This window comes from Ctenocephalides felis, unplaced genomic scaffold (genome assembly GCF_003426905.1).
Source record: "Ctenocephalides felis isolate EL2017-DRISC unplaced genomic scaffold, ASM342690v1 CF-g0.4_SCAFFOLD_03572, whole genome shotgun sequence".
Taxonomy (NCBI): Eukaryota; Metazoa; Arthropoda; class Insecta; order Siphonaptera; family Pulicidae; genus Ctenocephalides; species Ctenocephalides felis.
The window spans coordinates 23,449,023-23,510,413 of NW_020539726.1; the positions used below are offsets into that span (position 1 = coordinate 23,449,023).

General features: G+C 28.9%; 1 protein-coding gene across 1 annotated transcript; it reads left to right on the top strand.

Annotated features, from left to right (window-relative positions):
* The first annotated feature begins 26,994 nt into the window (after positions 1-26,994).
* Positions 26,995-47,684, top strand: LOC113388243 (transmembrane protease serine 9-like). Its single transcript, XM_026625642.1, has 15 exons — positions 26,995-27,061; positions 27,301-27,469; positions 27,539-27,800; positions 30,018-30,127; positions 30,274-30,467; positions 37,908-38,003; positions 38,238-38,403; positions 38,499-38,760; positions 39,755-39,864; positions 41,432-41,627; positions 43,150-43,240; positions 44,343-44,511; positions 44,718-44,865; positions 46,766-46,872; positions 47,483-47,684. Exons 1-15 carry the CDS (start codon positions 26,995-26,997, stop codon positions 47,682-47,684), a joined length of 2,349 nt encoding a protein of 782 aa, XP_026481427.1.
* The last annotated feature ends 13,707 nt before the right edge of the window (positions 47,685-61,391 follow it).

Sequence of the window (61,391 nt, forward strand, 5' to 3'; positions counted from 1 at the left end):
GTAGCATTCCAAAAATGACTGTAAATTAATGTTATATGAAAGCTCAATGAATAATTACTTAGAAACCCTTATAAAAAAATATGTAATTAAATAAACAAATTTATTACCAAGAACAAAGATCAAATTAAACTTTATATAATATAAAAATAATTTTGCATAAATCAATATTTTTTTCAATATTCATTATTTTTTTGTGATTTGTTAAAAAATCTAATATATAACTTACGTCCTTCTTCCTTCACATAAAGCTGTTTGTAATGCGTTAATATTGATTTGAGAAATAGAGTTTATTCAATGAACTTTGCACATAATCTATTCGAAATGTATAGTTTTTACCAAAAGTTCTTACTGGATGATATTAACATATCTCTTGCCATACTATGTTTTACTAGAAGAGTTTTATTTTTGAATAAACTATACATGGTTTGACTAAACTATATATGGTTTTCAAATTTTCAACGTTCTTAGATTCTTATATCACTTTTGAGTTTTTCATATTAATTTAATTTAGTATTAACAATTACCTATTAACTTCCTGAAGGAGATATTTATGTTTCCGCCCAAAAATCAGATAATCGATTAACGATTACGAATTACTTACTGATTCTAAATTTTATATCATGCATTATTATAGTTGTATTCTTCTTATATAACTCTCTATAAAATTAGTATTTATACTATTTGGTATGGCAAATAAGCCACGCCAAACTATTACCTGATCAAATCATATCGAAAATTGGACCACATTTATAATAACATTATTTTTGTGATTCTCTTTTGAACACAATTAGTATGTACTTTATTCACTTTTTAAAAATATATTATTGTGTGATTTTTTTTAAAGATAATGTTAAGTCTTTCTCATTCATTTTTATCACAATTATTAGCACTTGGCACATGTTTATAAAATTTGTTTAAATACAAACGTAGGACAAAATACTCTAGGGTAGAAGTTCTCTATCTTTTTTAGTAAGTATACAAAAAATATTTTTATGTAAACTGCAAAATAAAAATTAATATCACAAATCAATAACAAGAATATGCATAAATTGATAAAGGAAGAGTAATCTTCACTATGAAACATTTTCATCTCTATTTCTACGTTATGTGAATGATTTTGATTAGAAGACTAAAGCCACTATTTGAAAGCTCAAAAACATATTTAAAATTTAAAAATGTGGTGTATAAGTATAGGTTTAATTGGAATTAAATAATTGGTTTATCATTGATAGATTTATCTTTTTTAAAAATTTTGTAGTACTGATAGCACTAAGTTTGATGCAGGAATTTGATTGGAAGACTAAAGCTTTATCTGAAACGCTAAAGAAATATTCTTTGTAATTATTTAATATTTGTAAAGTTGAGTTTTATATATTAGTATAAGACCAACTGGACTCGGTAATTAGTAATAACCGAATTTTTGGCCTTGTACTAATATACGAACGACAAAAGGCATTAACGTAGCATTTAAATCTTTTTATTATAGTTTTATAAAATTTATGATATATTAAAATAACTAAAAACTGAAATAAAATGCAGAATATCAACCGATATTATATGAAAGTTAATTCCACCGCCATATTACCAATTTTCTAACCGAACGGGTATTGTTTCAAGGGGAAACGCTCACCGAAATGTGAAAAACCTTTTTATTGTTCAAAGATTTTACGATCTTTTCCTTCGAGTTAAACAATGGATGACCGATTCTTATGTTTCATTTATCGTTTACATTTATTTATTAGCAGAGAAATTCGAGACGTGCTTAAAGAACCCCCTAAATATGCTTTAATTAATAACAACGAGAAGAAAGATTTACAACCGTATCGTAACAAAAATGAAATATTTTATTAAGAAAGCGAGCGGTTGAGGGTTTAGTTTGGATAATTGATTAGAACGATGAATAAAATATGTATTTATGAAGACGGATTTTTAGAACATGTATTTTCAGGTCAGGTAGATTTATAGATAAACTTCTGCAAACAAAATAAAATGCCATTAATGCAATGACACTCTGTTCAAACTTACTTTAATATTTTTTAATCAAATTAGTAATGCTATATATATATATATATATATATATATATATATATATATATATATTTCAATTCAAATATTATAAAACATTAAATTAAAAAATCAAGTCGTTTATGTTTATTCTAAATAATGTACGTTTAGGTTGCTATTGATCTTTATACATGATTTAAACAATATCTTGATTTTTAATCATATTTGTTTGCCATTTCTTCAGGATATTAACTATGTAAATTGTACATTGAGTATCAAACACTAGACTTGAAACTTAAAATATAAAAACAATACTACCCTACACTTATATACCATAATTTATGTTATTTTAAATATGTTTTCAGGCATGCCTAGTAACCATTGGTTAGTGCTTTGGCTCTTCATTCAGAAGGTTCTGAAATTGATATACACTTCGGACAGATTGATATCAAGCAGTATTGAGATCGGTTTTCAGCTGATGACAAGAAATCATTAATAGCCCTTTCCTGGCACCTCTGCATCAAATGAAGTCATTGTATTTGTTCGGACGTATTTTCGTTTTACTATATTGGCCATGAAGGTGACAACCTTCAGGGAATTAAGCTTTACACGGAATGGTTGCTACCCCTGGTAGAAGTTGGTTACTTCTAAAAGTAAAGTCCGCGAAATAAAATGTATAACAAATAACCAATAAATATGTCTTTTTTCATTATAACTTAGTAACAAATCAGTGATTGTAATTAAAACTGCAACAAATACATAATATACAAACAAATCAGTGTTTAATACAGTCCATAGCTACAAGGGTTAAATTATAACCCAACAACCTGAATTATCGAAGGAGAGTTTAAATAAATTTCATAAGTACGTAACATAATTGAGGTATTAGAGAAATTCTAATAATAAAATATATCAAAAAGTAATAAGCCAACCGTAGGGGTGTCTTCTAAAGAGTTATCACATAGTTATCATATCAACACAATAGATGATCATCACAAATTATAGAAAGTTTAGATTGCTGTTCAAATATTTATAAGAACTAGTGGTTCATGGCATTGTACCAAGGCAAATGGCTGGAACATTCCGTACTGCAATTAAACGTTTGAGGAATAGAGATGATCAAAAATCAATAACTAGAAGTGGCCTCTAAAATCTAAAAATCTTGGTAACAAACTCTAAAAATGGAAACAAAATTTGTACTCGTTATTAAATTCTCTATATAATATCTGATAAATGACTTGCATAAGTCTAATGATCATTCTTTATCAGCAAATGGCCCTTTTAACTATTTTTGCCTGCCTTTGTAAAAGTTCAATCAATTAATTCATTTCATCAATACAAGTGAAACATTTTTTGAATCATATGTACAAATCGGAACCCACGTTCTCTCAAAAACCGAAAAATTATTTTTTGCACTTATTGCCCCGTATCTTTGAAACGATTAAACCTGCCTTTACCAAAAACTAGTCAGTACATCTCCCTGTCAATAGAAATCGAATGCTTGTGAATGTGATAATAAATATATTTTCTAAGAAAAAGCAATAAATTTTAATTATTCACAATCTTAAAATGTATGTGTGATTTGTCGGATTTTGTTATTAACTATGCCACACGAAAAATGAGGAAAATTTCTCAACACATATTTCTTTTAAAAGAAAATTAAAAGAAATAACAGAGTATGTTGATTTAATATAAAATAATAGCAAATAATAATAATAATAAAATTAAGAAGTAAAATAAATAGAATTTCTGAATAATAAAAATAATACTAGAAAAAAAATTAAGTAGAATAAAAACAATAAGTGAAAGATAATAATAAACAGAAAAACAGAGTTGAAGTGTGTCGAATGATGAAGTTGTTTTGCAAATCCTTATTTATCAGAATATATTATTCCATAAACTAAACTAGTGGTGTATGGCATCGTGCCTTGAGGCAAATTGCTGAAACTTTCCGTACCGAATTAAATTTTTGAAAATCCGAATTATATCCGATTTTTTTTGGAAAAAAAATGAATTTTTTTTCTTCTAAACCGACAGTTGTTTGTCAACAAAAGCAGAGACCCAAGTTTTTTGAATCATTCAAATCAGATTCCTTCACTCAAAAACTGCCATTTTTTGCACATTTAGCTCCGTATGTCGTAAATGGCTGGACATGTCTTTGCCAAGAACTAATCACTACATCTCCACATTATTGCAAATTGAAAGTTTTTTTTATTTAAAAAAAAATCAAAAAATCGAATGCTTAGTTCTCTCAAAAACTCAAATTATATTTTCTGCACTCCTTGTCTATAACTCCAAAACGGCTGGACCGACTTTTGCCAGAAACTAATCAGCATATTTCCCTATCAATAGGAATAGGATGTTTTTGGACCTATTCAAATCAGTTGAGCCGTGCACCCGAAAACGAAAAATTATATCCATACATACATACATACACACACGTACATCCATTTTTTCTGAGGCATGCCGAAATGTTCAGAAATTCTGCAAAATGTGAAGGTATGCAAAAAATTTCAGATTCGATTTTTGGACGATTACAATAACTACCCTACGGGAAGTTAATAAAAGTACAAGACAAATCTTGAAATAAGAGTAAGGGTTTCAAAAAAGGAGTTTTTGGAATCCAGGAGAGTTTTCTTTAAGGTGCAAAGTTCACGGATGTTACAAAAACTACATGACAATGTAGAAGTTGTCGGCACGCGCTGTTTAAAACACTCGACATGTGCGAGAGTATTGTATCTCCGGGTTACGGCAGCAAGCGCTAAACTTTGTGCATTATGCGTCAAGTTTGTTCCTTCAATAAGCGGTCGGGTGTATAAAGCAGCGGTAAAGTACTAAGCGCGGCATTAACGAATCTCGGGGCTCATTTTCTCGCTAAGTGCTCGCGTACTGGATGTTTGTTCCTATCAAGGAATTACATAACACTCTACATATAAATATAAACGTGCCCTTACGTATTATGCAACTTGTTTGCATATGTTAAAATATAAATCCGTATATTATATATATATATATATATATATATATATATATATATATATATATAATATACATACATATATATATATATATATATATCATATTTATTTATATATATGAACTACCGTAGTTCATTATTACTGAATTAATACTCAATTGTGACAGATTTTCTAAGTAAACTTCATTTAAAATGTATAGTAGCCAAATAATATAATCAATTTCCACAAAATTCTTACAGAATGACAACATTTAGTTAAACTTTCTAGGAATATATTCATATTTTGCGAGCAAATATTAAGGGCTATAATATTGCTCAATAGTATGTCGTCAATGGAACCATTACTAAATTCAGCATCATAGAACAATACTAGCAAGGAAAATAGAATGTAATACCAAATAGGGCATAACACATTTATAAAAGTCGCTTGTCTGTTTTTTATAATAAATTTTGTAATGTTCTCTTTTATTCAAAAATTCAAATTTTTTCCATTAATATGAGTTTAAAAAAACATTTTAATCAATAGCATTGAACTGTTAATTAATCGATCAAATTCAAACTTCTATCCAAATTTAGGGTAAGTTATTGCAATCGTCCAAAAATCGAAATTCAAAATTTTTGCATTTCTCGACGTTTTGAAGGTTTCTGAACATTTTGGCATACCTCAGAAAAAATGGATGTGCGTGTGTATGTATGTATCGACACAATTAAAATACAATGTTTTCGGGCGCACGGATCAACCGATTTGAATAAATCAAAAAAACATTCGATTCGTGTTGATAAGGAGACGTGCTGATTAGTTTTTGGTGAGAGTAGGTCTAGCCGTTTAGAAGATACGGAGAAAAAAGTGCAAAAAATAGCAGATGAGAGAACAAATCAGCCGATTTGAATGATTACAAAATTATTCGATTTGTATTGATGTGGAGACGTACTGATTAGTTTTTGGTATAGGCAGCACATAGCATTACGCGTCACTTTAATTTTTGTTCGCGTTAGTAGATAAGGGAGTTAAAACTGATCGGGTTCAAATCCCACGTCTGTAATATTTTTTTAAATACTTTTTATGTTCGTGTAGTCGATTAACATTAACTATTTAAAATTGTTAACTCAGTGCATATATTTCGTGAGCGAAAAATTGATGCATTTGAAATGAAATATATTCATTCTAACAATAAGTTCGCTTAATTAGATTGTGTTTATATATATCTCAATCAAAAATATATAAACAACGTCGTCCAATCTGATAAGTTTTCACACTTTGTCTACAAAGAACAAATAATGAAAATTCTAGTTTTTATAATATTTATTCATTCAAACATATCTATATGTTTGTACACTGATTATTTTTATTCTTCGAATGTTTAATTACGGTACGGGAAGTTCCAGCACTAGTTATTCTAGGATTGATAAAAAATTTGAAGTGTTGGTTGACAAACGGATTCAAATTTTATTCCGGTGAAAAATAAAAGCCGCGGCAACGCTTGGCAGTGTATGCTAGTATCATGCTAGTAATCATATAAAAAAATATCCCGTAAAATTAAACAACAAAACAATCTAATAAAAGTTAAGCATTATGTATATGATCTCGTTAAGTATATGATACCAAGATGAGACGACCACAAAAAAATTGACATTATGTCAATATGTATGTAGAATGCGTTAAAATTTTGGAAAAGTATAAGCTACTTTTTTAGAAAAATTTTTGTACGGGTGAAGAATATCAGAAAGAAAATGGACATGTATTTGCTGTAGCAATATACAAAGATGAGCCTCGTTTGTCGAGTTACAAACCATTAAAATAGCACTTGGAAAAGGTGGAATTGAGTGCCCATTGGAAGCTATAAAACTACCTGAACAGCCTATTAACCATTTAACTGTAGGATTCAAGGTAAAATTTTGTTTTGTGGATTAAATGTCATTTAAAATTACTTATTTTATACTGGCATTGCCTAAAATATTATAGATATCTTAAAAAGGTACGAGCGCATTACCATACAGAATTGGCCTCACCCTGTTATTTAAATAATTTATACTCTATTACAAAGACCTTCTTGTAAAAAAATCCAATATACCAATTTTCAACTTTGTACCTGACTTATGGCAGAGATATTAAAAATATGCCAAAGTAGCTCCTTTTTTCAAACTCACTTTTTGGCGTAACCATAAAAGATATTGAAAACAATCACGTGATTCTACTCTCATTATGACCACATTATGCAGAATAATTGAAGCCAAATAATCGTTTATTACTTGGCCAAAAAAGATAAAATATTTATTCAATTAATGTTTTCGGGTAGAGCGTTTAGTTAATTAGCTTTATCCGAAAGCTTATTGTTTTTCATTCTAGTACTGCAAATATTGCTCAAATCAATGTCGTGGTACACATTGGAAAATGGAACAAACCAGAGCCAGTATACCCGCGCGTAACGCTAACAGTTCTCTAATAGACAAGTGAATAATAATTTTTATATCAAAGTATTGAATTGTACGCGATGAAGCCACATGAAATCTTATAGCCAACAGTAGACAAAATATATAACACTACTTAGAGCTGTAGATTTTAGTATGTCAATACATAATGCCACATTTTTTCATATTCTTTAAGTAGGATTTGCTTCATAAGACCTCCGTTGAAATTATCTGAGTACATTAAATGGAAAATCTTACCCCACGGTATGCATGGGCATATCACATGAATAATAAATAAGACATCGAATCTGAGTGATCACATAATGAGCGACGTCGAAGAAGAGTTAAGACCGAACTAATGAACCCTTTATGATCCCAAGGACTTCCTACGCCCAACGGGTGGTTCCGGTTCCAGCGCTGTGATCGACTTGAAAGCCTCTCACACTTCACGCGCATTATCAGTGAACGCTCTAATAGACTTCGAGAGGTCTGACGTTCGTATTCCATAAGTTCATAGAGCAATAGTTTATGAATGGTTTACTCAAATTATGTTATACCTGTTGAACATTTTTCTTAATGTTGTTTATTACTAAAATGCTGTATGGTAACATCAATAAGCTATATTTGTAGGGCGGACGTCATATCCATTAAAGGATCTATACACCAATAAAATTGAAGCCAAAAAGCCGTAAGTTACGAATAATTCGTGTAGAGTTAAAAATGGGTACTAAGGTAAGCATATTTTTTTTAACCGGGAAGACAATTATGTGCTTTATGCTAAATATCTTTAAATCAACAATTTTAAAATAATAAATATATCTTCTGAACAGTTTTTTTTATATAAATCATTTTGAATCAAAACTTCTTATACAGATTTATTCGTCCTTTGGAAATGTCAATTTCATATAATGTATGAAGCAGCGACAGTTTATCTTTCACGTCATATGTTGTCACTAGAGTCTGGTACATTTATTCAATGTTTTAATAAAACTGTAAAAACTTTAGATAGTTAGGATAAGCCAGCAGTCATTCAGACTCAATATTCTGTTTATTTCCTTCACAAACAATTAGATATGTGACCCTTCACACTAGAAAAATGGCATAACTAGACAGGTGTTGCTCATGGAGGAAGGTAATTAGGGTTTAACACTGCAGTCTTATACAGTGTATTACAGTGTTATATTTCAAAAGACTCACCAAACTCATGCTATCTAAATACAAACTAATAAATTTATAGTTTTTATTTATATTACACATTCGTGACGTATAAAATCAGGATATTATAAGGATTATGAATTTTGCAAACTTTTTAAATGGCGATACCACAGAAACAGTAATTTTTACAAAAAAAAAATTATAAACAAATTTGTTCGGACCTATTTTTGTTTTATTATATTGGTCATGAAGGTGACAATCTTCATGATATAGAGCTTTTACACGGGATGGTTGCTACCCCTGGTAGAGGGGGTAGCGGAAAGTTTTTGGGACTAATCATTCACTTTTAAAAGTCCGCGTAAGTGTATAATAAATAATAAATGAATATATCTTCTTTCATTATAACTTAGTGACAAATCAGTGGGTAATAAGAACTGCAATAAATACGTACAAATACAAAACAAATTAGTGTCTAATACAGTCTACAGCTACACGGGTAAAATTATAACCCAACAACCTGAGTTAACGAATGAGAGTTTTAATAAATTTCATAACTACTTGACGCAAATACATTGTATTGAATTTCATAATAAACAAATTTGTCTAACTTATTTTGTCGATATTTCTTATGATTTCCGCAAAAAACTGTGAAAACCAGAATTTCGTAACTTTGACCTTGAATACAAAACTCGCAGAAGTGGGATCGATGGAGGCTTTTGACATTTTATTTGTAATTGCCTATTTAGTATCTGTAACCATTCTCAGATTTATGCGAATTATTCATATTTTGAAATTTAATTTGAATGGGCTACTTTTAGTATCAAACTTTAACGCCGTAGAATTTAAAGGCTTTGCAGAACTTTTGGTGTTTGCTCAAAGTTATAGTGACGTACAGTTTCTAATATGGTTCTAGATTTTAGGCATTTAAAGCTGCTGAAAAGGTCCTAAATGCCAAAAATGGCGGGTTATTGTTTTAGGTATTTTATTTATTTGGTGAGATTTAATTGTTTTGCTGAAATTTTATAAAATCTGTGGTATTGGGACAATGTAAGGGATGAATAATCAAATATATTGCGTATTTTGTATATAAACCGTTAATAAAAATAAATATGATCGATGCACGTGATGTCAACGTTACCAAGGAACATAGTGTAAATTCTTTTTCATAAATTGCTTAGAATCCGTCATATTTCGTATCAATTATTTTTCACACATTTTCTTTTTTTAAAAAGGAAATGTTTGCATTAAATATGTGGGAGTCGTAATGTTATGATAATATATCAAAATTAGAAACTCCCATCATAAAAAAAAATCTATCAAATTTATTGACTATAAAAATATTTCGATATCAAAAATATACATGACATGTCCCAATTGTTTTTTACAAATCAAAACCTGCCTGCTTGATATCGCCACACACTCCCTGCCCAGTGTTGATCTCACAGTTTAAAAAAAAAAAAAAAAAAAAAAAAAAATACAGGGAAACACGTTATAAAAATGTGGTGGGAAAGCAGATTATAGCAGACAAGTGTTGTAATACTGGTCAATTACAAATTTCCATGTTTCGTCAGCAGATCCACCGTATGTGGTGATTTGACCTGCCATCAACTCCATATTCTGCATAATGTTCTCGATCTAATGGGTATTAGTTATATCAGAATAACTTAATGTTTAGAATGCATAATTTATGGGTACAGTTTCCATTTCTGCAAGCGTTGCATTCGTATCTGATGAGTTCCGATCAGAGAAAGAAGTTGGCTCTTTATCCAAATCAGGATCATTGGTTTCTTTGACATAAGAGTCCAGAATTGTGGAATCCAATAAATTATGTCAAATTTTGTTTTGATTCGTCGTTGTCACCGATAATGGGAGGTAGCATTATAAGACGATTTGTTGAGTTAACAGAGAAAGAGAGGTTGAATTGCATTCCAATGAAAAGTTCAGGCTCCAAATTATTTTTTCTGTCAGCAATAAACACTGAGGTCTGGGTATACCAAATGAGTAACCTCGGAAGTCTGATCCAGATAGTAAGTGCGTTAACTATGATGGATTGGACTGGACATACCTTATAGGTCGTCACTGAAGACCAGTGATTATGGTGCTGCGTCAAAATCAATTTTTCTTAAATCTTCGAAAAATAAAACTCCTTTATCTTCATCTCCATCGTCGTGAGTCACCAATGTGGAAGTCGTAATGTTATGATAATATATCAAAATTAGAAACTCCCATCATAAAAAAAAATCTATCAAATTTATTGACTATAAAAATATTTCGATATCAAAAATATACATGACATGTCCCAATTGTTTTTTACAAATCAAAACCTGCCTGCTTGATATCGCCACAAATATATTCTTAGAAAATTGTACACCGGCGCTTTCTTCAAATTCACTTCTATATAACATTCGCCATCTATAATTATCGACGGATCGCCCGTCGTTCGCAATATACAATATACAATATTCCCAAAAGGCCGATTCGATACGGTAATAGCGGCCAGAAATACACAGGCTGTAGTTGCCAGCCGTAGCCCCTCGTGAATTTTCTTTCTTTAGTAAATAAAACATTAAAGTCGAACGTAAACGTATAAATTGTCGTTTACAATACTTTTTATATTTCGTTTTATATTCTATGGAGATTTTTTATTGAGGGATACTGTAAATAAGACATTGGGATGTTATAAATTAGTAATTATAATATAGGTTCGTTCTGCATCACTAGGTGTAACCCGCATTTTGCCTTAAGGCGAGTTGCAAAAACTTTACGATATGTGCATATAATAAACTTAGTCAATTAAGCAATTTAAAAAAAATAGCTAATAGCAAATTTTGGAATTTTGCTTTCCACTCGGATGTCGCCGCTCTGGCGGCAAAATTCATATAAATCTCGGAATTAACGAGTGGAAAGTGTTAAATTAGTGGGAAATCAAGCAAGCTGGGAATCGAGGAGAAACAAAATAACTTGTCATTTTTATACGATGAAATTTTTATAATCAATAAATTTTATAAATTTTTATACAAATGGAATTTATATTTTTATATACATAACTATTTTCCACAAATTTATAATTAAATAATTTTTTAAAGGCCTAAACTGGTTTAGGATGTTTCTTAAAACGACTATCGGAATAGTCGGAACAAATTGTTCAACAATTAATTATAAAGAAACGGCTGATATTTACTAAAAACTGATCACCACGCATCTCAAACGATATCTATCGAACAATTTATAAATTTTCAATATCAGTTCAAAATATTTGCCTAAAACTTGTATAAAAACTTTTGCACTTATATCTGCCAATTTGCAAAACTAATCAACGCTAGTCCTTATCGAGAATCATCAAACGACTCAAATTTTTTAAATAATTGCAATCGTTTTTGAGAAAACGTAGACAAAACATCGTATTTTGGCGCACCTACACATTTGGCTATTTTGGAGTCACATAATTCATATAATTACATATGAAAGAAAACATAATTACCAAATTGCAGTCGTTTTTTAAAAAACATAGATAAAAAGTCGTATTTTGGCGCACATATACATTTGGCTATTTTGAAGTCTCATAATTCATAATAACTTGAAACTCCGAGAAAACATAATTATCAAATTGCAGTCGTTTTTGAGAACAAGTAGACAAAAAGTCGTCTCATAATTCATAATGATTTGAAACTCCAAGAAAACATATAATTATCAAATTGCAGTCATTTTTGAGAAAACGTAGACAAAAAGTTGTATTTTGGTACACATACAATTTGGCTATTTTGGAGTCTCATAATTCATAATGACTCAAAACTTCGAGAAAACATAATTATTAAATTGCAGTTGTTTTTGAGAAAATGTAGACAAAAGGTCAATTTTTGGCGCACAAACACATTTGGCTATTTTGGAGTCTCATATTTTATAATAACTTGAAACTCCGAGAAAACATATAATTATCAATTTGTTTTTCAGAGTAAAAGTCAAATAATAGTGATAATTTGCAATTAACCTATTTATAATAATCTTTATAATTGAAAAATATATATTTTAATAATACATAATACTATTTATAAAATAGAGTTCTATATCAAAGATATTTTATTTATATGTTGCAGTTTGTTAACTAGAAAATGAATTTGTAATATAAATTCTACAGCATTCTGCTGTATATTTACTCTAATAAATAATTTTAATTTACGGCAGAATTATTACTTAACTTATGTTCAAACAAAATTGGGAATGCAAATACTTTGAAGTTATTATTAAAAGCTAAATGGAAATAAAGCTTCAAAGTTTCTGTAAACTAGATACATAGAATATTCAATTACAGAGAATAATTGAAGAGTGTTTTAACTGAACAAAAGTTTCCCTTGGTAGCTCAAAGTATTATAGTCGGAATTGAAGATTTCACTTTACTACAGCTAAAGATTTTCGCTGTTGCCGTGCTGATATGATGTAATTTATTCGCTAATAAAAGCAGCAACAGTTTTGTGGCGTTGGAATTATCTACACGGAATATCGCAAACTACAATATATGCACGTAAACACTATATATCATCCGAGGACTCATAAAATGCATACACAATGAGTGCATAAGCATTAGATTAAATCTTATAGCAAGGAAAATTAACAAGTTTAGGAGAAAGGCTAGTTAGATTAAAAATAAATATAAAACAAAATGTGTAAAGTATATCTAGATAACGTCATATAGTATTAAAAATTAATAGCACCAATATTTTATTTACCTCTACCGTCTATCGAATAAAGAGAAGCATAATTGAAGAGAAGCAAATTGTATCATGAAATGATGCTCTCTGAATAAATCGACTTATTAATATAATTCCTAAATAATTAACGCTTTGTGGAGGGTTCGTTTGTGGCATAGGTGATAAGAGTTTTCGTAACGCAACTTCATGAATCCAGGTTTGTCTCGAAAAACCAAACATCAAGCAGCACTGATATCCGTTTTCACTTAGAAGTATAGATCTAAATTTAAGTAAAAATGGCCTTATAAGAGGTAAGGTAGAGCGCTGGCTCGATATCTCTAAAACAAGTAAAGTTAGGTATTTTGAACAACATTATTTGAAAGTAGAGGGCAAAAGATAACCAGCCTTTGCCTCAAATCAAGCAACGTCGCAATCCGAAGATAAATGGCTATGTTTGAAAAACTGCAATAAGAGTATTTTCTTTGGAGCTAAATTTACTGGTTGTGAGTACTGTTTAATTTACAAGACCTTTTTACAATTTTTAAGTGCATTGTATTTAATTGTTTTGTAAGGTGTATTGTTATTTTTAAGTCAGATTCAACAGGTAGTTTTATATAACTACTAAAAAGGACCAAGTGGACCTTTACCCTGGTGTAAGCAATAAAAAATTGTAAATATTGAAGTAAATTAAGTTAAAAAAACAATATTGCAAAAGATTAATTAAAAAAATAGCTATTCCACTTTACTGACGAAATGTTAATTTTTCTGACGAAATGTGAAGATTATATTTAGTGTCATCTTCGTAAAAAATGTACCCGTGAAATTATATTTCGCATCGGTTGAATATTGTAGCTATTATTCCATAAAATCTCTTTAAACTCAAAAATAAGACATTGTACCTATTTGTTTGAAACATTTTTTGAAAACAAAGAATAAAAATAAATCTTTAATATTCTCATTAAAATTACAAAGATGGGTGACATAATTTTTCGACCTAGCAATACCTAGTCAACAAATACCTATACTATTGAAAGCCTATTGAAATATTATGTACTAAACTAATGATAAATTGAATTTGGGTGAAGTAAAAATAATCTAGTATTACACTCACGCTATTTTTTAATTATTTGCACAGCGATCAGAACTTAAGATTTTTATAAGCTATGACTTATATGACTGATTTGACTTTATTAACTGCGTCAGTTTTATAGAAGGCAATTTAAGCAGTTGTCTTATCCCTATGTGATAAATTTTTATTATTACAATATGTTTATGAATTCACCATTTATTGATGCAACAATGCCGGGTAGGGGTTATTCTCGCTTGGATACAATTTGTCAACTATATTTCCAAGTGAAAACCGATGTGGATGCTGCTTGACATTAGACTGCCCTGATGCAAAACTATTTGCTACTATTCACTTTCACATCTACAACGAGATTCTAGAAACATGTTTCCTAACGTTTTAGGGTTTGCAAGTATTTATTTCAATATAAAAGTACTTGAGATTTACTACAATACGTTATAAGACTTAATCTAATGTTATGGTAAATATTATACTACACAATTATATATCATAAATAATCTAACTATTAACTATCAACCCGTAAGATACCTATAATATCAATTCCTATCCTTACAAATAATCAATTACCACTAGATTAAAATTTGCGATTAAAAAGAATGAAAGATGGGTTTTGTTTTCAGAGAGATTTAATTTGTCAGTTATGTATTCACTTTTATATTAAAAAAATCAATATAACAACATTATATTCAAATATATCGTAATTCTATCAATTCCAAAATATGAATTATATACCCTCCTACTAGTTATGAACCTTCTATTATTTACACGTTATATTTTTACGCCCTATTATCTCTACCTATCTATAGTCTATACCGGGGATTGAACCCGGTGCCTCCGCATGGCAGTCACGCACCTTAACCACTACTCCATGCGTACTCCAACTGTTTTTTTCGTGGTTCATTTTGTAATTAATTAAGTAATTAATACTAAGATGTCGCGACGACATGCGAAAAAAGACTATTGATTCTAGAGTCACGGCGGTCCAGTGGTTAGCGTCGCTGCCTGTCAGCACACGAATAATCTTTATTAATATTTTCCTTCATTCTGTTTAAGTTATTTGAAATTGACAGGGCACTATTCATACTGAAAAACATAAATGTATGTATATATGTACATTTCTCAAAAAAAACTATCATTCAACAAACATTATTAGATTTATATGCAAATACTTTTCAGAGTTATATACCAAGTACGTCTATAACATGTCGGAAATACAGCGGTGAAATGTAAATTTTTCACATATGAGAGGCCCGTTGTTATTAATATGAAATATATATCGTGTTATATGAAAAACTCGTTCCTGCGAGCAAATCTCATTTTCTCATGTGATTTTTCACATTTCGCAATATGTCATCTGTGGGATACATGAGCCGCCGCCTCCGAAAGAACATTACGCTGGGTAAATATCATTATGGATTCTTTTACAAACTTCGAAAATGTATCTTTCAAAGAAAAGATAATTTTTTATGATTTATAAAACAGATAAAGGATAAATCAAATTTTACTCAAACATACTTCCAAAGAAGATGATAAAATTGAAATGTATTAAAATTATTTCTATATGATCATATTTTAGATTCAATCTTTTATATATTATATAGAAATACAAGAAGTGTGTAATTGTAAGAGAAGTATTTAAGTCAAATAAAGCAAATTTTTAAATTAAATTAAAATTATAAGAGAAATATTGGTGTTTTTATTCATTACAGTTTCAAATCAAGTAGTTTTGGTAGAAATTTATAAGTAGAATATTATAAATCAAGAAATAGTAATTGACATTTATATAAAAAAAGCCAAAGTAATGAAAAATGCCTGAATCAGAAGAATATTTTACCCCTGTTTCTTGAAAACAATAAAACAAATTAACAATTTGTGCTGTGTACTAAACGTAAGTTTATTGATTAGAGATTCTTTCTATATTATTCGTAGTTTCTATAAATCTTTGAAGTTATTAAAATGGAAAATATTTTTTAGGCAAGACAGATATTACAGCTGTTCAAAGAATAAGATTATATAGCCAGCGAAAAAGTAAAAAATACAAGCAGTCAATGAATGTATGTTAATTTTAATTACATGAAGTTTTTCAAACATAATTACATGATGAGTGAAGTTACGAAAACAATATTTGTTTCGGCGTTGTTTAACATAATCCACTGTGTGAAATGTGAATAAATATTATAGAATTTATTAATCAGCAATTACTTCATTTCTCTAATAAAGATTCATTTCTAAATCAAAATTTTAATGACAGACCGATCATGTCATATTTAAAGTATGATAATTATTGTTTTTAAATATTATATTATACATATTTTTAATGCTATTATAAATATATAATTTATAATTTATCATTACATAAATGTGTGTAATGGTTGACACTAATAAATGTGTGCATCACGAGTGTTACCATATTACTAATAAACATTATTCAAAATTGTTATATGATGTATTTATTTTTACTTAAATGTCTAAATCTTGTACAGTAGCAAATAAGTTTTACTTCAATCGCGTGTGAACCTTACGCGCACTATTTTTTCAGATGAGCATAATTGCCCAATTAAAAAAAATATGATATGATGATTGTATAAAATATATTACGATATAGCATTTTGCCTTAAAGCAATTTCCAAATTTTTTCCGCTATATGTAAGCAAGTATATGTATGAAGGGCAAGGAAATCATTTGTTGTGGTGGCTCTCACACCATGAACCTGCCTTCGGGCAGACTACCATTTATTATTATTATATGTAAGCAATATACATAATAATCAATACGAATTAAGATTTAACAACTTTAAAAATTGTTATGATAGAAGTGTGAAATTTTGACATAGACCATTATTCCAAAATTCAATCAATTTTTATAATTAATCCATTTTTGCCGATAATCTGTAATAACGAAATGAACAAGTGATGAAATTTTTGGAGCTCTAATTAAAAAGTAAAAAAATGCCATTTGGCGAACAAAAATGATCTTGCACATCAAGTTATCACATATAATAAGTACAATTTTTGTTTACATTTCTATGGATTCCGTAACAGTGTTCATCCGTTATCCGCTTCGATATTTTGTTTCTACGCAGCTAATGTATCGCGATTGCTTTGAAAAAAAGTTAAAAATTTCCAAAATATTTCAAAGTATGAAAAAAAATTAATTATTCGAGGTCAATTTTCTTTCAAAAAATTAAAAATTCTCACTCATCTATTTTTTTTTTCAAAGTTCTAAAAAAAATTAATCTATTTTAAAGAAATAAAATTTTTGGTACGGGAAGTTTCAGCAATTGGCACTAGTTTAAAGAATTCATTATTGTCAGAAATCATATTACTTGAATTCTATTGCTGAATTGCTTTTCTCAGTAAAAAATATTTCTCAAATAAAATTTAAAAGCGTTTTACGAGCTTGCCTCACAATCGGTCTTGGAAAAAGGAATATAAAACTAGTCAAACGAATTGTTCTCTACATTGCTATTTCACTAAAGTTTCGATCAGAACTGTAGAACATTTGTCATTCATAAAAACTTAGATCCAGTAAAACATTTGCCAATACATAAAAACTTAGATAGAATGAAAACTTCTGATAAAATTCTTTTTTTTAATGATTTCCTCAGTCTCATTTTTATTCAGGCCGATGGAGAATTTGCGGGCAATTTAATTACGCGAAGTTGCACAGCTGCGCCATTTGTGAATTTTTAATACAAAGAACAAAAAGTTTATATATTTAATGTTCAGTATTCATTAAAAGTATAAGGCAGAGAGCTTTCAAATCATATTATTCATTATGAACATTATAAATAGTTCTTGTTAATTAGCGCAACGTAATTAAGATGTCAGTTACAAACGGACACGGATACATCAAAGGGAAATGTAAAACAGTACTGAGAATGTCAAGGAGCTGTGATAGTACTTTTGTCGCAAGATGATATTATTTCGAATAAAATTCGCAATATTAAAATATGTTCAATAAAATTGTATATTAAAAATTATACACTGCAATTTATAGAACAAATTTATTTCCAATGGCTCAAATTATTTTAAGGCCAAAGGTTATCCAATATTTTGTAGATGTGGATAAATAAATGATTTTTTGTTTATTTACGACCAAAACATTGATTTTCCAAATTTATCACACAAAAAATAATCGTCTGCCTTTCTGATGTATAGCATAAGATATATGTATTGGAAATTGAAGTCTTTTAAGAGGTATAACAAATTCAGAAAGAGTGTTAATTAATTTGTCAAATCCTATTCACATATGATCTATTCAACCTACGATCAACAAAATTATTGCAGTAAATGGAGAGGAAAAGAGCCTTGCAAACTTTTTTACTGTGCTCTAATTTGCTTGATATTTTGGAAAATTTAGGTATATAATATAATTACATTTAGTTCTCTTATGTAATCTATTAAGTAGGCGTAGGGTGAGTTATACTATTCGTCCAAAAGTCGGAAATGGTATTTTATGCATATCTTTACATTTTAAGTTCTAAACATTTTGGCATACCATAGAAATCTGGGTGTGTGTATTTTGTGTGAATACATATTTTCGTGTATGATTTCAGGCGCACTGATAAATTAATTTGAATTATTCAAGTAACATTAAATTTCAGTTCGAATTAAGTATTGCAATGAGTTTTTGCTAATTTAACGCATCGGATACAGACAATACAATTTATCATAATAATGTAATATGATCCCTAATTAGTTTTTGGTCTTTCTTACTCATACGTTTGATTTTAGTGAAAAGTACTCAATATATTTGATACTGATGATGAGTTAATTGAATTGGATATAATATTGTTAAATTATTATTAAAAAATTATTTTGTTGTTTTTTTATTGTTTAGTTGAACATATATAGTTGATCATTTTTTATATTTGTACAAGTAACAATATCAATTTTGTTTACATTTGTCCAAGATTATAAAATACTGGTGTCTTACCGGTATTACAGGTTTTAAAAGAGAAAATACCGAAATACCGGTACAAAATTATTTATCGGTATTGCATTCCCTAGTTGGATCTATGAACAGATGTGATAATAATTAGTTTTTAGCTAAGGGTGGTCTAGCAGTTTGGGAGATAAAGAAGACAAAAGCAAGTCTAGCGGTCTTTGCGATATGATTAAAGATGATCTTTAAAATTCACTATTATTGATTCATATACAAATAAATATTAGTATATAGGTAGAAAGATACACAACTGGAAAATAGAAAATAATAAAAATAAATAGATAAGTAGGTTGACAATTATAACCGGTAGACAGCTAGGCAGTTAAGCAGGTCACAGGTAATCAGATAAACCCTTTCGTTTAGTTTAAAAAAATCCAGTCATGACTAGTATGTTTGTAAAATTCTTAAAAAATCGATCATGTGAAATGGAAGCTCCCTTACGTAAACTATGTTACGTAGCATTTTTCATATAAAATGGTACTAAAAATTGTCAAAATGATATGTAGTAGCTGTGAAGTCAAGAACTTTAGATAAAAAATCTAACCTAGAAAACTCACAAATGTTAAGAAAGAATTCTTATCAAAACTGGATCTTTCTGATGTGCCATATTAACCCCTAAGTGAAGTTGCAATTTATGTTGAAAACGCTTGATCGCACCGAAAATAACATTACAGCCATTTGGCAGGTTTTTGTACCATTTTATATGATAAACGTAGCCTTGCGATAACGTTGGTCTAATTTACGGCAGAATCGGCCCTTAAATCTATCATTTAATGCATCTGCCAAAACTATTGTGACCAATATTAAATGATTTCTACAAAGGAAAATATAGATTGACTCTGACATACAATAGATAGATGGTAAAATTAATAATTTCCTAGAACCATTCCATAATAAAGAACGGAAAAGCAATAGCTTTTGCGCATCTGTTGCTTCGACTTCGACTCTATTGAAACCCATTGTTGTAATATATACTGTCAAATAGAGCAATAAAACTATTCCACAATAAAACTCGAGACGTACGTTACGGTGACAATTTCGCGAGGCAATATCTGCAGAATGGCATTCATATGCAAAGTTCCGCAATAAATTGTAAACACGGTATTTGTAGCATATTCTCTACTTTATTCTATATTTAGACAGAGAAAAGTAAATTAATAATTTCAAATTTTATATATTATGACTTTTTATTAAAGGTAAGTTGCATAACTTTCAAAAAATCTAAGATGATTTTTTTACTATTATGTTTAAATATTTTTGAAGTAAAACTTCTTTAGGCGCGACTAGGGTGTAAATCCGTACAAATGCAACGGAAGTGCGGTACCGCCGAGTCAAGTGCCAATGATTCGTCATTCGCTCACGATGATATCATTTTTATACGGGTCGATTGTGATTAGTCGTCGTGTCGAGTGAATAGAGATCTGTCCTTGTATGCGTACCGACATCAACGTTGTATGCGTACCGATATCCACAAAGAAATTGACATAGATAAATAAACATTTTAAAGTTACATCGAAGTACAAGTTTTGATTCAATGAAAAATGCTTGAATCGGAAGAATAGATTACCCTGTTTCTTGAAAATAATAAAATAAATTACACATTTGTTCCGCAAACTAAATGTGAGTTTATTGATTGAGAAATTATTTCTATATTATTCGTAGTTTCTATAAATATTTGAAGCTATTAAAATAAAAAAAAAATTAGGCAAGACAGATATTACAGCTTTTCAAAGAATGAGATCATATCGCCAGCGAAAATGTAAAAAAAAATACAAGCAGTCAATGGATGTATGTTAATTTTAATTACATAAAGTTCTTCAAACACAACTACATGATGAGCGAAGTTGCGAAAACAATATTTGTTTAGGCGTTGTTTAACATAATCCAATGTGTGAACGAATATTATGGAATTTATTAATCATTTCCCTAATGAAAGTTCATTTTTAAATGCTAATTACAATGACAAACCGATCATGTCATATTTGAAGTATGACTTTAATTACATTATAGTTTTTGAATATTATACATATTTTTAATGCTATCATAAATATATAATTTATAATTTATCATTATATAAATGTGTGTGATGGTTGAACTAATAAATGTGTGCATCACGAGTGTTACTATATTAATAATAAACATTATTCAAACTTGTTATATGATGTATTTATTTTTACTTAAATGTCATCTTGTACAGTAGCAAATAAGTTTTACTTCAATCGCGTGTAAACCTTACGCGCACTATTTTTTTACCATTTTGGAATATCTTGCTGTAAATAAAATATACTGGAAAAAATGCTGTAATAAAAATATACAATTTCTCTACATTTTTGCAAGAACAAATGAACCGATTTTAGTGGTATGTAACCAATCGATTCGTACTGAGTATAAAGTTTTTTTTCGAAAAGCGTACTTATTCCGTGCTAATATTTTCTAATTGTAAGATAAATTTTATAGTACAAGTACAAGCGACTTTAACATTTCAAGTAACTCTTTAGTAATTCATTTAATGTACAACTTTATCTAATAATGTAGTAGATTTTTACTGTCAGTTCAAAATGATGGAAAATCTTTTGCTGAAGAATTTAAAAAATATTCTAAACTAATCTATTCTAAACTAATATAATATATCAATAAGTGTTTGAAATTTGCAAAGATTTATTGACCAATTCTGCCGTAAAATAGACCAATGTTATGGTAAGCCTGCACTGCAATATATAGTCTATTTCTTATTGTATCTAATCAACAATTTTAATAATTTACGGATTATTATTTATTAACAGATTATTCATTCGCACACTAATTACTGTATAGCATTAAAAGTTGGCTTACATCGAAATCTTGATTTCCGACCATTTCATCAAAAGTCATATAAGGACTTCGCTAATTCGAGATGTATTTCAGTGTGCTGTATATGGTGAATATTCTGTGTATGCAAACTTGTGCAATAAATCAGAGTTACAATATTTCGAGCACATCCGTGACATTATTGTGCTGGAATTACAGAACTTTTGGTGAATGTTATTTCTCTACGCAATATCGTTCTCTAAGCGCACTTAAATATAGAGCTTAGAAATATACTTTTCCACATTTCCTTACATGAACGCGACATTTTTTTCCAAGTAGTATTCCATTCATATTTTCTATCGAAAATGATAACTAGCAATAGTAGCATCGGCTAGACATTGAAAATATTAATTTACCTAAAGTGAATTATAAAATTTTCTATTCATACTATTGGAAAAAACAAAAAATAACTGTAAGTAGCATTTTTTCTTGAAGCAAGTTAAATTTACTATGCTATTTAGATAAAACTGTTAGTTGAACTGTTTATTCCCAAAATTAAGATTTCGCTTTCATTAAAAACAATTTTCAATTGATATTTTTAAAATATAATTATAATATCTGTTATTATATAAATAAAATTCAATTTTTAACACATTTCATTTCATTCATTTTGACTTTTTATAAAAATATATTTTATTTAAGTGTGAGCGTCAACTGTAATCAGTAGCTACCTACAAAACACCAGACAGCGTACAGATGCTCCGGCAAAGATTTTGATTGGAATAGCTCAAGCACGAGGCGAAACTCAACACTATAGTAAATTTATATGATACCCGTTTATCAAAGGCCTTTAATATTACGTCGTTATGCAAAGTTTAATCAAAATTGTCAATCACCGCCTATAACTTTCTAACGGTTTTTAAAATCTTATAATCGATTCAATATTGTGGGCATAAACGTGGTCGAAAAATTTTACTGAAATCTATTAATTACAAAGAAAAGGCTAGGACGGTCGTCCCGATATAACATCACACACACATATATTTTCCAATTTTGGTCCTTTATGACTTATAATGACTTGAGACGTCAAAAAGATATAAAATCAGTAAATCGTTTGTTCCGAGCTTTACGCGGTAGATGCGTTCCATCAAAGTAGAGCGTAATAAGAAAAAGCGCTAAACGAGACTATCTTTACATGAAAATATTGGAGTTACATTTATTTCTTAACGCCCAAATTAACACTATTTCATTATTTCTTGCAAAAATAAAAACAAAATATAATTAACAACACAATTTTTTTTTGAAATATATATAAAATTATAAGTATGTAATATTTAGTTAGCCTTTTGCGTTTCCAGTTTTCTGTCTTTTTGTGACAAAGGAATCTATTGTTCTTTGCGTTGTTCTGTTAAGGGGGTATTCTACTGTAGAATTTTGAAAAAATCGAAATTTTTTTTTTCATATTTTCAAAGTTTAGTTATTCAAAAATATATCATTAAAAGGATTTTTCAAAATTACTATTATTTCCTGAGTTATAGCCGTTTTAGTGACGTGGCCTCGGTTCGGGTCCGACTTGTCTCAAAACTTTGAACGCGTTTCTCTCGGAACTACTTTTTTCGAGATGGCGGTAAGGATATCTCGAGTTCTAATGAACCGATTTACTTCAAATTTGGAGAGGAGAGGATTCTCTATACATCGCTTTATCGCGTGGACCTTACCCAAAACTATAACTTTTCATTTAGTATTTTTAAAAAATTCGGAATTGTTAAAAAAAAAACATGAAAAATTTTTTTTTTCAAACTGCCGCCATTCAAACAAAAATTTATTATATTAATTTAACTTATCCAAGGGTCATACGATAGCGGCATCTATAATAATTAAGAATCCATCTATTTCTTAACTTCCCGTAGGGTAAGTTATTGTAATGGGCCGAAAATCGGAATTGAAAATTTTTACATTTCTCGACGTTTTGAAGGTTTCTGAATGTTTTGGCATACCTCAGAAAAAATGGATGTGTGTGTGTGTATGTGTGTGTGTGTGTATGTGTGTGTGTATGTATGTATGGATACAAATTTCCAGTCACGTTTTCGGACGCACGGATCAACCGATTTGATTGGTTCAAAAAACATTCGATTGATAGGAAAAAGAGCTGATTAGTTTTTGGCGAAGGTAGGTCCAGTCGTTTCGGAGATACGGAGCAAAGAGTGCAAAAAATAGAAATCGACTTTTTGAGAGAACGGAGTATCCAATTTGAATGATCTAAAAAACATTCAATTAGTAATGATTAGGAGAAGTGTTTATTAGTTTTTTGCAAAGGCAGGCCTAGCCATTTTGAAGATACAGAGCTAAATATGTAAAAATTGGCGGTTTTTGAGAGAACAAAGCGTCCGATTTAAATGATTTAAACAACTTTCGGCTTGTTTAAACAAAATAATTGATATAGAAAAAAAATTTTTTTGTTCTATTTTGTTTTTTTTTGTATATCAAAAATAATTCAGATTTTATTTTTAATTCTGATTGAAGTTATAATTAACTTTAAACAAATATGTTTAACTTTGCAATTCATTTTATATAATTCTTATAAATATTAGACAATGTTACAATATCTATAATGATCTATTTGAAAACATTCAATATTTCTCGAACATTTCGTTACGGTACGGGATGTTCCAGCAATTTGCCTTAAGGCACGATGCCATACACCCCACTAGTTTTATATTCAAGAATTGGCCCCCAAATTAAATGAGATAACCATTGGATATCATAACCATGAATTGCGCTTTGTTAAAAAAAAAATTCTTACTCGGTTTAGTGTCAAATGATTAACTCTGAATGAACCTCATTCCGTTCAAAGTCAAATAAGTAGTCATGAGCCCTTGCTCTACCTGCGATATAAGCGTTAGCGTCGATTGTAATGTACCGTGTCACGGCCGCGTCTGAGCTTTCTCTTAGACTTAGGTTCCGGTCGTTTCCTTAACGGGCGCGCATGTTCGGGTCCTCCCTTGGCTTCCGGGACCTGTGTGGCTTCCCGGAAGTGTAACGGACCGCGCGATATCGGGATCAGGGTTTGCGCTTAATTAAGATCCGGTTACGAGATAGCCACAATCGCGTATCAGCTAACTCATAGCGTAACAAAGATAGGTCCATATATCAAAAGTTCATCGTGTGCAAACTATATTAATTGTAATGTATACAGATAGTTTTCATTGCATAAGAAAATGCTTCATGGGATACAAATCATTATCATTTTCATTGTTTATAACTTCCCGAAGGAGAGTTTATGGTTTTCTCAAAAACGACTAGACCGATTTCAAAAATTTAAAAGCCATTCGATGTGTGAAGATTGGCCGAGCCATTTCTTTGTAACTCGAAGAAAAGTGAAAAAAAATTTGTCCACGTTTTAGCCCGCAATTCTTAATCGATTTTGAAAACTCAAAAACCGTTCGAAAGATATTGGTTGGGAATCGTGCTGATTAGTTTTTGGTAAAGATAGGCCGGGCCGTTTTCTTGTATTAAAGTTTTTTTAAAAAAAAAAACGACTATTTTTCTTGTTATTTTTTTTGGCGGCAGATACTAAAATATTACAGCCCTACGACAACTCGTTTAGCTTTAAAAATTCATCAAAGTTTGCAAAAATTAGTATCGTTCTTTTGACATTTGTCAAAATTAGACCTTTGATCGACGTTTGCTCAAAAACGCCTGAACCGATTTCAGAAATTTAAAAGCCATTCGATGTATCTCAAAGAACACTATAGTTTGTCAGCTTTAAGAGACGATTTGCCGAGCCGTTTCTTTGTAATTTGAAAAGAAGTGTTAAACTTTTCGTCCACATTTAAGCTCATTCTACCGAATCGATTTTAAAAAATCAAAAACTATTCGAAAGATATTAGTTGGAAATAATACTGATTAGTTTTAGGTGAAAATCTACGGCGCCGTTTTCTTGTAATTAACTGTTGAAAAAAAAATTAATCCAATTTTTATGGAACTTTCTTTGGCGATGTATATTATGGTCTTACAGAACTTACTGAAATATTGCGGCCTTACGACAAGTAATTTAATTTTAAAAATTCATCAAAATTTGAGAAAATGAGTAGTTTTGTTGACGTTTGTTAAAATTAAAATTAGATGATTTACTTGGTATAATGATAGATTACTTCGTCTTAATGAACATACTAAACCATTAACGTCCTACGAAAATTGGTTCAATTATAAAAATTATTGATTTGTGAAAATTTGCTTTTAGAAAATACTCCGAGTTAACATGTTCGTTCGTTTTCAATTATGTGTAATAAATCCTCTCGGAATACTTCTAATCACTCATAATTTAATTTGTTTATTATTGATTACGTCGATTATTAACACATATCGGGAAGTTCATGTAACTTGCCTCAAGGCTAAATACCAATACCAACTAGTTAATGTATTTTATTAAAACTAGTTTTATAATTATTAGATATAATTACGCAATATGCGATTAGATAGTTACAACAATAAAACATTTTAAAACATCACTATGACATATATTTTTTATAAGTGTTGCAATTCAAAACAAAATGATATACTCGAAAATATCCTTCTTAATTAAACTAATAAAAAAATAATTTTAAAGCAATTTGATAAAACAATCCTACAAAATTTTTGTCAATTTCATTATATATTATTCTTGAATTATTAATTTAGATATTGTTTTCATAAACATAAACTGAGCTATATTTTTTTTTTTTGTATCAAATCATATTTTAATTGCTTTAGTGCAGCATTATGTGTAGCAGTTGATTGAAAACTGTTATTTAAATAGGCGTATAATTAATATTGCCTAGTTTTAGAGTATCAAACTTTTATTGTTTTGTTCATAGTTTTCTCTTATATCATAATGTTTATACATTTGAATATAAAGTCAAGTCTAAATAATTTGGTTGTATATCCGGACAGGTAATATTAAGATGAAGAAACTTCAAATAATAATAGCGTTGATCGGATGCCTTCATTCTGAATTCTCGCAAAGTCAAAGTAAGTTTTATAATAATAATTGAATATGTAATTATAACTATATGTATATTTCAAGAAGATAAATTTATGAAGAAATAATTGATAACCCAACACTGTATATGTATATATTTTCTTTGTATTTTTATCATCAATATATTCTAAGAGAATTTAACTAGTTAGTGTTATTTTTGATAAAAATTATTATTTATTCAGAGTCATATGCAAATCAGAAGACAGTTTGTAATTCGATATTATTTTAGATGTTGGTTCCACTACTAAAGAAGAAAATAATCGCATCATTGGTGGAATGCCAGTGGATATAAAAAGATTTCCTTGGCAGGTATCAGTTCAATATGATGATCGTCATTTTTGTGGTGGTTCTATCATCGATAAAAGCTGGATACTAACTGCAGCGCATTGTATGGACATGTAAGTATCAAAAACTAACAAATTTTGAGATTTTTCATGTCACCCTTTATCACTTGTTGCTTGTTTTAGATTTGAAAATATCGAACTTGGCGACCACCTTAAAATTCATTATGGAAATAACGACTGGCAACTTGGCTTCGTTAATATTGTAGAAAAGGCTATTATTCATCCAAATTACAACCAAGTGACAGTTGATAGTGATGTGGCCCTTCTGAAGCTGCACTCTCCAATTACCTTCACAAATGGCGTTCAGAAAGTATCGTTGGTCGAAAAAGGTCAAGATCCTGCACCTTATTCACTTGCGATTATTACTGGATGGGGTGCTTCAACGGTAACAATTTAATTTGGGATAATAAACTTGAACCCAAAATGATATTTTTAACTTAGCGAAAAAGAAATTTATATTTTCATAAAAAACAATTCGCTAATTTTATGTTTTCTCGACGTTTAAAGCTATTCTGAATCGAATGAGTCAAAATTTGGAATAAGTATTTGTGTGTGTGTATGTATGCGAGCAGATTTTTGATTTTTTTTCGACGATTTCTCGAAAACGGCTGAACCGATTTCAAAATTTTAATGTCCATTCGATATATCTCGATGGGAACTTATCAGTTTTGCGCGACGATCGGCCAAGCCGTTTATTTGTAATTAGCAAAAAAAGTGTAAGCATTTTTGTCCACGTTTATAGCTCACTATCTTGAATCAATTTTAAAAATTCAAAAACCGACCAAAAGATATTGATTGGAAACGTGCTGATTAGAAGATAGACCGTATCGTTTTTCTGTAATTAACTGTTGGAAAAAAATCATCGATTTCTACAAAACTATTTTTGAATATGAATATTATGAATTATAGAAATATTATGGCTCTACTATATGCTAAACTATAGTTTAACTAAACTAAAAATTTATCAAAGTTTGAAAAAGTAAGTATAGTTTTTTTGATATTTGTTAATATTAACCGTTTTATTTGCTATGGCGATAGAGTACCTGGTCGTAGTAAACATACTGAAACATTATAGTTCAATTATAAAAATTTATTGAATTTTGATAATTAGCTTTTCGAAAATACTCCAAGTTGTGTTAGACACGTGTTCGATTTTTAGTAACGTGTAATAAATCCACTGGGAATACTTTCAAATCACTCATAAATTTATTTATTTATTATTGATTAAGTCTATTATTTACACATATTGGGAAGTTCATGTAATTTTCCTTAAGGCAAAATATCATATCTGGCGCCGATCTGAAAAAAAAATTAATCATAATATTGTTGTTATTAGTTGTTAAGTTTTAATAAACCATCGGGTTTTTCTCACCCCACTACCTTTTACTATCAATATATTTTTTATTAAAAACCTCTAAACTATCTTTTTTAATTACACTTTAAATTAGAGTTTGTTGATCACAAAACAGAATGCTCGCAGTTATTATTAGCGATTAGTTTAATTTGTAGAATAATAAACCCTTTTTACTACAAAATATTATTTTCAGATCTGCTGATTATCATTTGCTCCAAAAGTAAAAATTGGTTAATTATAAGACAAGTTATTCTCGAATAATATACTTTATTTTATAATTTCAGCTGTAAAATATTTGCCTATAATTTATAATGAGTAGAATAATAGAAAAGTAATTAGCATAATTAATAAATAACAATAATTTTTACTGTTTATTAAAAACTGTAATTCTCTCGATATAAAAGTCAAAATATTTCGACCAGATTAAAAGAAAGTGAAGTTTATATGAAATAACATCGTTCTAAAATAAGCAGTGTTAAAAAAAAATAAAGCAGTAGTACTAGGTATCTATTGACGTTGCATCAATAATTTATGAAGTCACACTTTCATAATTTCTTCTCAAATCATTAGTATAATCAACTTCCCGTTTCAAAGTTCATGAACATTTTGGCATACTTAGAAAAAAAAAGTATATGTGTGTTGTGTGTGGATACAATTTTTCCTTCAAGATTTTGTGCTTGGATTACTTAAAAAACATTCAATTCAAAAAATGTTATTTAGCAGTTAAAAATGATCATTAGACATATACACATAAAATTTTCACTTTTTTTATAGATATTTTCCTGGCGTTCCACACCAGAATTTATAATGTTTATAGTTTACTTTGATAGTTCAAACAAATTTCCTCGACATTTTCGATGCTATGGATCAACCGACTTCAAGGGGTTTCAATTTTCAATAAAGTCGAGTCTCATTATCAAAGTATTTGATTGAAAAATCTTTTTTTTTTATTTCAAATAGTTCAAAATAATTCAATTTTTTCAAAATAGTCGTTTTTTTTTAAAGTTTTCAAAAATCGCACAAAATTCTGTTTTTGTTTCAAAGTTTTAAAGCTTATAAAATTTGAAATTACGGTACGGAAAGTGCCAGCAATTTGCCAAAGAACAATGCCATGTCATTGGTTTTGTTTACATTGCGCTGTGGGGTTTGTTTACATTTACGATATAAATATATATTAAAGATAATAAGGAAATAAGTAAAATATTTCATTATATAACATATAATATAATAAAATAATTTATGTAACAGGAAGGTGATATTAGTAGTTCGCAAACTTTACAAGGAGGTGTAGTTCCAATCGTAAATAGAAATGAATGCAGAGTTATGAACTCTGAATCGTATGCTGGGGTAAATCAAAAGTTAGTATATAAATAGTAAAATTCGATAGAATTATAATACAATCGAAAATGAACTATAAAATATTTGAAATTGGATTTTGAAATTCAAAGCCATATCTAATCATTGCAAAATGACTTTAGGAACTTTATACGATTTATTATTTCAGTATGATCTGTGCTGGATACATTAAGGGAGGAATCGATTCGAGCTTCGGTGATAGTGGTGGTCCAATGGTTAATGCAAAGAATAAACAAATAGGAATTGTTTCATGTGGAACAGGAACTGCAGAGGCAAATGCACCTACGATATATACGAGAGTTGGCGCACCATCAATCAGAAGATTTATAAGAGAAGTGGCTGGCGTGTAAAATAATGATTATTTTTTGCGCATAATTATTTCAGATAATATTAAGCAAAGCTTGAATATATATATATATATATATATATATATATACATATAATACAATTATCAAGTTCAGAACATTCAATTTTTATTAAAATTGTTGATTCGTTTTTGGCAAAGGCAGGTACAGCAATTTTTTTTATTTTTTTTTTAATTTTATTTTTATTGGCCTCGCTTACTCGAGCATTTAGCCACCTACATTATTCTATACAATCATATATCCTATACAATCTTCAATTTTTATACTATCTTCTTCATATAATCCTATTCTTCTATACTTCTTAACTTATCTTCATTCTTCTTTACTATCTTCTCATTTCATCTTCTAACCACATATTTATTCTTCTTCTATACTTCTCATTTCTTCTTCTAAATTCTTCTTACTTCAATTCATTTTTAATTCTAATTCTCCAATTTTTATACATTTTGATTTTACATACATATCTTTTTATTACAATTCACAATACTAGTTACTAGTTAATATTTTTTCAAATTCTTGCCGGAGATTCGAACTCGGAACCTCCAGCATGTGACGATGGCAAAAATGCTATGGCGGGAAGACGAGTAATATGCATTAGGTGAAAACTAGGGTTTATACAAAAACCGACATTTAAGAAAACCGGTTTTCGAATTTTAATTTAGCTAAAAAACCGGTTTTAACCGGTTTTCAAATTTTATATAGAAAATAAATTTTTGCTCGAATATTCTGTAATTTATCCGCAAATTTAGTGTAATTTAGAGCAGTATTTGACTGAATTTATTTATTGTTCAATTTTATAGATAGTAAATAAAATTATTTTCATTTTAATTAGTAGAACTAAAAAATAATAGTTTATCTTGATTAAATAACTTTGAGAATAATTATTAGTTATTCATGCATAGGAATTCACATATAAGAATGAAAATATTTTTATGATAGTAAAAGGAAAGTTTTCGAATAAATGAAAATAAGACATTAATAAATAACAAAAATTCATTAAATTAAAAGAAAAATAAAAAATATTAGATGCATGTTGATATCAATTTTAGTTTTAAAAACAATTAAGGTAAACTCGGGTATTGCATGTTCAGAGCAATTTTAATTAATTAATTTTAAACATTCTAATTGTTTTTTTGTTTAATAAATATGATTTAAAAAAAACTGAGAACGTCTATCGAATTGCTACTTAGATGTGTCCTTTGTTTACTCACAAAATTTCCTGAAATAGAAAATATTCTCATACTTGCGACCAAATTATGCTTAATTGTTTTTAAAGCCTGATATAATAATTCTAAATGTTTTGTTATTTAATTTATGGCTTCAAGGGTTTAAAACTCTTTTTTAAGTTTAAGTAAGACAAACTGATTTAAATTAATATATACATTGGTATAAAAATCTAAATTAATATATACAAAACCTTTCTGGGAACCATCACAGACTGATAAAATATCAAATGCTATTGTACCGATATGATTTCAAGAATCAAAATGCTTTCATCTATCTTTTATATTTGGCTATATTTGTCATTTTTTATTTATACAGTGAAAACAGACTTTTTTCATTAAAAAAACGGTTTTCGAATTCCATAATTTTCGCCAAAAAACCGGGTTTTAAAACCGGTTTTTGAAAACAGACAAACGACAAAACTTACAGCTTAGATGCAAATTGCATAATATAAAAATACAAATTATGCTCAAAATTCATTTAAATCATCAAAATAAATATATAGCATCATAAGTAAATCATCATTATCAGATATACCGCTAATTAATTCTCCATCAACATACGATTCTCTATTGCTGATTTCAACGTCTATGAAAAAATTAAGTTTTAATGCATTGATGACAAAATAAGTTTACAGATGGATGTTGCGATATTATTTCCAAAAATCGAAGAAGTTGTATCTCCAAAACTATTTAACGAAAATTTGGGATTAACAAAATTTACAACAAGGAGTATCTTAAGTTAAATATTAAAGATCAAAGTTGTTTTTTATTTTGTTTAAGCTTCGAATTGTTGCATTTTATTATACAATCCAATAAAATATGGTTTTATATTGCTTGTAATAATATAATAATATATGCAATATGTATGCATAACTCCACACTATCTACGTTAAGCCACAATCGCGTATAAGCTATTGTGGCTTAACATAGATAGTATAACATAGATAGGTCCATATATCAGAAGTTTTTTTGTATGCAAACTATATATAAGTATAATATATACATATAATTTATATAGCATAACAAAATATTTCATATCATTGCTTTTTGCTTTTCATGTTATATTAATGAAATATATGTAGGATAGAGCTGGCCTTAAAGGTCCACGAGTAAAAAGACCACTACCGATATCTCAAAAACCAGTAAAGTTAGGGATTATTGTATTTGGCTGTGAGCACTGTTGCTTAGTTTATGAGACCTTAATATAATTTTTAAGGTATACGTTATTTAATTGTTTTATAAGATGTAATGTTAATTTTAAGTTTGGTTCAACTTTTTTTATATATAACTTCTGAAAATGTGGGTGGCTAAAAAATATCAACGGAACATTCACTCTGGCAAAGGTAAAGACAATAAAAATAGCGTTTTTTCATTTATTTTTAACTTCCCGAAGGAGAAGTTTATGTTTTCATCAAAAAACCCGATTCGCTAATTTTATGTTTTCTCGACGTTTCAAGCCATTCTGAATCGAATGAGACCAAATTTGGAAAAAGTATGTGTGTGTGTGTGTGTGTGTGTGTGTGTGTATGTGAACAGATTTTTTGCCGTAAATCGACGTTTTCTCGAAAACGGCTGGACCGATTTCAAAAATTTGTGCGACGATCGGCCAAGCCGTTTCTTCATAAATGGCAGAAAAGTGAAAAATTTTTCGTCTACGTTTTAGCCCGCAATTCTGAATCGATTTTGAAAATTCAAAAACCGTTCGAAAGATATTGGTTGGGAATCGTGCTGATTAGTTTTTGGTAGAGATCGGCCGGGCCGTTTTCTTGTAATAAAGTTTTTAAAAAAACAATTTCGACGATTTTTATGATTATTTTTTGACGATAGATACCGTAGTCTTCTAGATCATACTAAAATATTACGGCCCTACGACAACTGGTTCAGCTTTAAAAATTCGTCAAAGTTTGCAAAAATCAGTATGGTCTTTTTGGCATTTGTCAAAATTAAACTTTTGATCGACGTTTTCTCAAAAACGCCTGAACCGATTTTGGAAATTTAAAAGCCATTTGATGTACTTCGGTGAGGACTATCGTTTGTCAGTTTTGTGCAACGATCTGCCAAGCCGTTTCTTTGTAATTTGAAAAAAACTTTTCGTCCACATTTAAGCTCATCCTACCGAACGATTTTAAAAAATCAAAAACTGTTCGAAAGATATTAGTTGGGAATGGTACTGATTAATTTTAGGTGAAAATCTACCGAGCTGTTTTCTTGTAATTAACTGTTGAAAAAAAGTGTTAAATTTTCGTCGACATTTAAGCTCATCCTACCGAACCGATTTTAAAATATTAAAAACTGTTCGAAAGATATTAGTTGGGAATGGTACTGATTAATTTCAGGTGAAAATCTACCGAGCCGTTTTCTTGTAATAAACTGTTGAAAAAAAGTGTTAAATTTTCGTCGACATTTAAGCTCATCCTACCGAACCGATTTTAAAATATCAAAAACTGTTCGAAAGATATTAGTTGGGAATGGTACTGATTAATTTTAGGTGAAAATCTACCGAGCCGTTTTCTTGTAATTAACTGTTGAAAAAAAGTGTTAAATTTTCGTCGACATTTAAGCTCATCCTATCGAACCGATTTTAAAATATCAAAAACTGTTCGAAAGATATTAGTTGGGAATGATACTGATTAATTTTAGGTGAAAATCTACCGAGCCGTTTTCTTGTAATTAACTGTTGAAAAAAAGTGTTAAATTTTCGTTGACATTTAAGCTCATCCTACCGAACCGATTTCAAAAAATCAAAAATTGTTCGAAAGATATTAGTTGGGAATGGTACTGATTAATTTTAGGTGAAAATCTACCGAGCCGTTTTCTTGTAATTAACTGTTGAAAAAAAAATTTAAGCCGATTTTCATGGAAATTTTTTTGGCGATATACATCATGGTCTTATAGAACTTACTGTAATATTACGGCCTAACGAAAAGTAGTTTAATTTTAAAAATTCGTCAAAGTTTGCTAAAATTATTATCGTTTTTTTTTTAAGTAGGATTAATGAAGTATATTATTTACACATTTTTTTTTGATTAAATCGATTATTTACACATTTCGGGAAGTTCATGTAACTTGCCTCAAGGCTAAATACCAAACCAACTAGTTCAATTACAATCTGTCTCATTTAGGACATTGAGTAATTGTTAATCTCCCGTAGGGCGGGTTATAGTAATCGCAAAAAAATTGAAAATAAAATTTTTTATATAGTTTTACGTTTCAAAGGTTTCTGAATATTTTCGCATACCTCAGAAAAAATGGATGTATGTGTGTGTGTGTGCGGATACAAATTTTTGTCGACGACATTTTGTCTCTATGCAGTTAAAGCAGTACGATTGCTTTGAAAAAAAGTTCAGAGTTTCCAAAACATTTCGAAATAAATTTTTATTCAATAAATCTCTTTTCAAACAAGTTGGTTTGGTATTTAGCCTTGAGGAAAGTTACATGAACTTCCCGATATGTGTAAATAATCGACTTAATCAATAAAATATAAATTAATTTATGAGTAGATTTATTACACATAATTGAAAACGAACGAACACGTTAACACGGAGCATTTTTAAGAAGCAACTTTTCAAAAATCATCAATTATTATATTTAAAGTTCAAGACCAAGTACTCTATCATTATACCAAGTAAATAGTCTAATTTTAATTTTAACAAATGTCAAAAGAACTACTCATTTTCTCAAATTTTGATAAATTTTTAAAATCAAACTATTTGTCGTAAGGCCGTAATTTTTCAGTAAGTTTAATAAGACCATAGTATATATCGCTAAAAAAATCCATAAAAATCGGTTTAAATTTTTTTTTCAACAGTTAATTACAAGAAAACGGCTTGGTAGATTTTTACCTAAAACTAATCAGTGCCATTCCAAACTAATATCTTTCGAACAGTTTTTGATTTTTTAAAATCGGTTCGTTAGGATGAGCTTAAATGTGGACGAAAAGTTTAACACTTTTTTTTCAAATTGCAAAGAAACGGCTTGGCAGATCGTCACACTGAAAAACGATAGTCCTCACCGAAATACATCAAATGGCTTTTAAATTTCTAAAATCGGTCCAGGCGTTTTTGAGAAAACGTCGATCAAAGGTCCAATTTTGACAAATGCCGAAAAAACGATATAAATTTTTGCAAACTTTGACAAATTTTTAAAGCTGAACCAGTTGTCGTAGGGCCGTAATATTTTAGTGTGATCTAGAAGACTATGGTATCTACCGTCAAAAAAATAATCATAAAAGTCGTCGAATTTTTTTTTAAAAAAACTTTATTACAAGAAAACGGCCCGGCCGATCTCTACCGAAAACTAATCAGATCGATTCCCAACCAATATCTTCCGAACGATTTTTGAATTTTCAAAATCGATTCAGAATTGCGGGCTAAATTGTGGACGAAAAACTTTTCACTTCTCTGCTATTTACGAAGAAACGGCTTGGCCGATCGTCGCACAAAATTGACAAACAATAGTCCTCATCGAGATACATTGAATGGTTTTTAAATTTTTGAAATTGGTCCAGCCGTTTTTGAGAAAACGGCGATTTACGGCAAAAAATCTGTTAGTGCACACGCACTCACACACATATTTTTTCCAAATTTGGTCTCATTCGATTCAGAATGGCTTGAAACGTCGAGAAAACATAAAATTAGCGAATCGGATTTTTTTATGAAAACAAACTTCTCCTTCAGGAAGTTAAAGAAAGTAATTTTTTGTCAAAAATTTATAGTTTCTCAAAAATCTAATTTTTTCAGGGTAATTTTTTTTCAAAAATGTTAATCTTTTAAAAAAAAATTTTGGTACGAGAAGTACCAGCAATTTGCCTTGAGGCACGATGCCATGCGCCCGACTAGTTTTGACTTTTATCATACGTATTTTTTGAATAGATGGCAACCCAGTAGTTGTCAAATCCAGTAATGACTAATTAACTATACTCGAAGTATTTTATCGACATTTTTTATATATATATATATATATATATATATATATATATGAGTGAGTTCTTGAGGGCGATACATCAAACTGTTTGATGTATCGCCCTCAAGAACTCACTCATATATTTCAACATCAAAATTAACTACTAAATCATATATATATATATATATATATATATATATATATATATATATATATATATATGTTTCTGGCCCAAGAATAGTGAATAAAAAAGTAAATTAGGTTAAACATAAGCAGTTTAACAAGAGATAAATTAAATTAATAGTTATTCGAATGATGAATGCTGACGAATATTTCTAATAACAAAATTTCAGATTAAGGTCATGTTCAGAATTACTACTGTAAATATTCCACCCATAAAATTTATATGTAGCATTGGTTGAATATTGTAGCTATTATTTTGTAAAATCTTTTTAACAATAAAATAGAACATTGAACTTGTTTGCCCTCTAGCCGTCTCAATTTACCATGCCTATGAGGTAAAAAATCAGGTAACAAATTTTTGAAAAAATAGCAACAAAAACACATTTGTACAATGATGAACTAGCTGGTATTTTACTGAACATAGTCAGATAATTGTTTGTTTGAAATGTATTATTTGTTTGATATAATTGTTTTAAAATATAATTGGTCAAAATCAAATTGTGCCCCGCCCTGCCCTATACCAAAATGTTCAGAAACCTTTGAAACCTAAAGATATGCTAAAATTTTCATTTTATATTTTTTGCGGTTGCAAAAACTTACACTACGGGAAGTTGAAAATTAAACATTATTTTGTGTTTAGCAATATTTTAATGTATTTTATTAAAACATGTTTTATAGCTTCTAAATATCATTTTCCAAACTGCCGTTAGATAAGGCACAGCACCAAAATATTTTAATAATATACAATAACAAGCATGTGATATATATTAAAACAATGTGGTACAAAAATCGATTATTTTTATCCAAAACTACGCACATTTGATAGATCAAATCACATAATTTTTGTGTTAATTTTATTATATATATTGTTATATACTCAAATTATTAATTTGGACTTTGCTTTCATAAACGTAAACTGAGCTATAATATTTTTTTTATCAAATCATATTTTATTTGCTTGCGCCATTTTGTGTAGCAGTTGATTGGAAACTGTTATTTAAATAAGCGTATAATTATTTTTGCCTAGTTTTATTGTTTTGCGTATTTTTTTTTATATGTCATTAGTTTTGTACATATAAATATAAGGTAAAATCTGAATAATTTAGTTGTATATATACGGACTGGTAATGTTAAGATGAAGAAACTTCAAATTATAATAGCCTTGATCGGATGCGTTCTTCTCGAACTCTCGCAAAGTCATAGTAAGTTTTATAATAATAACTGAATACATAATTATAACTATAAGCATGTTTCGAAATTGATTTTCCAAGAAAATAAATTATATATTATATTTTTTTTGTAATTTTAATATCTAAAATTTTAAACTTTTTAGTGTTATTACTTTTTAGTTATTTTTGTTAAAAATTATTAAAAATTATTACTCATTCGGACTCATGTGCAATTCAGAAAAAAACTCTAATGCTATGTTATTTTAGATGTACCGACTACTAAAGAAGGACATGATCGCATCGTCGGTGGAATGCCAGTGGATATAAAAGATCATCCTTGGCAGGTATCAGTTCAATATGATGGTCGCCATTTTTGTGGTGGTTCTATCATCGATCACATCTGGATACTAACTGCAGCACATTGTGTAAAACAGTAAATATCAAAACAATCTAATAATTTTGAGTACAATTTAAATGCTGCAAACATAGGGAATCATGTCACGGTTTGCCACTGATTGCTTGTTTTAGATATGAAAATCTCGAACTGGGCGACAGCCTTAAAATTCACTATGGAAATAACGACTGGCACTTTGGTTTCGTTAGTATTGTAGAAAAGGCTATTATTCATCCAAATTACAACCCAGTGACATTTGATAGTGATGTGGCCCTTCTGAAGCTGCACTCTCCAATTACCTTCACAAATGGCGTTCATAAAGTGTCGCTGGTCGAAAAAGGTCAAGATCCTGTACCTTATTCACCTGCGATGATCACTGGCTGGGGCCATACAATGGTAACAATTTTATTTCATATAATAAACTTAAAACTAACATGATATTTTGATTTTGACCCAACAAAAAACAATATCAAATTACAATATTGTATTGATTTTATAATTCGATAAATCATCGGGTTTTTCTCACCCTAACACTACTATTCACTATTAATATATGTTTTTATTAAAAATACCAATAACTATATCCAACGAAGTGCTCGTAGGTCATATTAGCGGTTAGTCTAATTTGTAGAATAACAAACCTTTTTACTACAAAACATTATTTTAAAATCTAGTAATTATCATTTTTTCGTAAATGAAAGTATTGGTTAAAAAGACATTGTAATTTATTTTCTCGAGTTATATATTTTATTTTATAATTTTAGCTGTGAAACATTTACCGATAACTTGTAATATGCAGAATAACTAATAATTCAGTTTTTGAGAGAAAGAACGAACGAAGCAATAATTATGCTTCAAAAAGCATTTCACTTTCATTGACGGAATAAAAAATTGATGAAATTTTTATAGTGGCAGGTCAGCGGATTAGGAGCTCTAGATAAAAAATGTTATTTAGAGATCAAAAATGATCATTAGATATATACACATCAAATTATCAGATAAATTATAGAGATTTTTGTTACATAAGTTTTTTTTCTTTGATCAATTTGATTCATTATTTGCGTTCCAAATCGAGATTTATAATGCTTAAGTTCACTTATATAGTTCAAACAAATTTTATCGGCAATTTCGACACTATGAATCAATTTATTTAAAAATTTGTTTTTTTTTTTGAAAATTTGCGAAAATTGCATATCTAATTTTTCTAAAATTTTAAAGCTTTTAAAAATTTGAGATTACGATACAGGAAGTACCAGCAATTTTCCATAAAGAATGTTGCCATGTTGCCAGTCATTGGTTTAGTTTACATTGCGCTGTGGTTCCAATCGTTTACATTTTTAAATATAATTAGAAATGTAAGTAAAATATAATAAAATAATTTATGTAACAGGAAGGTGATACTAGTATTTCGCAAATTTTACAAGGAGCTGTGGTCCCAATCGTAAACAGAAATGAATGCAGAATTATGAACTCTGAATTGTATGATGCGGTTAATCAACGGTTAGTATATAAATATATTAAACTTGACAAAATTATAATACAATAGTAAATGAAGTGACTTCACATTAAATGATGATTGACTTCTAGTCCAGTCATTTAAGCTTAAGATTAAGTAAGATACTCGGAATTCGAAATACCCAGCTGTAAGTCTGTAAATACTTGTATATAGACACCCTAAAGTTGTCTCAAAACCTACATATGGTAGGATGTAGATACCATATGTAGGTTTTGAGACAACTTATGGGTGTCAATATACAAATATTTAGAGATTTACAGCTGGGTATCTCGAATTTCGAGGTGAATTTACTATAATGACTGGACTAAGCATTTTTTGCCTGTGAGGCATTATGATCTTTTTCTTAGCTTTGGATTGGAATTATTAGTTAGTGTTGATTTTCTTATTAACACTTTCGGGACGGCACCGATTTCACAACAATCTCAAAACTCGATCTCATTGTGTATGTTACGCAATTTGTTTGATAAAAATTTATGGTCGTTGAAGGACATACATTTATAATATTAATTTATTTTGGATCATTTTTAAAAGAATGATGAGGTTCGAAGCAATTTCCAAAATGCATAGCTGGTTGATTTTGACATGTTTTACAATAAAATGTTGTTCGCCGCCTTCCTGCTAGTGCTTTTCTGTCAGAACAGACAATACAATCACTTTTTTTTCTATCGTATTTAGAATATGCCACTGATTAGTCAGTATATTTGTTCATTTTTTTGTTGCTATAATAGTTTGTTTTTTCTATTATATTGTCTAATAATTCATTTGTAAAATATAGGGCAAAATAACCTATTGGATGTCTTATATGGCTTGGCATTTGTAGTCGGGGTAAAACTCGATTATTGAAGGAGAATCGGCACATTCGCTAATGCCTTTCCGATCTTCATTTAATTTGTCGAACTTATTCTTCTTTTTGTTGGTTAGATAATAACATCATCACATTCATCACTATCGTCGGTGCAAATAGCAGTTTCATAAAATTTGTCTGTATGATTGTCTATTTGGAACTCATCTTCACTACTGCTTAATTCACAAAATTTACCAGTCATTTTGCCATATTTCGCCGCTCGGTCATTTTTAATATTTAAAAAAAGACTATATAGCAAAGAAAATGGCTAAAAATTTTACTAAAATAAATTAAAATTATTTTCAAAATATAACACTGTTTATCACTGCCATATGTGATTTATTCAACGTTTCGATTCAAACTGAGTCATTGTTTATAAAATAGCCTGTGCCTGAAAGAGTATGTTTGTCCACTCAGGTGGACAGCCGTCCCCAAAGTGTTAAAGTTCAAACTATATCAAGTTTAACAAAAAACTATATCAGTATTTAAGTTTTTGTTTTTTATTGGTTGGGTTGATTAAATAATGACCCATATATCATATGTCAAAACGTGTGATCAACATAGAACGTTTTTCTTTTCTCTTTTTTTGAATTCGACAAATGGACTGCAAATTAATGGGTATAACCTATGAAATACCAGATCTAATCACATGGAAAATAACTATATATATATATATATATATATACTTTATGTAATTTATTTTTTAGTATGATCTGTGCTGGATTTGTCAAAGGAGGAGTCGATTCGTGCCAAGGTGATAGTGGTGGTCCAATGGTTAATGCTAGGAAAAAACAAATAGGAATTGTTTCATGGGGAATAGGATGCGCAGATTCTAATGCTCCTGGGATATATACGAGAGTTGGCGCACCAGCAATCAGAGAATTTATAAAAGAAGTGTCTGGGGTGTAAATAATGTTTTTGTACTAAATTAAATAAATTTACATTGCGCCTAATTATTTCAGATGCTATTAAATAAAGCTTATATATATATATATATATATATATATATATATATATATATATATGTCAGTAACTATATTATGATATTAAAGAAAATCGTTCCTTAATCAAGCCTATAACTTGTAATGATAATACAAAATGCTTGCCACCATCAATATCAGTGGGAAATTATGAATCACCGTGGTACGACGTGGCTATCAAGAAATAAACGGCAATGTTTGAAAATTCATAACATTAGTATTTTTTTTTATTGATTGTGAGCATTGTTGTTTAGTTTATGAGACCTTAATATAATTTTTGAGGTATACGTTATTTATTTGTTTTATAACATGTAATGATAATTTTAAGTTATTAGATTCAACAGTTTTTTGTAATATAACCTCTAAAAAAGCTTGCATGTGGGTGTCTAAAAAGGATCAACAGAACTTTTACAATGACAAAGGTGTAAACAATAAAAAAGAAAATTAGGTTAAAAACAAGCAGTTTAACAAGAGATAAATAAAATAAATAGTTAATACAACTCTGCTGATAAATATTTCTGACAAAACTCCAGATTTAGGTTATTTTCAGTGTTGCCTCTGTAAAAATTGCACCCATACAATTTATATTTAGCATTGGTTGAATAATGTAGCTATTATTTTGTAAAATTCCTTTAATATTAAAATAGAACATTGGACCTGTTTGCCCCTAGCCGTCACAAATTTCTCGCTTATGAGGTAAAAAGAACCAGGTAAAAGTTTTTGAAAAACAGCAAAAAGAAACACATTTGTACAATAATGAATTAGCTGGTATTTCACTGATCGTAGTCATATAGTTGTTTGTTTGATTTTAATGATAATCGGTTTGATTTTATTGATTTGGTTCAATTGCTCAAAGTTAAAATGTACCTTTGTGCTGTGCGCTACCCTTTACCAAATTGTTCAGAAACCTTTAAAACGTAAATATATGCAAAAAAAATATTTTAAATTGCTTTGCGATTACAACAACTTACACCACGGAAAGTTGAAAATTAAACATTATTTGTATTTAGCAATATTTCAATGTATTTTATTAAAACTTGTTTTATATTTATTACATATCGTTTACCAACCTGCGATCAGAAAAGGTGCAGCATTAAAATATGTTATAAATAAACTATAACAATAAAATAAACTATAAAATGCAATATTTCATAAGTGTTATAATTTAGAACAAAATGGTATAAAAATCCATGATTTTTATCCGAAACTACGCACATTTGACACATCAATCCTACAAAATTTTTGTGTCAATTTTATTATATATTGTTATATACTCAAATTATTAATTTAGATATTGTTTTCATAAACTAAGCTATATTGTTTTTTTGAAACTGTTATTTAAGTAGGCGTATAATTATTTTTGCCTAGTTTTGTTTTTTTGTAATTTTTTTCATATCATAAGTTTTGTACATATAAATATTAGATAAAATATAATAATTTAGTAGCAAATACGGACAGACAATGTTAAGATGAAGAAACTTCAAATAATAATAGCCTTGATCGGATGCGTTCTTCCCGAACTCTCGCAAAGTCAAAGTAAGTTTTATAATAATAATTGAATACATAATTATATCTATAAGTATGTTTTAAGAAGATAAATTTGAAACGAGTTAAATGATAGACCATCGCTGTATATGGATATTTTATTATTGTAATTTTAAAATCTATAAATTTTAACTAGTTTTATTACTTTTTAACTTCGCGTAAAATAAATTATTGTAATGGGCCAAAAATCTAAAATTATAATTGTTGCATATCCACACGTTTCAAAAGTTTCCGAACATTTTAGCACACCTCTGAAAAAATGGATATATATGTATGTGTGTGAAGACATTTTTTCATTGACGATTTTGTTCGTATGGATTTTCCGATTTGAATGATTTAAAAAAACATTCGATTTCTAGTAATGAGGTGACGTAATGATTAGTTTTTAACGATACAAGTCCAGCAGTTTCAGAGATATGGATCAAAAAGTGTTAAAATGTCAGTTTTTAAGAGAACGAATCAACCGATTTGAATGGTCCAAAAAACTTTCGATTCGTAATAATGGGTACTGATTAGATTTTGAAGAAAGGCAGGTCTACCCGTTTTAAAATATTTTTTCTTTATTTGATTTTTTTTTTTAGTTTTCACACTTTTTTCCTTTAATTATTGAAAAATAATTAGTATTTGAATTCTAATTCTATCTAAAGTTCTAAACATCACTTATATTTATATTTATATTTATATTTATATTTATATTTGTATTTATATTTATATTTATATTTATATTTATATTTATATTTATATTTATATTTATATTTATATTTATATTTATATTTATATTTATATTTGCTAAATTTATATTTGATAAATATGCTTCAAATAAATAATTTTAATTTTTTTGCAATTCAGTTTATTTAATACTTAGAAATATTTGATAATGTTCTTCATTTTAAATCCGATTGATTATGTTTTGTTTATTTACTTTCTATAAGATAAGAATAATGAAAGTTACATTATTTACAATAATCTATTTGATTGGTACTGGAAGTTCCTGCAATTTGCCTTAAGACGCGATGCCATACACCACTAGTTAGTTATTTTTGTTATAAATTATTATTTATTCAAAATAATGTGCAATTCGTTATTGTTTTAGATGTAGATCCCACTACTAAAGAAGGAACTAATCGCATTGTCGGCGAAATGCCAGTGAACATAAAAGATCATCCTTGGCAGGTATCAGTTCAATATCATGATCGTCATTTTTGTGGTGGTTCTATTATTGATAACAACTGGATACTAACTGCAGCACATTGTGTAAAAGAGTAAATATCAAAACAATCTAATAATTTTGAGTACAATTTAAATGCTGCAAACATAGGGAATCATGTCACGGTTCACGACTGATTGCTTGTTTTAGATATGCAAATCTCGAACTGGGCGACAACTTTAAAATTCACTATGGAAATAACGACTGGCATTTTGGCTTCGTTAATATTTTAGAAAAGGCTATTATTCATCCAAATTTCAGCTATGAGACAACTGATAATGATGTGGCTCTTCTTAAGCTTAGAGCACCAATTAACTTCACAGATGGCGTTCAGAAAATATCGTTGGTTGAAAAAGGTCAAGATCCTCTACCTTATTCACCTGCGATTTTCACTGGCTGGGGCCATACGGTAGCAATTTAATTTAAGATAATAAAATAAAACATCAAATTACATTACTGTTCATCAGCATTAAATCACATTTCAATAGACCAACGGGTACTTCTTACCCTAACACTTCAAACTATTTTTTAATTTTTTTTTAAATTAGGGCTCGTTAATCATTTGTAGAATAATAAGCCTTTTTTACTACAAAATATTATTTTCAGATAGGCTAATTATCATTTACTCGTAAAGTAAGAATTAGTTAATTATAGGTCATTGTAGCTTTGCAAGATTTAATTTCTCAAATAATATACTTTATTTTATAGTTTTAGCTGTGAATCATTTTCCCATATTCAAAAAAAGTGTGTACGTAAGGTTCACACGCGATTGAAGTAAAACTTATTTGCTACTGTACAAGATGGCATTTAAGTAAAAATAAATACATTTTATATTTCTAATAATAATACATCATATAACAATTTTGAATAATGTTTATTAGTAATATGGTAACACCCGTGATGCACACTTTTATTAGGGTCAACCAATATACACATTTATATAATGACAAATTATAAATTATAAATTATAAATTATAAATTTATAATAGCATTAAAAATATGCATAATATTTAAAAACAATAATGTAATTAAAGACATACTTCAAATGAGACATAATCGGTTTGTCATTGTAATTAGCATTTAGAAATGAACCTTCATTATAGAAATGAAGTAATTGCTGATTAATAAATTCTTTAATATTTATTCACACAGTGGATTATGTTAAACTATGCCGAAACAAATATTGTTATCGCAACTTCACTCATCATGTAATTATGTTTGAAGAACTTCATGTAATTAAAATTAATATACATTCATTGACTGCTTGTATTTTTTTACTTCTTCGCTGGCGATATAATCTCATTCTTTGAACAGCTGTAATATCTGTTTTGTCTAAGAAATATTTTCCATTTTAATTACTTCAAAGATTTATAGAAACTACAAATAATGTAAAAATAATTTCTAATCAATAAACTTATGTTTAGTACACGGCAAAATTCTTTAATTTGTTTTATTATTTTCAAGGAACAGGGTAAAATATTTTTTTAATTCAGGCATTTTTTTATTAAATCAATATTTGTACTATGATGTAACTTTAGAATGTTTATTTATCTATGCCGATTTCCTTGTTGATATCGGTACGAATACAACGACAGATCTCTATTCACATACACGACGACTAATCACGATCGACCCGTATGATCTCATCGAGAACGAATAACGAACGAATTTGAAATGATTTACACCCTAGTCGCGCCTAAAGAAGTTTCACTTCAAAAATAAATTTCAAATTGTTCAAAATAATACAATTTTTTCAAATTGTTCAAAATTTTAATGCTTGCAGAAATTAAGTAATTTTCCGCAATTTTCCTTAAGGCACTATGTCATGCACAACTAGTAATTGGTTTACTTTACATTGCGCTGCGAGTTTTATTTGTATTTACGATGCAATATATTTTAAATATAATTAGAAATGTAGATAATTTTTTTATCATAATAATATATAAGAGCCAGCGGTGACGATATCGGTTCGAACGTGAGCTAGCACCAACTAGTCGCGGGTTCGCGGGTTCGCTGGTTCGATTCCCGCTACCCCTAAGGCCCGACATCAGGCAACATTGATATTAAATTTCCACTTCAGGTTATAGATCTCAAGTATATCCTCAAGTGAAAATCGCCTCTCGTGGGTATAGTTGCATATATGTAATAAATATGTCAGCAAACACTAGGTGGTCAACCATTCAAAAATCCATATAATAAAGTCGAAACAATTACTGAATGTCCTAAGTAATAATAATAATAATAATAATAATAATAATAATAATGATAATAATAATAATAATAATATAATGAAATAATTTATGTAACAGGAAGGTGGTAGTATTCCGGGCACTTTACAAGGAGCTGTGGTTCCAGTCGTAGACAGAAATGAATGCAGAATTATAAGCCCTGAATTGTATGGTGTGGTTAATGAAAAGTTAGTATAGAAAAATTAAAATTTGACAGAATTATAATACAACCAAAAATGTAGTGACTCTAGATTAAATGATGTTTGACTTCATTTTCTATTGTTAACGGATAAGCTTTTTTTGGATTTGGGGCATTATGTCCTCGCTTTTAGCTTTGGATTTAAATTATTAGTTAGTGATGTTTTTTATATTGAAGTTTGTCAACTTCATTCGTCTCTTTCAACACACTTCATCTCCAATTACTCGTTTATTGTCTCTAATTACATTCTTTACAATATTCATCTCTATATGTCACTACGCAATATATAATCTACTCACACACACAACCTTATTCTTTTGTTATTTTATCCATAGATCATGTCAATTACGTCAACAAGTTTAAATATCTTTTAAACTATTATTAGCTTATAAGTTATTTGTTTTTGCCCTTGGTTGGAAGATGACACACATTAAATGTCAAAACGTATGATCAACATGGAATGTTTTTCTTTTTGCCTTTTTTTAATTCGATAAATGGGCCGCAAATTAATGAATATAACTATGAAATATTTAAAATATGATTTCAAAATACAAACCTGAAAATTGACTTTATATACATTATATAAATTATTATTTTAGTATGATCTGTGCTGGATATATCAATGGAGGAGTAGATTCGTGCCAAGGTGATAGTGGTGGTCCAATGATTAACGTAAAGAATAAACAAATTGGAATTGTTTCATGGGGAATAGGATGTGCACAGGCAAATTTTCCTGGGATATACACGAGAGTTGGCGCACCATCAATCAGAAAATTTATAAGAGAAACGGCCGGTGTGTAAAATAATGATTTTTATTGCTAAATTACGGTATCAACCAAATTAAATAAATTTGCATCAACACATAATTATTTAGATAATATTATATGGTATTAAAAAAATAGTTTCTTCATCATGTCTGTAACTTTCTCTCAACTACTTAATGCAGCTAATATATTGCATAAATGTCGAATACACTTCTAATAAAATGTAAAATTTGAAAAACAAAAAGTAATTTCAATTCTCTACTTGTTTATATAAACTAAAAAATAAATCATTAAAAATCATTTTTATATATGATAATATTTAAGTTTAAATATATAATTGTATATAAATATGTAAAGATATAAATCTTATATATTTACATATGAATATATAATTATATATAAATTTTATATGTAATGTTTAAGTTTAAATTTCATTCATACATCATTTATCTAATGGTAACATATTTTCAGAGTGAAAAAAATATGTTTTAATTTCTTAGGCATGTAACTTTAAAATATAACAAAAATCTACTTTCTCCTGGATTTCCGAAACCGTTAGACCTGCCTTCACACAAATTACTCCGTTCTCTCAAAAACTGAATTTTCATTTTTTGAATTTTTTACCAAATCTTTGAGACGGCTGAACATGCCTTGGCCAAAAACTACTCAGAATCGTCCTATCAATAGGAATCGAATGTTTTTTGAATCATTCAAATCGGTTGATCCGAGGACAAAAAAAAATATCTACGCCAAAATCTACACATACCTACAAGAAGCTAAAAATTTGTTCCAAAATTTTAATTTAAAAGTTTTGAAATCTTCCATACACATGAAATGTCCAATATACCAATATAAATAAATGAGATTGATTTTAACTTTTTTCTCGGAGTTCATTACGAAACAAAAAGAATAGGCAATTTTACATTTAACCTTTACCATTTAACAATTAAATTTTGTTGTCTAGTGTAAAATTTATAGTTGGAACTATGAAGAAATGATTTTCCAACCGGGTGTACAAAAAATAAATTTCTTCAGCAATTTCGTAAAATGGATTAAATTAAATGTTTTATTTATTTCATTATAATCTATGAAATTTATTCAGGCTTTTCTGCATGCACAGTAGTTAAAAATTACTTATTGTATAGAAAAACACAAACGGCTCTAATGACTAAGAAGTGTTAACGATTTATAAAATAGAAATTTATTAATTGCGTTATCAATTTAGTTTCAATTAAATTAATTCAACTTTCAGATTGTTCATTAATATTGTAAAATCCGTATTCAATTATTTGGAGAAATGAATATTCTTCTGACCTTGTTCACCTCTGACAAACGTGTAGCAGGCGCACGCATAAAAGAGCTTAAAGCACCTGATAACTGATAGGATACCAAAATATCTTTCAGGCAAATTTACATATCAATGTGGGTATTTTGAACTCGTATATATTAGTACAAACTGAAAACGCGTTATATATAATAATACATACATACATACATATATATATATATATATGTATATATATTTTATATATATAAAATTCTTTTAAAATAATGTATGAAAAGATACACCTCCTTTGATAATACTTTGATAAATCTTTTTGAGTTAAGAAAAATTTTTATTTATAAAGGTAAATGATTACAAAAATGATAGTAGTATTGTAGAAATAAATGGATAAAATGGCAAAAAGCGACGTGTCATTGTTTGACATTGTAAATAGTTTGACAAATGAGTACTGCCACGTGCCAGTAGTTTTAAGTCACGTATGAGCCTAGACAATATTAGACTATAATATATTCATAATCATGATTATAAATAAGAAAATATCTATATTATTATTGCCGAAATATGCAAGAAATTAAAATAATAAAAGATACAATATATTGATTATTTAAGTGTGTTATCTGGGACTCATTATATTTAAAGCAGTTCTACACTTAAGATTACTCATATTGATGTTACTATACATTTCGGTATAGACTGTAGTGTAAAAGACATTGAATTTTGACTAAATGGTAAATATCAGTATAGGTTATTAAATAAAAATTGGAACTTTTGAATTGTAGATACGGGTACAGGACAACGTCCATCTCGATCTATGTTTCTTTTCCGAACAATAAATCCAATAAACAAAAATAATTTGTTTTTTATAGATGTTTAATTACGACATGTCAGAGCTAGATATGTTCCATCATCAGATTGCTTTTGTTCACAACATTTTTATATAGACTAACTCTATTAATGACTCAGAATATTAAGTAAAAAGATTTTTTAATATAAAAGAATGGATTATGTTCCAGATAAAAGTAAAGAAAGGTATACAAAAATAAAAATTAAAAATTAAAAATTATAGAAAACAAAAAATATATAAAATTGACTAGCAAAAATTATTTACCTGCAATATTTATCTATATATCCATACAATATAAACTATTTTCCATCTATATAAACATAATTCAGTTTTATCATCTGGATGAAGAATTATTACGATTTTAATATATATATATATATATATATATATATATATAATGTGTATGAATTATCAAATATTCTACCGAGAGCATTCTGAGTATACCCAAGTGAATTTGTAGGCGTTGGTATGCGAAAACTAGAGTAAATATTTTACACCAATAAATTAAACTAGAGCAGTATGATGGCACAAAATTATAATTACAAGTACTATTAGGTATATGTTATCATAATTAATGAACGCATATAAAATGTAAATTCAGTTTCATAATATTCACGGAACAAAGGAAATAAATTAAAATTTAAACTCTATAGCTATTAAAAGAGAGCTTGAAAAAATGTTAAAATAGTGCATGATATAATTTAAATCATAATTTAGTATATAATAAATTTGAATCATATTTTATTAAAATATGCAATTTATCATAGTTTCTGGATAATTTTTTTTACATTAAACTAATGATATTCTAGTAAATACTATATAAAAACTGATTTGCCCGGGGTGTTATTAACGAAATGACTGTCTGCTGGAATCTCTTAGAACTTCGCATTTTTCAATGAAAAGTCATCTCTCTTTGATACGAATACAATCTTCTCAACAATAGAACGAACATATCTTTCAACAAAGAAAAGGCCGTTAGAGATATCTCTGTTCATTGCTAAATCATCTATACAGCTGACATATTTTCGGGAAAGAGCCTGAAATGGTTTTTCTAAAAGACGCACTATAGTTCTTGAAAATTCAATAAAGTTCCCGAATGATATTCTAGTATGTTACGTAATTTAAAATAAATTATTTATTACTTCCCAATTCATAATAATTATTATTAAATATATTTGAAGAATATATATTCAAAAAATATATTTTTTCAGTCAATTCCTCAGTTAAATTTAAAATACAATATAACCCAACTTTTGCAGTAGGCTTGACACAAGAAAAATTGTTAAATTAAATAACTGCAAAAACTGCTACATTCACACACTCAAAAAATTATTGATTTCTACTTTTTCACCGCAGCTAATATACGATATAAAAATTTTAGTGATGATATAATATTATTGTTGAAATCTTCTCCTAGGCCTATAATATTTTGAGGGGTATGGTTTGACTATCAACTCTATCACCATGCAAAGTTTCATCAAAATCCCAGAAGACTTTACCTGAGGTCCTCCTTATTGTTAGTATGATTAGACACATTAAAAAAATTCTTAGCTATTTTAATTAACTTCTGATTAAAAATAATATGTATGAAGTTATATTTTCTAGTAATTAATAGTACTCAATGTTTTGTCTTTTTCTTCTGCAATTTACTCAATTTTGACATTTTACTGCTTTTCTGAGCTATTTTGCAGCTTTTTTCGAGCAATATTGAAATGTTCTAGATTCTAGAGATAATGATTTCTAATAATTTGTGACAAATTTCTTCATGTTTTCAGTAATTTTGGTCTTCTGAGCCATTTAGTAACTTTTATTTTTAAACAATCTTTTAATTTTTTAGATTGCTTTTTGGCCATTTTCATCAACTGCCTTAGCATTTTGCCTTTTCCTGGAACTTTTAATGCAGCTTTTTTAATGCAATATTTAAATGTTCTATAAATATTTAAATTGGGTAATTTCTGTGAATTTACAAGAAATACTTTATCTTATGTTACAAACTAATTATAAAGTTTTAGTAATAATCAGAATATAACGTATATTATGACGATTCAGGAAAAATAACGCGATCGCTCCTGCGATACTTCTAAATCATACACCACTTCGAAATTTATGACAAACAAACTTTTGTTTAAATATATCTACTTACAATTAATTTGTATTAAATAAAGTAATTTTCAATTATACAACTTCAATTCTATTAAATAAGCACTGCTCTATATTCGGATGAAATCAGAACTATACAGTGTAATATTATTTCTATCAAATATTGATTTTCCGTTGTGATATATAACTACAATTTTATCTAATTGGCTGATCGCTGACAGGAAATTAATTTCAATATTGTGAATACATCAGCATGATAACGAGCTCATTTACATGATGACAAGGAACGTGTTGAAAATATCGACAGATTTTCATTGCAACGAGCTTGCAAATGGATTGACGGTTCCATGAACAATCATTATGCACATCAAACCAAAGTAATATTATCTTTCAAAATAAAATATATAATAAATTTCATACCATTGTTGATATAGAACATTTTATATGTTTATACAGGGTAGAGCGTTGTTTAGAGTTCTGCGGGTAAAAAGGTCGACCATCATTATGAAAGTATGGAAGGGCGAAACACAAAGGTTTACTTTTAGTTTGAGCTATTATATTGTAGAAACGAAACCAATTAAATTACAATAAATTACACATATGAAACAAACAACTACATGACTAAGTTCAGTAAAATTCCCAGCTAGTGTATCATTTAACAAAAACATTTTAAAATAGAAGGCACAAGACGTGTAACCCGTCATTCTCTAAATTTTTGCGACGTCGGTAAAAGGACATGTTTCAATATTCATAATAAAAAAAATGTGCGCGTAAGGTTCACACGCAATTGAAGTAAAACTTATTTGCTACTGTACAAGATGGAATTTAAGTAAAAATAAATACATAAAATAAGAATTTTGAATAATGTTTATTAGTAATATGGTAACACTTTGATGCACATATTTATTGGAGTCAACCATTACATACATTTATATAATGATAAATTATAAATTATATATTCATAACTGCATTAAAAATATGTATAATATTTAAAAATAATAATGTAATTAAAGTCATACTTCAAATATAACATGATCGGTTTGTCATTGTAACTAGAATTTGAAAATGAACCTTCATTAGAGAAATGAAGTAATTGCTGATTAATACCTTCTATAATATTCGTTCACATAGTCGATTATGTTAAACAACGCCTAAACAAATATTGTTTTCGCAACTTCACTCATCATGTAATAATTGTGTTTGAAGAACTTCATGTAATTAAAATTAACATACTTTCATTGACTGATGGTATTTTTTTTACTTTTTTGCTGGCGATATAATCTCATTCTTTGAATAGCTGTAATATCTGTTTTGTCTAAAAAATATTTTCCATTTCAATAACTTCAAAGATTTATAGAAACTACGAATAATAAAGAAATTATTTCAATAAACTTATGTTTAATACACGGTGCAAATGCTGCATTTGTTTTGTTGTTTGCATTATAATTATTTACGGGGGGGCTGAGTAAAACATTTATCTGATTCAGGCATTTTTCATTATATCAGGAATTGTTCTACGATGTAACATTAAAATGTTTATTTATCTATGCCAAGTTCCTTGTTGATATCTGTACGCATACAACGTTGACGCCGGTACGCATACAATGACAGATCTCTATTCACATTCGCGACGACCAATCACAATCGACCCGTATAGACATGATATCATCGACAGCGAATGACAAATCATTGGCACTCGACTCTCGACTCACTCGATTTACACCCTAGTCGCGCCTAAAGAAGTTTTACTTCAAAATATTATATTTTGCTGGTAGTAAAAAACATATTTTGAAAATGATAGCACAGTTCAATAGTTCTTTGCTTGATACGTGTTATATGTTATGATATAGTCCATTTAATTCAGAGTACATAGTTACTAAAAATCAAATTTGATCTTGTTGTCCTGTCTTACTCTATATATACAAAGGTTTGGGGAGTTTTGCATTAACAAAGTACTTAGTTTGATTATCGTATCTGGAAAAAAATATATTATGTAGCAGTAAATCAAAAATCATTTTGATTGAAAGTATTGAAATTGAAAATATTTCACTCGGGCTCTGCGGCGTGAAAACGCTCTTATTTAACTTCCCTCAGTAGAGTTGAAACTTTTAGAAACTCCCACCATTATTGATATTACCATATATAATACACACATATGCATACTCACATATATATATATATATATATATATATATATATATACAATATATGTGTGTCGGGTCAGCTAGTATATATACTAGCTGACCCGGCAAACGTTTTGCTAAGTAAGGTATATTCCAAACAATTTCTAGAGAAACAAAAAAAAATAATACTTTAAGTGTATAAGGATGTGTTGTTTGAAGACTATATATAATGAGGTGTTATAAAAACAATAAGCCCCATTAGTTTGTCTATATTTTGTCAATACAATCAAACTGGTAGTTTTATACACTTTCTATAAAAAACATTGTATAATCCAATCCAAGTCTTTTTTGGTCTTTCGACTTATTGATTACGTTTCAAGTTTTTCAGATGTTTTTGGATTCTGGATTTTGTGTATAATTGTAAATAATACTACTGAGCTTATAAAAAATTTTCTAATTTCTGCGAGGAGAGATAGAAGATGAATTAAGTATTTTTTTCTTTGACCTGCTTTTTGAAAAGTTTCAAGATTTAAAAAGTTTTATTATGGATTTTCAAAGATTACCGTTTATCTCTCGATAACTCAATCTCATGAGAATCAAGGTAATAGCTGGTTATACATCTTTTTCCCTCTACTTTCAAATATGCTACTACTAAACAATGCTTAACTTATTTGGTCTTTGAAACATCGGTGGCGGACCTTTTTAACCCCGGACCTTCATATATCACTATCTATTCTTCGATAAATTCTGGGAAATTATAACTGGGAAGGTGTTATTCGACAAAATGTCCTTTTGATCGATACCAAATTTAGGTTCTGATTTAAATAACATAAATAAAAAATAATATAACCTAGAAAATGTTTTATAAATACCGATGAGTATATAATTATACAAATGAAATCTTTCAGAGCACTGTGTTTAAGAAAAATATGATTTGCAAAAAAGAGTGCTACAACGCCAAAAAGTGCATTTTTATATTAACATTTCAAAAAAGTTGATATTTTGAGTTTCTAGTAACACTTGCGATCCGTTTGATAATGTTTTTGTGTATAAATATAACTACGAACAAAGCTACTTACTACAATTTAATCATAAGTAATATTCATGTAAAACATCCTATTAAACGTAATTCAACATCATCTGTTAAAAACGTTTGACATTTGACGTATTAGCCACCGTCCATTGTTTTATTTAAATTAAGCTTCTACAAAAATTTTCAAATTAAACATGTAAAGTTTCTACGCGATTTTGAAATAACATCTTACCTTTCCGACAACCTACTGATTATCAAGAGTTTTTCAAGACTAAGACTGGCCAAATCGGTGTAGCCGTTTTCGAGTTTTAGCGGATCATTTTATCGAGAGCCATTTTTATCTATAAGAAGATAAAGTATATTTCTCACGAATAAATCTCGTAGTTTTGAAGACAAATTTAACCCTCCGTCGGTCGGATATTTTTTCACCTTCGAACGGTCGGAAAGGTCTGGCTGGACCACCATTTATTTTACATGCATTTATATGGGATAATGAGTTTTTGGTGTCTTATTCTCTTTCTTACCGTCTTTTGCATGTGTTGAGCTTGTTTATAATAAAAATATTACATATTATATTATATAAAAAAAAATCAAGAAATATAAAAAAATCGTTGCTTTTTTTTTGTTAATTTTTCTGTTTTATATCAATGAAAAACAATATTTATTCTTTTTCGGCGCCTTTGAAATGAATGTGAAATTCAAATGAAAACGAAATGAGGTGCGTCGCCTTTGAAATGAGCTGTAAAACTCAAAGTGAAAATATAATTTCACTACAGGTTTGCCAAAAAAAAATTCGAACGCAGTACGGGTAGAAAAATTATTGATAATGTGCGCATTACTCATCCAATTTTCAATGTTTGCGATGACCAATAATTTTGGTAGGTTTTCAAGGAACTCTCGTCATGAAAATACTAACATTCATGTTACAACACATAGCAAAGAATATATACAACGCAGTTTGACTAGAAAATACTATGAAAAAAGACAAAAATCTAGTTTACATAAATCAAAAAGCGTATATTTAATACAAAATGTATGGGTGGTCTAGACAGACCTTTCCGACCGTTCGAAGTATAAAAAAGTTAATATCCTTATAATTATCTTTCTGTACATTTTTTCGTCCTGATTTTTTCATTGATCGACAGCTAATGAAATTTTAGGAAAAGTCAAGAAATTTCAAGTCGATAGGATTACTAGAAGTATTTTTTTTTTTTAAATTGAAGTCGAAAAAAGTCTGGCCAGACCACGCCGACCGACGGAGGGTTAACTTAGTTATGAGGACTATTTTGGATGCAGAAATAATATATAGAGAGAATTATTTAAATTATATAAATTGATTAAAGAATTGAATTCATACTTTATTTAAATTGAGTTTAGTTTAAATTGAGGAAAACCAACCGATAGACGATGATATTAAAATAGTACAGTTTCGTAATTTTATGTGTAAAATAAAGGACCTATTATATTTCCTACATGAATTAGTTTCCATCAACTATAGAATTACTTTTTCTCATTTCAGTGCTATCTTATCCTGAAATCCTCGTGAACCTTTATATCTCGAAGGAAACAAATTGCACTTGAAACTTCTTGACCATTTCCTACAACTGACGTTAAGCAAGTTTTTCCATCGACGCTCGCTCGATATACGAACTAATCTGATATAAAACCCCGTAGCCGAATCAATCAAGACGTGGCGATGAAAAAACGAAATCCATATACCTTAAGGGACTAAGGACTAAGTTCTTCTGACGTCTCAGGTGTACTTAACAGATCCATTTCTGGGTAGAAGGTCGAACTGTCGAACTGATAGAACTATATCGATTCAAGTCACGAACTCTGTCACACCCCAATTCATCCTTCTAATTCGTTTCTGTCATTCTCTCGGAATGCTCATGTCAAAATGCGAAAAAATGTTACGAAAAACTAAGCTTGGATACTGACCAGTTGTACGTCGTTTGCACTTTCATAAATCTTTTTTGTTCATACGTGAAAATGATATATTATGTAACCCAGATAATTTAACTTTGTACGGCTCTCCAGGGCATATTCTCATTCTGAGGCATGAAAAAATATTCTGCAGCATTTTTTTCTGTTGTTTGTAGGTAAAGTTTATAATAATATAGTAGAAATGTGAAAAATATATTTTAATTGTAATTTTAAAAAAATCTAATAATAGAACTAGGGGAATATAGCATGTTGCCAAATGCTTTTCGTTTAGCAAAGAAACCATTCTACAGCATCTTTTTAGTCATTTGTAGGTAACGTTATTAACGATGTGACAGAAATGTGAAAAATAGATTTCAATTATGTATTTAAAAAATCCAAAACTAAAACTAGAAGAACGTAGAATTTTGTCCTTAGGAATGTTACATAAACAGACCGATACGTTTAAATAATAGGCGTAATTAAATAATACGTTTAAATAATTTTTAGCTATAGTAGATCTCCTGCATATCTTCAAGTTTTGAACATTTTGGCATACCTTGGAAAAAATGGATGTGTGTGTGTATGTATATATGTATGTATGTATGTATGTATGGATACAATTTTTCGTCCACGTTTTCGGGCGCACGGATCGATTCCTATTAATATATACATCGGTTCAGCCGTTTTGGAGTTACGAAGCAAAGATTGCAGAAAATAGAAATCGAGTTTTTGAAAGAACGGAGCATCCGATTTGAATGATCAAAAAAACATTCAATTTGTAATGATGGGGAGAAGTGGTGATTAGTTTCTGACAAAGGCATGTCCAGCCGTTTCGGAGATACGAAGCTAAATGTGCAAAAAAAGCCAGTTTTTGAGAAAAATAAGCATCCGATTTGAATGTTTCAAAAACTTGTCCTTATATTAACGCAACGATTATTTTTGAGAAAAATAATTATTTCAGTTTCTTTTTTTAATTTCCACAAAAATTTGTATTTAATATCGAAAATAATTCGGATTTTTTAAATTTAAATTTGGTTCGGGAAGTTCCATCAATTATCCTCAAGGCACGATGTCATACGCCACTTGTTACATATAAATGTGGTCACAAATAATTAAGAATGACTTGAAGCGTTGAGAAAACAAACGTAGCAAAAAATGAAAGCGTAAAAATGAAACATCATTTGTGATTTAATTTTTATCTTATATTTGTAATAAACAAATTGATTGTGTCAAACAATTTTGAACAATGGAATAATCAAGATGAGTAACTCATAAGTAAATTACAAATAGGAACGATTAAAAGTTTTTCAAAATTAGATACCATTAAATATGAGTAAATAACTAATTTTGTACATCACTGTATTAATTATTAAAAAACATAAAATTAATTAAGTAATTTATGCCCGTTCACCTTCAAAATATTGATAAATAATCAAATTGATAATTTGATCTAGGCAGCAGGTGCTGGATATGTATTTGAAGTCTCATCATTTGCGAAGAATATAATAAACTATATGTAGTGGATTTTTTTAATGAAAATGATATATATTTCATGTATTTAGTTACTGCTTAATCGACAATATATTTAATTGCAGTTGCTGAAGTATTGATTATAATGCAAGCAATAGTTTTGATGAAAATTATTCAGTATAAGTCTACTATGTATTAATCTGTAAATATTAATTCGTTTATTAACTTCCCGAAGGAGAAGTTTATGTTTTCATCAAAAAACCCGATTCGCTAATTTTATGTTTTCTCGACGTTTCAAGCCATTCTGAATCGAATGAGACCAAATTTGGAAAAAGTATGTGTGTGTGTGTGTGTGTGTGTGGTGTGTGTTGTGTGTGTGTGTGTTTGTATGTGAACAGATTTTTTGCCGTAAATCGACGTTTTCTCGAAAACGGCTGGGTCGATTTCAAAAATTTAAAAGCCATTCGATGTATCTCGACGAGAACTATTGTTTGTCAGTTTTGTGCGACGATCGGCCAAGCCGTTTCATTCATAAATGGCAGAAAAGTGAAAAATTTTTCGTCTACGTTTTAGCCCGCAATTCTGAATCGATTTTGAAAATTCAAAAACCGTTCGAAAGATATTGGTTGGGAATCGTGCTGATTAGTTTTTGGTAGAGATCGGCCGGGCCGTTTTCTTGTAATAAAGTTTTTAAAAAAAATTTCGACGATTTTTATGATTATTTTTTTGACGATAGATACCATAGTCTTCTAGATCATACTAAAATATTACGGCCCTACGACAACTGGTTCAGCTTTAAAAATTCGTCAAAGTTTGCAAAAATCAGTATGGTCTTTTTGGCATTTGTCAAAATTAGACTTTGATCGACGTTTTCTCAAACGCCTGAAACCGATTTTAGAAATTTAAAAGCCATTTGATGTATTTCGGTGAGGACTATCGTTTGTCAGTTTTGTGCAACGATCTGCCAAGCCGTTTCTTTGTAATTTGAAAAAAACTTTTCGTCCACATTTAAGCTCATCCTACCGAACGATTTTAAAAATCAAAAACTGTTTGAAAGATATTAGTTGGGAATGATACTGATTAATTTTAGGTGAAAATCTACCGAGCCGTTTTCCTGTTATTAACTGTTGAAAAAAAGTGTTAAATTTTCGTCGACATTTAAGCTCATCCTACCGAACCGATTTTAAAATATCAAAAACTGTTCGAAAGATATTAGTTGGGAATGATACTGATTATTTTAGGTGAAAATCTACCGAGCCGTTTTCTTGTAATTAACTGTTGAAAAAAAGTGTTAAATTTTCGTCGACATTTAAGCTCATCCTACCGAACCGATTTTAAAATATCAAAAACTGTTCGAAAGATATTAGTTGGGAATGATACTGATTAATTTTAGGTGAAATCTACTCTACGAGCCTTTTTCTTGTAATTAAATGTTGAAAAAAAGTGTTAAAATTTTCGTCGACATTTAAGCTCATCCTACCGAAACCGATTTTAAAATATCAAAAACTGTTCGAAAGATATTAGTTGGGATGATACTGATTATTTTAGGTGAAAATCTACCGAGCCGTTTTCTTGTAATTAACTGTTGAAAAAAAGTGTTAAATTTTCGTCGACATTTAAGCTCATCCTACCGAACCGATTTTAAAATATCAAAAACTGTTCGAAAGATATTAGTTGGGAATGATACTGATTATTTTAGGTGAAAATCTACCGAGCCGTTTTCTTGTTGTATTAAATGTTGAAAAAAAGTGTTAAATTTTCGTCGACATTTAAGCTCATCCTACCGAACCGATTTTAAATATCGAAAACTGTTCGAAAGATATTAGTTGGGAATGATACTGATTAATTTTAGGTGAAAATCTACCGAGCCGTTTTCTTGTAATTAACTGTTGAAAAAAAGTGTTAATTTTCGTCGACATTAAGCTCATCCTACCGAACCGATTTTTAAAATATCAAAAACTGTTCGAAAGATATTAGTTGGGAATGATACTGATTAATTTTAGGTGAAAATCTACCGAGCCGTTTTCTTGTAATTAACTGTTGAAAAAAAGTGTTAAATTTTCGTCGACATTTAAGCTCATCCTACCGAACCGATTTTAAAATATCAAAACTGTTCGAAAGATATTAGTTGGGAATGATACTGATTAATTTTAGGTGAAAATCTACCGAGCCGTTTTCTTGTAATTAAATGTTGAAAAAAAGTGTTAAATTTTCGTCGACATTTAAGCTCATCCTACCGAAACCGACCGATTTTAAATATCGAAAACTGTTCGAAAGATATTAGTTGGGAATGATACTGATTAATTTTAGATTTAATAGGTGAAAATCTACCGACGCCGTTTTCTTGTAATTAACTGTTGAAAAAAGTGTTAAATTTTCGTCGACATTTAAGCTCATCCTACCGAACCGATTTAAAATATCAAAAACTGTTCGAAAGATATTAGTTGGGAATGATACTGATTAATTTTAGGTGAAAATCTACCGAGCCGTTTTCTTGTAATTAACTGTTGAAAAAAAGTGTTAAATTTTCGTCGACATTTAGCTCATCCTACCGAACCGATTTTAAAATATCGAAAACTGTTCGAAAGATATTAGTTGGGATGATCCTGATTAATTTTAGGTGAAAATCTACCGAGCCGTTTTCTTGTAATTAACTGGTTGAAAAAAAAATTTAAGCCGATTTTCATGGAAATTTTTTGGCGATATACATCATGGTCTTACTGTAATATTATGGCCTAAACGACAAGTAGTTTAATTTTAAAAATTCGTCAAATTTTGCTAAATTATTATCGATTTTTAAAAAGTAGGATTAATGAAGTATATTATTTACACATTTTTCTTTGATTAAGTCGATTATTTACACATTTCGGGAAGTTCATGTAACTTGCCTCAAGGCTAAATACCAAACCAACTAGTATTTAAATAGTAGTCTTCATAGCTATTACGTTGGTGATGACTACTAA

What these genes read in the sequence shown, in the direction of transcription:
- LOC113388243 (XM_026625642.1), top strand. Translation starts at nt 26,995, where the DNA reads ATGAAGAAACTTCAAATAATAATAGCGTTGATCGGATGCCTTCATTCT. An exon ending in ATTTATAAGAGAAGTGGCTG is followed by an intron (nt 30,468 to 37,907) that starts GCGTGTAAAATA and finishes TGAATAATTTAG; the next exon opens with TTGTATATATACGGACTGGT. An exon ending in CGAACTCTCGCAAAGTCATA is followed by an intron (nt 38,004 to 38,237) that starts GTAAGTTTTATA and finishes ATGTTATTTTAG; the next exon opens with ATGTACCGACTACTAAAGAA.